Below are 55050 nucleotides of genomic sequence, written 5' to 3'. Positions count from 1 at the left end.
GGGGGGGGGGGCCCTGGGACCCACAAGCCTTGGCTTCTCTCGGCCATCACCCCTCCCACCACAGAGCCTTAGTTCAGGTCCTCATCACCCTCACCTCCACCCCCTCCACACCTCCAAACAGAGCTCTCGCTTTACCCTCACCACCACCAATCCACACTGCCCCCAGAAGCCGGAAGGGGCTTTCTAAAATTCAAATACAACCTGTCACCCTTTGCAGGACTTCTAGTCTCCAAGGTATGGCTTATAAGGCCAAGTGCCCACAGCCCTGATACCTTCCCATGCTTTTCCACATCTGCACGTGTCATTCCCTCTACCTGGAACATAGTCTCTCTCTCGGCCACCTGGCAAACTCCTACTCATCCCTTAAAACCCCAGTTCAAGTATTTCCTTTGTCAGCATAGGGATTTAGAACCAAAATCTTTGGGGCGCCTGGGTGGCTCAGTTGGTTGAGCGTCTGACTCTTGATTTCGGTTCATGTCACAGTCTGAGGGTCATGAGACTGAGCCCTGCGCCGAACCTCCCCCCTCCCCCCTCCCCGAGGGGCACATGTGCACACACACTCTCTTTCTCTCAAATAAATAAATAAATACATCTTTTTTGAGAGAGAGAAAGAGCACGTGCATGTGTGAGCCAGGGACAGGGGCTAGGAGGTGGGGGGGCAGAGGGCTAGGGAGAGGGGAAGCAGACTCCCTGCTGAGCGCAGAGCCAGAGGCAAGGTTCGATCTCAGGAACCTGAGCTCATGACCTGAGCCAAAACCAAGAGTGCGACTCTCAATTGAATGAGCCACCCTGGCGTGCCGAAAAATAAATCTTAAAAAAAAAAAAGAACCAAAGCCTTTGAAGTCATATGAATATGAGTTTAACTTTTAACTTGCTGGTTGCGATGGTTACATGTGTCAACTCGGCTTGTCTACCATGCCCAGTTGCTTGGGCAAACACTAGTCTAGAAGGTATTTCCTGGATGTAATTAACCCAACTATCAGCTGACCTTCAGTAAAGGAGACTGCCCTTAATCATGTGGATGGGCCTCACCCAATCAGTTAAAGATCTTAAGAGCAAAAAGTGAGGTTCGCTGGAGAAGAAAAACTTCTGCCTCAAGGCTATAATAAAGAAGCCTGGCCCCGAATTTCCAGCCTGCCACTCTGCCCTACAGATTTCAGATTTGCCAGATCCTACAATCATGTGAGCCCATTCCTTAAAATAAAAATACCTATTTATTCTATTGGTTCTGTTTTGCCCACCAGTACACTGCTTATGAACTCTGTGACCCACCTAACCCCCCACACTTCGATTTCCCCACCCGTGTTAATACTACCCATTGCACAGTGTTGTTAGGGGACTGAAGGAAGCGTCATATAAGGCCCTTAGGCTAATGCCTGGCATATGCAAGCACTCAATAATGAACTCCTAGCCAGCAACAGGAGTCGTCTGGTGGCGCCCAGAACCTTCCACGACAGCGGCCTGGGCTCTGTACCACTGCTGGCCACGCATAGATCTACCCTCCTCCACCAGACTGCGTGTGCCTTACGGGCAAGGGCTGTGGGGTACTGATTTCTGGAGGCCCTACAACCTCTTGTACGCACTTGGTGCTTAATAAGCATTTGCTGACTAGCCAAGTGAATGATTATCCACCAATGCCTCCATCCTGCCATTATTTTGAAGGAAATCTGCTGGCCCAGAATCAAACAGAGTCTCTTCCGTTCCCATCACCTTACCCCCAAAACAGGACTCTATTCTCCCCGTGCCTCCCAAGCAGGAAGGGCGAGTCCGCCACTCTCCTGCCCATTCCCTCTCTAGCCAATATACCCAAAGGATGCGCAGTGGGGTTCTCCCTGCCCAGGCCCTGGCAAGGGGACCCTCTGCAGAGCTGCTGCCTCACCACCTGGTAGATACTCAGCAGCCCAGGACTCACAGAGCTGACGGGGAAGGAGAAGGTCTGACTCCCATCCCTCCAGGCCCCACCCAGATAACACCTCCTCCGTATAAGCCTCCCTTGATCCAGCCAGGAAGGGACTGCTTCCTCCTCTGAGCACTCCTGGCTCATCCCACTTCTCCAAAGTGAGGGGCGCCTGGCTCCCCCGAGCCCTGCACCCTGCGGGAGGCCAGTGACTTTCTGTTCACTCACTCAGCCAGTCAATCCTAGAGGCATTTACACTTGGCATGAGAGCCCACGGAATTCATTTTTGTCCCTCACTCGGTAATTATTTGCAGTGTGTGTGCTACGTGCCCAATGCTACATCGCGTGCTGGGGAGAGTGGACCCAGCCTGAGGGCAGGCTTCACTGAAGACAGAACACTATGCCTGGTGCTAAGGCACAAGGTGGAGTTTGCCAGAAGACAAGGGAGGGAGAGGCAGAGAGAACTTTCCAGACTGACAACTTAGCCCATGCCACCTCCTGCTAAGGCAGGAGGGTCACAAGAATTCAAGGTCTGTTCCTAGTGGTAGGGGAAGGGGAAACAAAGTCAGAAAGCTCTAAGTTCCCCAAGTGGATGACCAATCCACATACAAGAAGAGCAAAATCCATCCCCTTAACTGGGCCGCTCGTTCCCATCTACACAGGAACTCAGTAGAGCCGGAACGGAGGGGGTGACATACACGAGACCGTGAAGGACCATGAAGGGGCTGACAGTAGAGCCTGCAGATTTCCTGGGTGATAAAACTTCCCTCCTGAGCCCCAGACATGAGATAACCAGCGTCTAGTCCACACTGGTCACTGGAAATCATTCCAGGGGGAGGCTGCTGGGCACAAGAAGCAGAGACAGGCCAGAAACAGGGGGACAAGGCCGACTGCACCTTCACGGGGTTCACCTCCCCCTGAGAAGGCTGTGGGTCGGGGAGGAAGAGGCTGGGGGATGCAGCCTGAAGGTAAAGGCAGACACTGAGAGGAACAAGCTAAAAGCAGAGAGGGCAGGTGGCCCGGCCCGCTCAACTGATGTCTGCCCTCTGCCTTCTAGGGCTTCCCCCCAGGGGGCGGCCTGCCTGCCTGCCTGTGCCTCAGCAGTTCTCCTTCAGTCTTAGATTTGTGCTGCAGGAAGCATTTAGAAAGTGGCTGGAAGATGTGGCCTGTGGGCTGTAGCTTGCTGAGCACCAGCCTAAGCCAGTCATGGCTGCCCCATTCCCCCGGCCGGGCACTCATGTAAGCCAACTCCAGCCAGTGAGATGTGAGGGGAACCCCACGGAGGGGTTTCTCAGGACCCTTCTACTTGCTCTTTATTTTTATTTATTTACTTATTTTTAAGATTTTATGTATTTATTTGAGAGAGAGAGAGCATGAGCCGGGCAGAGGAGCAGAGGGGGAGGGAGAAGCAGACCCCCTCTGCTGAGCAGGGAGCTTGACACGGGGCTCGATCCCAGGACCCTGGGATCATGACATGAGCTGAAGGCAAGACGCTTAACCGACTGAGCCACCCAGGTGCCCTTCTACTTGCTCTTTAAATAAAGGAAGAAACATGAGGAAGAGATGGCTGCCAGGTCTTTTGCTGTACTTCGTCCTGCCAGGGTGTGGTGACTGGGTCTGCCACCGCCATCTTGGGACCACTAGGGGAGAGCCCGGAAGGTGGCGGGGGGGAAGATGCCGCCACTGAGCTGCTGAACCAACCAGCTCCAGAGCTCCAACACCTCAGCACTTCTTATCACGGAAGATAAATCGTTATTGCTGCACCTATTTGAATTGGGGGCATGGCGGGGAGTGGCTAGAAATGAACTCCCAAAGTCCACTCAAACACCAGGACCCCGGAGGCTGCCACTGGGAGAAAGGTTTGTACATCTTGTGTAACGTGGGGCCTCTTGACAGGTTCCAAGAGGAAGCCGGCTGTGGGCCTGTTTTCTAGAAAAAAAGTCTAGTCAAAGCTGCCTTGCCTTGTTCCCTGGACTGCAGGTGACTTACCATTCTTTTGAGCCAAGGCCTGGTCGATGAAGTCTGCAGCCCTTTCAAAGTAGGCGCTGAGGTTGAACTCCTGCGTGTCGTTGGCCTTGATGCCCAGGTAGGTGATACCGGAGTCCTTGTAGAAGTTGGCATTGGTATTGACGTGCATGAAGGACCTGCCCTCAGCAGCATTCAGCACATGGGTGATGCCTAGTTTCTGCAGCTTGGGGATGTCTTGTGCCACAGACCTGGACAGGAGACAGCAACAGGGGATGATTAACTCACCAACTGGCAGCCCCGGGGGGAGGAAGATGGAGAAGATTCTAAGTCTCCTGGCAAAGCTAGGAACTGTCCACGCTCGGCCCCTGCCGGCTTCCCCTCATCTTATGACCCACCTCCCTCCCTCCAGGCATATCTAATTACCCGCAGCTTCCCCAAATAGCTGGGGCGTTTCATGCCCATGTTGTTCCCTCTCTCTGGAATGCCCTTCTAGAGCTTCTCCATGGACACACACCCTCTCATTTTTCACCACCCTCTGCAGTATGTCCCGATCGCCCCTCCAACCCATCTGGCATCATGCTCCCCTATCCTGTGGCGGTGGTACAACCCAGTGGCTCAAAATGGGCTCTAGAGCCAGACTGCCTGGGTCTGAATCCAACAATCCAACCCTCAGACTTACCAGCCAGGTGACCTTGAGCAAGCCACTAACCTTTTGGTGACTCAGTTTCCCTGTCAGTCAAATGGGGCTGATACCCCCTGGGCTGGCTGTGTTAAATGAGCGGTCCTATAGACAGAGCGTGACACTGTGGTCCGTGCTCTTCTAATGCCTGATTGTGCTTATTTGTTCTGAGCTCCTGGAGGGAGTAACCCGGTCTGCCTGCCCAGCACCTGCTACAGCATGTAGCGCGCAGTAGGTGCTGAGTGACTATGTAGTGAATCAGTGAAAAAGAAGGACATCAGCGCATCCGAGGCAGCCTCCTTCCTTGGATCGCAAAGTACGGCAGCCCCTCCAGTCCCCCGGAGGGACCTTTCCGCCACAGAGCACTAGCCATGTCTCTGAAGCCCTCCTGGGTGAGTAAGCACTTGGGGACCGAGTGGCGCCAACAGAACTCTGGGGGTTATAAAACATTTGATCTGAATAGTCAAAGGGCTCCTTTATTTCATCTCCCAACAACATCCCAATTCAAACAGCAGTTTATACTTTACAAAACGCTTTCTCCGACTCGATGGCGTCTGCCTGTCACAGCAGCCTGTGAGGAAGCAAGGCCTGGGCTTGAGCTCCGGCCCCACAGGACGGCGGGAGGATGAGCCGTGGGTCACACGGGCGGCTGGCGGCTGAGCTGGGAGGAGGCCTGACACCAGCCCTGCTCTGTCCCCCCCCCCACTCTGCCTGTCATGTCCACATCAACTGCATAGCCCGAGTTCTAGAAAATGAGGCTCACACAGGCTCCTCTCTGCCTGTGAGCCCTGATTTGGTTCAGGGGGCTCCCAATGGGCAGGGAGCACTTGTTGGCTCCCTGCTGAGTGCGCCCCCCAACACACCCCTGGCCAGGTCAAAGCCAGGTTCATTAATTAGGCAGGGGATGTGTTTTTCTACAGTGGCCTTCAGCACTGGCCACTCTGGCTGCCACCAGACATTCACAACCTCGGTTTCCACCCAGGAAGTAGGCGCAGCTGAATGTGCCAAACTGTCCGAGAGCACAGGGTCCCTGAGGGTGCCACGGCTACTTGCTGCTTGGGTGTCTGGACAGGGCGCTATCCTCAGAACTCTGCAATTCCCTGAGCCCTTTGGCTGAGGCTCTGGGACTGTTGCAGCTGTCCCTGCTCACGAGGCTGCACATGGTTGTAAGGCAGTGGTTGATTAAAAAAACAACTCTGAAGGTGAGCTCCCATTCACCTCCCTTGTGGATTACAAATTCAACATTCAACAAAGTTACCATTGCTATATTACTATCACCATGAATGTGCACTGCAAGTGCCTGACACAGAGTAGGTGCTCCATACGGTGAATGAAGGGATGGAGTGGATGAGACCTGTCCCCCATGAAAGTGGGACCTGCCCTATGGACCCCTGTTAGCCCCGCGAGGACCCCCGTTTTTGTGGCAGCCCTCAGCAGGGTAAGCAGCAGGTTCTAGTACAGGACAGGGGATACAGACATGAACGAGACGTTGACCCTGTCCTCACAGTCCCTCAACCACCCTGGGCCACCATTTCCTCCTGGATAAAAGGAGGGAAGGAAGTTAGTTCCGGGTTTCCAACACGCAGACCCTGGCCCATAGAGCGTAGGGCGTCGGTAAATCAAACCCTATCTGGAAGGCAGGAGAAGGAGCGAGGGAACCCCGGCCCAGCTCTCCGGATCCCTCATTTGGAGTATTTCGATTCCTTGATCTAGCCTATCCAGCCAGGAAAGTTCCACGCCCGATTTGTGACGTCAGCCAGTTGCCATGGCAGCGAAGGCAGACATTCCGCGGTGACCTCACTGCAGAACCAGGCAGCTGTCACATGACGCGCGGGCTGGAGACCGGCCGGGTGACAGAGGGCCACCTGTTTAGTGATCACGGTAGCCCGACCCCGCCCAAAGCCGAGCCCCTAGCGGGCGACGGCTTCGGGCCGGACGCCGGGCTGGCTAGCGTCCCAAGATCCGGGCCCCCCGCGAGGGGGAGGACCGCGCGGGGCCGGGGCGGGATCTAGCCCCTCCGCTCCCCGCGCGGGGGCGGCCGGCGACTCCAGCCCCTGCCCGGTCCCCGCGGTGCTCCCGGAGGGCGACCACGCCCCGCACCGCCCCCCCCACCCCCCCCGCACGCCCGCGACGCCCCCACCCCTGCTTTCGGGTGGGCGGGGCGCCCCAGCGGCGACTCACGCGTTGCCCACGTAGATCCTGGGGGTGACCTCGTTGCAGGGCTGGCTCGGCAGGCTGTAGCAGCCGCTGCCGTCCGACAGCAGGTCGTTGAGATCCTGCACCGAGAGCTCGAACGGGCCGGACATGGCGGCTGCCGGGCCCTGCACGCCGGGGCAGCAGCCTGCGCGGGGAGAGCCGCCGGGTCAGCTGGGCGGGGGCTCCCGAGCCGGGACCCGCCCCGTCCCGCCCCGGAGGCGGGCCCGCCGGGCGCGGGAAAAGGCGGAGCGCGGACGCTAGGCGCGCTCCGCTCCCCGCAGGCAGGCGCGGCGCCGGGGGCTGCGCGGACGCCCTGGGGGGGCCCCGGGCCTGTTGCCCGCCCCCCCCCCGGCGGAGATGGCGCCACCCGGGAGTTTCAGGGGTCCTCGGCCCACCCCCAGCTGAGGCCTTTCCTGCATCGTTAGAAATGGGGAAGTGCAGTAACTTCATTGGATTAAACGCAGAGCGCAATAAATGTTCCCACTGAACGGGGTACACACAGGTGTCGCTTAGTTTTTGCAGGATTACCGGGATACCCGATTCCGCTTGTGAGCTGATCTGCCTGCTGCGGACCAGCGGCATTGACATCACCCGGGAGCTGGTCAGAAATGCGAAATCTCTGCCCCAGCCCAGCCCCGCTGAATGAGAATGTGCATTTTACAGGCCCCCCCCTGGGGATCCTTAGAAAGGTTAAAGTTTGGGAAGCCCAACTCTGAGGCACATTTCTTCCAACATTTACTGGGAGTCTGCACTGGGCTTCAAAGCTTGGACTCTGTGCAACCAGGCGTGGCATTCCGGCCCTGGCAAATCCACCTCTCTGAGGCTGCTTGCTGGGGGGAAAACATGGGGATACTAGGACCTAACTCCTAACTCTTCAAAGATGTCAGTTTGGGAAATTAAACTAACCTAAAATTCCTAAACCAGAGTAAGGTCAGAACTCAAAATCGTCATGTTTATTAGTCGGGGCAGTTAGTTGTCTGGAACGTGAGCAGGTTTTCCGAGGTGCTACTCCACCTGTCGGAGCGTGGAGATGAATCAGGCTCCTTTGCAGCCCTTCCAGGAGCAGCTGCTAGCCCGCCATGAGCCTCATCGCTGTCGGCAGCCCCTCATTTGCTGAAATCCCACTAAAAGCAGAAAACAATCTCTGTCCTCCTGCCGATGGCAGATTCCCACCCCGCCCCCCCACTCCTCCAAAAAGCGAATGTCCCAGGAATTTAGGAAACCCCCCATCCTGAGCCGGGCCCAGCCACTAACTTGGTTCCTGAGCAGAACAGGCTATTGCTTTGGACTTCCGGTTCTTCATCTGCAAAATGAAGAAACTGGATGAGATTCTCATTAGGGTCATCTTTCACCTCCCCCCAAAAGCTTGTGGTCCCACACCTCCAGAAGATCTACCGTGGTGGAGACCCCTCCGCTTATAGCTGCTGGATTTCTCCATCCCCACCCCCCACCTCCCATCCGGTGCCTTCCCACCCCTCCCGGCGCACCACACCTGTTCCCCCTGATGGTGGTGGCATCCACATGCCAGGCAGGTGGGAGAGATTCTAAGTCTTGCCCCTCATCTTGATTCGGACCTGTGTTAGCTTTCAAACAGAAGCCCAGGGACAGCCAAGTATGCTCTGCCCCTCTTCTTCCTTCCCCAAGACCTGTCCCTGATGTCGTAACGGGGTAACTATGGCAACCTGTCATGGGGACCTCTAAGTACCTCACAGAGGAGCCTGGGTGCCTCATTTCTGAAGTGAGACTAGGAAGAGAAGATGAACAATTCCCTGGATTATCTAGCCTACCCTGCAATTGTTTCTAATCACAGACAGAGCACAACCTTCAGAAAGAAACTGGACTTTGGCCACTATATATTTCACAAGAATAGAATACAAATAGGTATGTGGGCAGTTGGGGCGGGACACTGCGATTAGGAGTTCTGGAAGGGTCCACACCTTAGCGATAGTGACAGTAAACCAGACCAGTACATGGCCTTGTGATGATATGGCCTTCTCTGCTGGGTTGGGTCAAGAGGACGTTGGCATCAGTGACAAAATTTATCAATGGATGGAAATGCTCACTTAAACTCTTTAAAGCCAGAGTAAGCTAGAGAGAGGGTAGGACTCCAGTGCCCAACAGGCTAGTTGTACTGGGAAAGGATGGGAGAGAATCTTTCATTGGATGCAAAGGACATTTATCTCTGTTTTAGTTGTTCTGGTCCTCACATTCTGTTATTTGTGCTGAAAACTCTTCAAAGATGTCAGCTTGGGAAATTAAACTAACCTAAAATTCCTGAACCAGAGTAAGGTCAGAGCTCAAAATCGTCATGTTTATTAGTCGGGGCAGTTAGTTGTCTGGAACGTGAGCAGGTTTCCCGAGGTAGCTAAGAGGACCCCTGTGTAGTAACGTGGCTCTCTTTTATCCTCTAGTGAAGCCTACTGTTGATACCAAACCACCAGTGACCCCCACACATCACATTTTAAAACTGAGCAAACTACAGGTATTTGTTCTTGCCATCTGCGGATGTACTTTATTGATTTTTATCGATGTCCTGAAGAGGCCCAGTTTCCCAGACATACAAATACCCTCCTCACCAAGAGATTTGTTAAGATTCCCTGTCCTTTGCACACCACCCATCCCTACGCTCTCCTCCCAGGCTCCACTGCGGCCCTCAATTTGCCCCTTTCCCACCGTCCCAGAGGAGGGTGACGCGGAGCCTTTGGGTGTTGGACGATGTGACCATGGTGGGGATGCGGTTTCTTACCAGGGTGAACAAAAGCGAATCGACAAAATCGAATATGAAAACAAGCAACTGTGTCAGAAAATCGCAAATGCCCATCGTGGCCCTGCCAAGGTGGATTGCTGGAATGAATATTTTTCCAAGAGGTAGTGTTCTCTCTCCTCTCTTCATGTTTGGGAAGTCAAAATTGACTTTCCCCTTGTTGGATTTTAGTGCGAGGTTCTCCTGAGCAGGGGGTGTACTCGAGAGAAGGTATCTTGATGGTAGCCAGAGACCAGGTTAAGGAGAATGAAAACTACCCAAAACGGGGACCTTTCTCTAGTGGTAAAGAGCTAACTTTTATTGCACCTAAGAGAATTTTTGGAGTTCTATTCAGAGTTTGTCACAAGAAAACACTGCACGCTTTTGTAAAATGGTGACCGTAGCTGGGACTTTGACACAGCATTCTTAAGAATCGGTTCCTCAAATATTTCCTGAGGAACTACTATGTGCTAAGTGCTATGAATACAAAGACGAAATGAGATATATATGTTTCCTAGCCTCGAAAAACTCAAGACCTGTTAGGGGAGACTTTTCTGTAAATAATAATGCAGTGTAGACAGGGCTACAAAAGAAGTGTATGCAAGGGAAAGAATTTGGTCGGTGTGTGTGTGTGTGTGTGTGTGTAGGAGGGCGTGTCAAGGTGCCTTTCCTATATCCTGTGTATCTGAAACCGTTGAAAGGTGAGATGAGGTGAAGCAAAACTTGTCACCAGCCTTTTGTGATGTGTCCATAGGCAAGACCTTCCCCCGTCATATAAACCAGACATTCTCAGTCCTGGTTTCACATAATTATTGCTGGGGTGCTTTTACAAAATGCCAATGCCCAAGGTGCACCCAGACCAATAAAGTAGAATCTTCTAGTGGACGTCAGGGTTGAGAACCACTGATAGAAACCTGCCAATGTTGTGCACGGACCCCAAAGCGTAGTCTAGTTCAACAGGTGTGGGGGGTGTCTCAGGGCTCAGCAGGAAAGTCTGTTCCCTGCACTTAGGCAGCCTGGGTTTATGACATCACGACTTCATCCAAGAAGGGAATTTTATTCTCCAGCCATCTCAGCATTTTGTGTTTTTCAGCTTAAACAGAGAAACAAGGAACCGGGAACTAGTGAGAATCACCATGGAAAACCAGGGCATTCTGAAGAGGCTTGGTGATCGCAAACCCCACTATGACTGCAGGTTGTCCGAGATGGACTGGCAGGCACGTGGCTACTCTGAGCTCCTCCCTTGCACCCACACAGTTCGTCTGTGTTCAGAGTAGAGTCAGTCTCAGAAGAGACCCCCTAAGCGGCTGAGGGAGAGATCATGCAAAATGCAGCAACTGGTAAAAGAGAAAGCACCCAGAGCAAACAAAGCTAACGACAGGAGCGAACCATCCAGGAGCTAATCCATTTGCTCCTTGGATAGCAAAGCCACCATGCATCAGTTTCAGAAACTATCTGGTAGCATCTTCCCTCAAGCTTTAATTCATTTAAAAAAAGAATACTGAATGTACAAGCAAAAAGGAGGAAGGGTACACGATTTCCTTCATTTAGGAACAACTCTTCAAGAAGGAAAAAAAGAAAAAAAGCCTTCTGCGATCTTTTTAAACCCCCCCACCCCCCGGCTTTGGTCTGTAAGCCTTTCCTAAGCCAGCCTTAGGAGCTAGACCTTCAACTTATTACCAGCCCCGTGGCATTGACATAAATCTTTCTGATTTTTCCCTTCAAGAATTCAAGGCGCTATATCAAAAATACAACAAGATATCTTCTCTCCCAAGATGAATAGGTATGTCTTAACACGGCTGCTTCTTACTGGGAAATACAGTGATCATGGTTGATAGCAAAGCCCTAAGAACTGCACAGATGGAGCACAAGGGACCCAGTTAAAGGGATGGATTTTTGCTCTTCTGTACTATAAGGGAACTTAGAGCTCTCTGTTTCCTCTCTCCAAACGAGGAGGAAATGGCTGGCTTTTGTCATCAGCTTTGAGTCTTTACGTGAGTCTAAGGGGAAGTGATTTGTTGCAGTAAGATGTAAACAGGAGGTCTCATGGGGCTTTCTTGTTGTGCCAAAGTTTACTTTACTCTGTCACTATTCAAGTACGGTTGTGTTGGCATTTTGTATTATTTCACATTATTAGGAATGACTAAGTTGTGTGTGTGTGTGTTGCCCCTGGGGAGAAGGATAAATGGACACTCAGGCTTTCCAAAGAATAGTTCTGTATAATTGATGTTTCTCCATTTCTCTCCCTCTCCTCTCCCTGAATACAAGGTTACTCACCATGGAAAAGATACAAGAGAAAGCCCTAGGATTTCTTAGCTGCTTAGAAATTCAAGACACTCCTAAGTGGCTGAATGCTTAATCTTAGGATGCTACAATAAAGCTTGGAACATAAAATGAGTAAGTTACATTGAAAGTACCCAAAGGCTTTAAGTCCCATCCCAAAATGGGGACAGAGTGGGGCATGCAGAAGGGAGAATGCAATAAGCATTTTTATTTGGGACTATGAAAAGAAGTTTCTCTGAGAGAGTAAGAGAGAGGAACGCCTTTTTAAAACATAACACCATTGCCACCGTCCTAGAGGGGAGGAAGGTGGGGTTAAGATGACTCAGCCCCAAGTACAGCTCTGTCAAAATGGAAAACAGAAGCACGTGGTAGGATTAAGGTTCAGACAACACAGAGAACAAACGCCATTAGTCTCTCTGTGAATACACAGCATTGGAAAAGAATGCTTCATTGAAGTTTCCGCGTACTCTGTTCATTTATAGGGAACAGCATCAGTGAAATTGTCAAACATATCTCAAAACATATGGCAAGACAACGCTGCATGACTGCCATGACTGGTCGTGCTGGGTTCGAGCCTTTTTAAGCTTTTTATATTGAAAGAGAGTAGAGCTTAAGTGTTCTCATCACAAATAAATATTTTATTTTAAAATACTTAGATTCACAGGAAGTTGCAAATAAATGTATGCAGGCGAGGGGGGGTCCTCCACCCGTCACCGAGCTTCCCCCAAAGTTAGCATCTTGTGTAACTGTAATACGATATCAAACCAGGAGGCTGACGTGGGTACAATCCAAAGAGCGGATACAAATTTCACCAGTTATACGTGCACTTGTGTGTGTGTGTGTGTGTGTGTGTGTGTGTGTGTAGCTCTATGTAATGTTATCAGATGTGTAGCTTTGGGTAACTACAGTCACATTCAAGATACATAGTTGACTGTACCATCATCAAAAGACTCCATGGTACCACCCCTTTTAGTGACAGCCCCCCTCTTCCTCCCATTCCTAACTGCCCCCAACCCCCAGCAGTCACTAATCTGTTTTCCATCTCTGTAATTATGTTATTTCATGAGTCTTACATAAATGGGATTATGCGGTATGTATCCATTCTTTTGAGACTGGCTTTTTTTTTTTTTAATTTTATTTATTTATTGAGAGAGAGAGAATGATAGAGAGTGAGCACATGAGAGGGGGAGGGTCAGAGGGAGAAGCAGACTCCCCGCCGAACAGGGAGCCCGATGCGGGACTCGATCCTGGGACTCCAGGATCATGACCTGAGCCGAAGGCAGTCGCTTAACCAACTGAGCCACCCAGGTGCCCGAGACTGGCTTTTTTAAATTCCATACCATTTCCTTGCAGTTCATCCAAGTTGTGTACATCAAAAGGTCATTCCTTTTCACTGCTGAGTAGTATTCCAAGGTATAAATGTACCAGTTTGTTTAACCATTTAACTGTTGAAGGACATTTGGGTAGTTTCTAGCTTTTTTGGCTATTATGAATAAAGCAGCTAGGAATATATGTTACAAGTTTCTGCATGAAAATAAGTTTAATTTCTCTGGGGTAAACACTTGAGAGTACAATTGCTGGGTTGTATGGTAAGCCCATTTTAAAATGAACCACAAATCTGTTTACAGAGTGACTGTACCATTTACATTTCTGCAGTGGATGAGTGATCCAGTTTCTCCACATCCTCACCAGCATTTGATATTTTTCATTTTAGCCATTCCAATATGTGCATAGTCACATCTCATATGGTCTTAATTTGCATTTCTCTAGTGATTAATGAAGTTGAACATCTTTCATAGGCTTACTTGTCATCTGGATGCCCTCTTCTATGAAATGTCTGTGAATATCTTTTGCTCATTTCCTAACTGGACTGTTCATTTTTTTAATATTGAATTTTGAGAGTTCTTTATATATTCTAGACCAAATCCTTTGTTGGATATGTGATCTGCAAAATATTTTCTCCCAGTCTGTAATTTGTCTTTTCTTCCTCTTAACAGAGTCTTTCATAGAGCAAAGTATTTTAATTTTGATGTCTTCCAGTTTACCAATGATGAAACTGTTCTGTGTTTTGATATCGATATATCAATATCCTGGTGACACTGTGCCATAATTTTACCATGTGCTACCCCTGGGGAAACGGGGTAAAAGGCACACAGGATCTCTATGTTATTTCTTAAACCCATGTAAATCTGCAATTATCTCAAAATAAAAAGTTTAAAGAATAAATCAAATGTCCAATTATAAATTCATTATTAACTGGTTCCAGTTTATCTCAGTTTGAGGAATCACCTCAATCTAGATTCTTCCTCTAGACATACAGGTTAGAAACCTCAGGGTCATCCTTCACTACCTCTCTTTCTCCTTCTCCCTGAGTAAATAATTTTTTTTAATTTTTAAAAAGATTTTATTTATTTCAGAGAGAGCACGAGCAAGGAGAGGGGCAGAGGGAGAAGCAGACTCCCTGCTGAGCAGGGAGCCCGATGCAAGACTCGATCCCAGGACCCCCGAGATCATGACCTGAGCCCAAGTCAGACACTTAACCAGCTGAACCATTTAACCAGCTGAGCTTAACCAGCGCCCCCACCCCTTGGCTACATATTTTCAACCCAGCACTCTTACTGCTCAGTGTCTGCATGTGCTACTGTTAGTTTCCCTTCATCTGAGAATGTCTTCATTTCCCTTTTGTTCCTTAAGGGTAATTTCAATACATACAGAATTCAAGATTGACGGTTCTTTGCTTTCAGCACTCTATAAATGTTGCGTGACTTCTGTCTGCCTCCATAGTTTCCTTTATAGGCAATACTAAAATAGAACTTGAGGGCGCCTGGGTGGCTCAGTTGGTTAAGCGACTGCCTTCGGCTCAGGTCATGATCCTGGAGTCCCTGGATCGAGTCCCGCATCGGGCTCCCTGCTCGGCGGGGAGTCTGCTTCTCCCTCTGACCCTCCCCCACTCATGTTCTCGCTCTCTCTCTCTCTCGCATTCTTGCTCTCTCAAAATAAATAAATAAATCTTTAAAAAAAATAAAATAAAATAGAACTTGAATTGGTGTTCCTCCCTGGTTGTTTCTCCCTGTTTTTCAGATTTTTTCTTAGTCTTTGGTTTTCAGAAGATTAATTATGATGTGTCTTATGGATCTCTTTGGTCTTAACCTACTTGGAGTTTATCGGCTTCTTGAATCTGTAGGTTTCTATCTTTCACCAAATGTGGGGAGTTTTCAGCCATTATTCTTTGAATACTTTTCAGTTCCACATTTCTCCTCTCCTTCTAGGATTCCCATGATACAAACGTTGATCTTTTGCTATTGTATCATGGGTCCCTGATCCTTTTCTTTCTTTTTTTTCTTCCAGTCTGTTGTTCAGATTGAGTAAATTCTATTGATTTGTCCTTAAGTACCCTGATTTGATCTTCTGTCATTGTCACTCTACTACTGAGTTCATCCAAGTTTTAACTTTTACAATAATTCTTAGTTTTTATAATTTCCATTTGGTTCTTTCTCATAACTTCCATTTCTTTGCTAAGATTTTCCAATTCAAGAGAATTTGCAATTGCTGTTGAAGCGTTTACATTACAACTGCTTTAAAATCCTTGTGAGATAAATTCTACCATCTGAATCATATCAGTATTGGTACAGTTGATTGTCTTTTCTTTACATTGTTGTTTTCCTGGTTTGGTTTATGATGAGTGATTTTCTATTGTATCCTGGACATTTGGGTTATTGTGTTAGGGATCTTTTAATTTTATTTACATCTTCTATTTTAGCAGGTAGGAGTCCTGTTTAGGTGTAGTGTATTGTTCTTGGTTCTTTTATGGGTTTTAGTTCCAATGGAAGTTCATTTTTTTTAGTTTTATGGTTTTATTAACATGAATATAACATGCATATAAGCTGTCTGACTATTCATTTTCTTCACTGTGCAGCCTGGCATTGGGATTGGCAGTTCTGATGGCCAACTGGGCTGTTCTTTCCACAATGGCTTTGCAGTTCTTGGAGAAGACATTGTGAGCAGTCTCCGCATAGTGAGATTTGCTGCACATCAGCAGCACTTCAATTTCCTTGACCTTGTGAACTAGGAACTTCCAGAAGCCACTGGGCAGCATGTGCTTTCTTTCCTTGTTGCTCCTGTAACCAGTGTTGGGCATCAAGATCTAGTCCTTGAATCTTCCGTGCACCCTACTGTCAATGCCTCTGGGTTTGCACCAGTTGCTCTTAATTTTGACATGCTGGTCTGGTGGCTGCTGATGAACTTTTTGGTCCTCTTGTTAACCATCACGGGCTTTACCAGAGGTCTGAGGGCGGCCATGATGCTGAGTAAGAGATGGTTGCCAGGAGGAGGAGATGGCAATGCAGTTTTCTGAGCCCTTGTGATACTGTTCTGGTCTGTGTTGTTCTTTGGGTGCTGCTAGGGTTCCCGCTCCATCCCTGCTGGTGTCTTCTGTGGTGTCAGAAGATGCCTCCCTGGATTGCATGGTGTTGCTGGGCCACCTTCTGCAGAGGGGCAGGCAGACGGGGCTGCCACTGTGTGGACGGCCCGGAGGCACAGGGCTTTGCGGCTGCTGAGAACAAATTGGGCCACTTGCTGGTGCCCTGGTGTGAAACTAGAGTGGAGGTTCCCCATAGGTCTCTACTGCGCTCCCTGTCCTTTGGCAGAGAAAGCAAACTTTCCTTTCTTTTTTTTCCCCCTTCTTCGTCTATGCATGTTGGTGGTTCTGGGTTGCAGGGTATATGGGAGATGAAAACCCGGGAAACTCACCACATTGTTGTTCCTCAAGTCCTGAGGTCCTTAGCCAGCCCACCATTGTCTTTCTTTTTTTAAAAATATTTAATTATTTGAGGGCGCCTGGGTGGCTCAGTTGGTTAAGCGACTGCCTTTGGCTCAGGTCATGATCCTGGAGTCCCGGGATGGAGTCCCGCATCAGGCTCCCTGCTCAGCGGGGAGTCTGCTGTTCCCTCTGACCCTCCCCCCTCTCATGCTCTCTCTCTCTATCTCATTCTCTCTCTCAAATAAATAAATAAAAAATCTTTTAAAAAAATTTAATTATTTGAGATAGCGCACAAGTGGGAGCAGGGGGAGGAGCAGAGGGAGAGGGAGAAGCAGGCTCCCTGCTGAGTGCAGAGCCCGACTCGGGGCTCAATCCCAGGACCACAAGACCATGACCTGAGCCAAAGGCAGACACTTAACCCACTGAGCCACCCAGGCCCACCCCCCCACCCCCACCCCATCGTCCTTCTAGCTTTCAGAGTCCTTTTATCATTGTTTTTAAACTTCCAAGGTTTTTAGTTGTACTTAGAGGAGAAGGAAACTGTGATTCTACACCATCTTGTTCTGAAACCACAAGCCTGCCTTTTAAAGGAAGCAAAAATTTGAGACTATATTCAGAGGGCAGGACAAAAAAGAGAGTAAGAAATTGCCCCACATCAGCTCCCCCAGATAAATGCTGCTTAGTGATTCCGACCTGGATTACTCAAGATTGGGCTTTGTGCTTGTGCTGGTGTGTTGTCATTAAATAAATCACTGAGGGCTCTCACTTCCGTTTGCATAATTCCTGTGACTGGTGGCAACAGTGATGTGACCCTGGGTAAGTGGATGTACAATTGCGAAAGGCTACACGTCTTTACGTACGTATTGAAACATACAAGTGTAAATGCACAATTAGCTGTTTATCATCGCTGAGCACTGCCTGAAGGATGGATGGTTGTAACTTTCTTAAATCCCCCCTCTTGCAGAGAGTGGGACGGATGGCAGAGGAGCTTACAAATTGCTGGATCAAGGATGGCAAACAATTAATTCACCTGCTCATTCTGCTCAATTGATACTGGGCACTTTGTCCTGAGATATCCAAAAGCCATGCCTAGATTCAGTAGGAGTGTCATGTTCAATGAGTCCTGCATGGTCGGTGGCAGCTGATATGCCCCACCCATGGAACATCCCCGATCTAGAAAAGTCCTCCAGAGCTCACATGCTTTTTGCAGACACAGAGCCTACCTGAGTTTGAAGGCCCATGGGGGAAAAAAAGCTGTATTTGAGAGGTATGTAATAAAGAGATTTCTCAGTGTAGAGGCCCAGAGTGATGGACTTTTGCCAAGATTTTGCCCAGGGGCTCAGAACATGTATAGTTTTAGCTGGAATGGGACCTGGCGTGGCATTTACATATGTGCCACTGATATCTATGTGTAAACAAGTGCATGGTCTGTTTTTTTTTTTTTAAACAAGACTTTTCTGCTTTTTACAAACAGTATAAACTCTTTACAAATGACCTCTGTCTCTGGGGCCCTACCCACTCCACTCTTGTAGACGAACAGCAGGTAACAGCTTATCTCAGGGTCAGGGAAGTTACTTGGACGGAAAGTGAGGAAGACATCCCATTTTCAGGACCTGCTTCATAATATACATGAAGAGAATTATTACCATTTTTTCTGACAATTGCATAAAAACATCACAAAGCCAAAAATGCCTGTTGAGTAAAATGATAAAGGGGAAAAAAAAGCCATCTGGCGTTCAACCCCTCTGTTCGTACACTGGAGGAAAAACCACCCAGATGGGACTTTGCTAAGAGTTGGTTAGTGTCTCTCAAGAGTCATTGTGACTTACTTGTTTTCGGCCTCAGACCTGACTTTAGATCCTGGCTGTCCCATATAATACTCACTACGTTGTACGTGTCCTTCACACACTTCCACGGGGCAGTTGTCTTCCCCACCCTGCTGCTATGTGGGAGAACTCAAGACTCATTTCCCTTGTTTAGAATTTGTGCTTGGTCAGTGCAAAGAAGTCCTTAACCTTTTGCTAGAAAGACCTGAAGAATGTGATCCTGGCAGATGGACGTATCAGGTTAGTGAGCTAGAAAGTTGCAAAGGTGGCTTTGTGTGAGAAGGCAAAATGAAAATTTTCTAAACGGGCAGCAAATCTTCCCCCTGGTACTTTGCCCTGAACCTGGCCCCCTTTTCTTCTCACGAGGGAAAGAGCTTGGCATGTGTAAGTAGCCTCTCTGCAGTCTCAGAAGTTACAGCCACATTGCATTTTATTGTAATTTCCGAGCTATGGTGAGAGGAGCGAGAGGGACAAGTGATGGAAGGCAACAAAGCAAAGCCAGGGCTCAAGGTTAGGAGTCTGAGGGGATTTAGAAAGGGGACAAGCAGCCTTACATTCCTCCAGAGTCCCTGAAAACACTACTGTATCATACAATAGCGCAGAAATTCACGATGATGGTGAAGTGTGCCTTAGTCTTCAAAAAAAAGTCTGCGGGTGCTCACTATTTAAGAAGGCAGAGAACCAAGTTTTCTGCCAAGCAAACACAATCGCAAAGGTTAAAACTAACATTTTAGTGCTTGAGGACAGGGGAGCTTCAGTTGCATGGAAAATCTCAGTGGGTAAGGACAACTCCATTTCCAACAAAGCTGAATAAATGAAGCATCGCTCCGTTTATAATCTCTGCAAATCGGTACTGTGTAAATTTCCCACCCCCACCCCCAAAAGGCAGTGGCTATCTAACTTCGGTGCAAAGAATCAGGGTCGACTTGCCTGTGATACTTGAGTGAATGAAATATGCTATTTTGTGATACGCCCCCTTTCAATTCACGTTCTCTGCTCCAAAGGGGTGCAGTGAAAAACAACAGACAAAAACCCAGTAACGGACGAGACTTCACACATATATTCTTGACAATGGAGTTTATGGAAAATTCTGCTCCTCTCCACAGTTGAGATTCCTTGACGGTAGCATGGGGGAGGCTGGACGAGGTGGTCTTCCAGGTCCCCTCCAACCCGGATGTTCTAGGATTATAGTTACCTGACCCAACTAATAGGCACCCAGTGAATGTCCTTGCTCAGCTTCTCCAAGAGCACTCTGAGCTGGCTGTGGGCACTCTGGAGGTCCTCCTTCACCAGCACGCTGTCCACCAGATGCCCGTAGTGCTGGTCTATGAAGGCGGCAGAGGCGGCCATCTCCTGCTGCTCCTCGTCCTGCAGGGAAAGGGGCAGCTGGGGAGCCACTGGGTTGTTCTCCCTCAAAATAAGAAACTTCCAGCCTTTTTCTCGGGCAGTGTTCTAATGTCTAATTTTGAGTGGGTGACTTGGGCCCATGAATAATAACCCATGGGGTACACAAGAACAGAATGTGGTGATAACACCCAATCACACGTCCGAAAATGTTGCCCGGAAGTAGACACAATCCTTGTTCGTCTTCTCAAAATATCTACTGTTAGATATTAGGACCTGTTAACCTCAGCCATGACACAGGCTTTGGGCGGATGCCAATTCTATTATCTGTATGTACATATAATACGTCAATATCACACTTCCGGTGGAAGGTATTTCCAAGGAAGGGGTACCATCGTGTTGTGTGTCGATTTGGTTAAGTAATTACAGCAAAGAACTGCAAATACTATTAACTATAAGCAAAGCAAGCATTTCTGGAAACAATGAGGGGGAAAAGAAGGAGAATAAGTAACCCTAAGGCTCTCTGAATTCAGACTCCTAAATTCATCACGTAGAACTTAATTCTTCTTGCCATTTCCTCATGCCAGAGCCCAACACGAGCACCATAGCTAGAGTAGAGTTCTTTCCGAAAGCTCTAGGACAATCCTGACCAAACACCCCATTTCCCTGGGGTCCCCGACTTCCTTCATCAGACTGCTTTCCCGCCCCCTAACCCTGAGGGACAGGTAGCCCGCGTCCCTCCTTTGCCCAGCCTGCGTAGGGTTTGTTTCTTCATTCAAAAACACCTTGAAAAAGCAGAACCTCGAGCCGGTAGTTGACTGATGGTTAGCTTGATTTGGGGGAAAAAGGCACGTGGCAGGTCACCTCTAAGTAACGTCGCAAAATGAAATTCGTCTCTGGCATTCACCCACTCCCTTTCTATCTCTAGCCAGGCCTCTGCCGCCTTCTCTCTTGTGCTTACAGAGACTCAGTGCTTTTAGAGCGTGGGGTGAGCTGCCCTCCCCCAAAGAGACCCACATTCCAAAATATTCCCTCCTCCTCCTCCTCCTCTTCTCTCTGTTGCCCATCAGCCCCAGATCCCGACTTTAGTGAGAGCACCTGCAGCATCTGAAGATAGGTTCTAAAGGACTCGGAAAGAGTTGGGCATGCTGCCACAAAGACGGTAGAGACTGAAGAGAAGGCTGAGGTCATTTCTTCTCCTTACTTTCTCCCAGGAGGAGAAAAAGTAGATGACATCAGGAGAACCTTCCTAAATCCATACTCTCTCTCGCAGGGCTCCTCTCATACTCAAAAGCACTCTGCAGTGTCTGATGCTGCCCCTGGATCTTCAATCCCACCTCCCCTGTCTCCTGCTTCTGGAGTTTCCCCTCCTCCAGGCACCCTCATTGTTCAGCTTGGAAGCATATAGCTATTTAAGGAACTACAGAAGGAACATTTTCACCACTAAGTACCTCAATCTTTCTAATATTTACATCTTGAAGGAACTCAAGTAAATCTCTCATGGAGTAAAAAGTATGGCATTTGTTTTGTGGCCCAAAATCCCCTGAACCAGGGGCGCCTGGGTGGCTCAGTGGGTTAAGCGTCCAACTCTTGATCTCAGCTCAGGTCTTGATCTCAGGGTCGTTGAGTTCAAGCCCCCTGTTGGAGCCTACTTAAAAAAAGGCGGGGGTAGGGAGATCTCCAGAACCCTTTTCCTGGCCTATAAAGGTGGAATTCAACCCCCTGTGCTCAGGGAGAGAGTCACTGTCCTGAACAACCCATAGGAAAGACTCCCACCATGCTGTCCATTGCCCCATGTTTGATCCACTTGCTGGATCCGAAGTTGGTGTTTCAATTAAAAACAACTTGGGTTTGGCCTGGGAATTGAACAGGTTAGTGTGATCAAGTCTTTGACAGATGTCCCTTATTTTCTGGGAGGATCCTTCTGTGAAGGAGTGAAGGGTGGGGAGCCCAGGCAGAGCCATCCCTGCCTGAAGCGGGAGGAACTTTCAGCTGCCCCACCTTGGGCTTTCCGGTCACCTGACCATCTAAGTCTGGCCAATAGGCAAATGGAAAGACAGCTCCATGCAGAAAGTACATGCACCCTTACACAGTTGTAACAGGCCCTTTTAGGCCTTCAGAAATGATCAATTTTAAACTTACAAGTGGGGCTGCTGTGTCCTCACAGGCTGGGGACATGGGCGGCATCTTCCTCTTTTCCTGAATCGCAGGCTTTACAAATATAATGTAGGGCTTGAACTCTGAGGTCCTCAGTTGTTGCAGTGCCTAAGAAAGTTCAAAAACAGGACACATTTTATTATGAAACACTTTTTGAATGCTCCATAACAGTGTGCTTTATCACATAACCTCAGTGGCAAAGGTCCTGATCACATGGTCCTATGACAATGGACTTCAACTGGGCAGACCAGCTGCTCATTTTCCCATCCTCCACTTTGACACTGGACTTGGCTGGGCCCCAAAGGCCCACTTGCTGAGAATGAACGTTCCAAAGCCCTGGTTCCAAGTGTTGCCATCTCTCTCAGCTCTGACCCCACAAGCTCTAATTAACCTTCTCATGCCCTTCTCCACCTGCCCGGTCCTGACAGAAGATTCAATGTGCATCTCTTAGTCAAACGTCGTCAATTTGGACCACACTAATTCAAAATATGTGTTATCACACAGGCCTCCTTATGATATTCAGAGAAGAAAAGATTTGCTAAGCAAATGAAGAAGCTAAGAAATCATTTGAAACAAATTGTAAAGACATTAGAAGGTTTTCAGTATGCAAATCATCCTCTTCATTAGCACCTATGACCGATAACGTAAGGGCCTCATTTGGAACACTGTATTAAACTGTTACATATACAATCTGCACCCCCCCCAAAATCAATAAAATCACTTTTCAAATAAAATTTTGCAAATTTAGACTTTTAATTTTGATGACCAACCCCCAGCAAGTCCAAATGAGAGAGGGTTTTCCTTCAGAGACATAATGTGCTTTCTGGAATCTGTCTCAAGCCGACTTCTGTTAAATAAAGTCTACACCTGGGGCACCTGAGTGGCTCAGTCGTTAAGCGTCTGCCTTCGGCTCAGGTCATGATCCCGGAGTCCTGGGATCGAGCCCCGCATCGGGCTCCCTGCTCCGCGGGAAGCCTGCTTCTTCCTCTCCCACTCCCCCTGCTTGTGTTCCCTCTCTGGCTGTCTTTCTCTCTGTCAAATAAATAAAATCTTTAAAAAAATAAAAAATAAAGTCTACACCTTATAGCATAAAATCAGAGCTCCATTTCTATAGAGGAAAAAAAAACCCAGATTGAGTTCAAAGCTTAGAAGATTTGTCAAAGACGAGGTTAAGAAGATGCCTGAGCCCCCGCCAAACACACAGCAGGCAGGGTGTAGATTTGACGCCCTTCACAGGGTCACTGTCTCCTTCCCTTTTCTCTTTCCAACTGCTCTCCGGGTGGCCTCTCTCGGTGATGCCCTGAGCCACTGACTTGACTGACTTGACCTGTCGTGGGGGCGCGGGGGCGGTGTCCTGATACGGGGAGCTGGGCCCCAGCATCCACCTGCGCAGTGGCATCTAATTCTCGGTCCTGTTACTGCTGACCAGCAGCGCCCACCCACTGCCTGATGCCCACCATGCAGAGGCTACGACCCCAGGTCTGCAGGCCACCACGGGGCCTGGGAGCACCCTACAGTGAATGCCATTTTGTGCATACATGTGCACATTTCGGGCTACAGAGCTTTCCTTAGATTCTCAAAGGCAGACTTAAGGAAATTTTAACATCCAGTCCTCTGGACTAAAAAAGCCTTAGACTGGGGTCAAATGTTTTGTAAAATATACAGTCCCCTCATTTATTATTATTTTTTTGTTATCATTTTTTTTTTTATTTTGAGAGAGAGAGCAAAGGGAGAGAATCTCAAGCAGACTCCCTGCTAAGCACAGAGCCAGATGCGGGGCTCAATCCCAGGCCCCTGAGATCATTATCTGAGCTGAAATCAAGAGTCAGACACTCAACCGACTGAGCCCCCCAGGCACCCCTCCCCTCATTTATATATTCTGCCAACAGAAAACGCCCAACTGGCTCAGAAACTCACGTCCGGCTCCACATCCACCAAACACACTTTGTTTTTGGCCATCACCGCCTGGATGGCGTCCAGGCTGGTTCCGTAGAGATTTTCCTTATATTCACCATGCTCCAGAAACCTAAAACACCACCAACAGGGAACGGGCCCTTAGTTCCTGAGTTTGCCTAAATTAGCAGGGCAAGATAGATGGACTTTCCACCGTAACTCCTCTCCCGCATCCCCCATCCTTCCCGAAAGCCCTCCCACAAGGTCAGGGGGAACACCAGACGGGTGCACCGAGGGCCAGCTGGGCCACCACGCCACGTACTTGTTGTGATGTAAGTCGGCCTCGAATGCTTGCTTAGAGACGAAATGATATTCCACCCCCTCCTTCTCATGGCTCTTTCGGGGCCTGGTGGTATCTTTGAAAGAAAGGAAAAGGGAAACTGGGCAAAAAGATGTCCCCTCACAGTGCACGAGAACAACAGCGAGCCTGGGCCCTCCTTCCCCTCCGGAGCTCATCGCTGCTCAGTGGATGAACCCACCATTCCCATTCCTCAGTGTCCCTGTGGGGCAGGCACCCTCCTCGATGTGGGAAAGGAGGCCTCCCCCTTTGCAGGGGAGGAAAACTGAGGTGCAGGGAGGTCAAGCCCCAAGCCAGGGTGTGAGCTCCGTCCCATGCCAAGCGTTTGCCCTCAGGGGCCCCACTAGACAGCCTGGCTGAGGTGGTGTGGCTTGTAAAGAATCGCTGAAGGGATCCCTAGTCCTAACCGTTGATTTCCTCCTTGTTTTCTTTTCTGCGAGCCAGGGGGCCCCAGATACAGACGGCCCTGCTGTAGGCTTTTAATTTCTTATTCGGTTATTTCTCATTTTGAGAAAAGAGACATGAAGGCAGACAGTCCGTGACGGACTAGATGGTTTCAGCAAAGCTGGCTCTCACATAAATAACTGCAAAACATACAGCGTTTCTCCACTGATTTCTGTGATAGAACTGAGGTGCGCACTTCGGGGGAAAATCAGGTCCTTCACAGAACGAGAGCACGCGTGGAGGAACACACTGCTCTTTTCCAGAGCATTCCAAAAGAAAAGGGCCCTGAAGGGGGTCTTGAAGGACAGTATTATCATGCCCTTGGGGACCACACAAGGATGCTCTGTGCTCTCTCTGTGTCATCCCTGTCCCACCTTGGGCAGGGCTGCTAAGGTCACTTTTCTGACCGTGTCATTCGCTTGTTTAAAAACTTCTTATTCGCCACCGACAACATCCTAAAGACCTTTGACGAGTATCTCCTCCCACATCATCCACACTAGCCTCCCCAGTCCCTAATGCTGCTACCCTGGGTCACACCTCCATCCTTTTCCACAAACTGTTCCCTCTGTATAGAGAACTATTCCTTTCTTCTCTGCCTGGAAAACTCCTATTTATGCTTCAAAACCCAGGATAAAAGTCACCGCCTCTCTGAAGTAGGAAGCCTTGGGAAGTCTGCCTTGACTCTTTCAGTTCCTAAGAGCAAAGGGGGGGGAAGTCACCTATCTGTGGGGTGCCTGAAGCAGGTAGGCCTGGCCATCCATGCACCCCTGTCTTGGGGGATAGATCTGGGGGTTTCTGAAGGACCCATGTGTGAGCAGCCTCCACATGTCCTGTTTCAGTCCACCCTGGAAGGCAGTGGCCCTCGGAAGCCTACCTACCAGGTCCATCAGAGGTATGCCACTAGAATGGCTTCCTGAACCCTGCCGCCTCCCTCCAATCCCTGCCACTTCAGGTAGGCCTCCGAAAGACAATTCTGACAACCCACACACTGGGTTATGGGCCCCGAGGTCCAGGGGAGAGGCGTCCGGCAAAAGAAAGGATTGGTAGCTGCCCTTAGGACATTCTGGAAAAGTCTCATTACTGCCACCACAGCCTTCCCTCTCGGTGACCCCGAGTGCCCACACTGCATCCCTCTGAGGTCAGAAGAACGGAGGGTCCCAGAAAGGGAAGGGACAGCCAAGGACAGGAGCGGTAGGCGGCAGGGGAGAGGCCCTTTGTGTGGCCTCATTAAGGCCTGGGTTTGAATCTTGGCCCCACTACTTACCAACTGTGTGACACTGGGCAAGTTACTTAACCTTTCTGAGCCCCAGTGTCTTCCTCTGGGTACAGGATGGTGATCATCCTTCTCCTCAAGGGTACTGGGAGGGCTGCCCGAGCTACTGCACATAAAAGCTCCTAGACCCTTCATTCCCCTCTTCCGCATCACATCCAGAACCAGGGCCTCCTGCCTCCTTGGTCTCAGCATCCACAGCTGTTCCTAGCCTCAGGAACTGGCAGGGGTGTGAGCACCTTGGAGGGGGCCCAGCCACTCTGATGGGCTGGAAGCCAGCTACAAGGGAGTGCCCGAGCAGTATCATAACTCACCAGGCTCCCGACTTCTCTGCCCTGCTCTCTTACCCAAGCAGAGGGCGGGGGCCATCAGAGTCAGAGTCACTGTGAAGAGGAAGCTGGAATGCCCCCTTGGTGCTGATAGCCCCTTGGTGTCACCCTGAGGTTGCTACTTTGCCTGCAATGTCCTTTAGACTCATCTCCCACCCCAGGAAGGAACGGGGCAAGTGGTCCTCCAGCTTCTGCCTCAGAGGGTCCTAGTGGACCACTGAAAGTGGGTTTCTTATCATGCCTAGGTCCCATGATCTGCCCATAGCAGGCAGCGCCCATCGGTCCCTCAGACCCAAAGTAAGGATCAGATGGATATGGGGAGTCAAGTCCCTATGAACTATTATCCATGCTCACACACGCACACACAAAGCCCCGTGTGCGCCTTCTTACATGGAACAGCAACGCCAAAGTGCTGTGGGTTCTCTGCCACCACCTTCTGCTTCAGCTCATGCAGTCGGGCTCCCAGGGATCCTGGGAAACAAAAGGAAGGCTGACCAGGGTCCCTGCTGAGTCCAGGAGGAAGCCAGCCCACTCCCTGGAAATGCAGGACCTCACCTACCAATCAGAACCACCAGGCGGGGCCGTTCACCAGGCTGATGCTGGTACCTGGTTACCTCCTCATAGGTCAGCAGCTCTGGAGCCTCGGCTCCTACAGACCCCTTTCCTTCTTGGGGACTTCCCGGTCTTTCTCTTCGGCCCAGCCGGAAGCTTCTCCGAAGACCAGCTTTGTGGGAAGGGCAGGGAGAACTGTGGCACTTGTCCCAGAATCTCCCAGGAAAGACTTTCTCTACCTGGCCAGACCTAGAAGGGGGGCTGAGTCCCACTGAACCTCTCCCAACTACCTCCTGTTACAGGAAGGGGCTGATCAGGATGCAGAGTACAATGAAGAAAAGGTGACCATCTGGCCTCCAAAAATAGGGTTCAAGGTCAGTTTTATTTAAAGATGTTTATTTTTAGAGAGCACAGGGAGAGGACCAGAGGGAGAGAGAGTCTTAAGCAGACTCCACGCTGAACGCGGAGCCTGGCACGGGGCTCGATCCCACGACCCTGAGATCATGACCTGAGCCGAAACCAAGAGGTGGACGCTCAACTGACTGAGCCACCCAGGCGCCCCAGTCACTGTTTTATTTAGCACATGGCTGATCTTGGGAGAATCATCACCTCTCTGAGCCTCGATTTCCTTATCTATGAAGCGGGAATACAAATCTACAAGTGCAATGTGTGGTCCTGGGTTGGATCCTGGATCAGGGAAAATGCCTTTGAAAAGACTAAGCAAAATAAAAGCAGCAGGGGCGCCTGGGTGGCTCAGTTGGTTAAGCGACTGCCTTCGGCTCGGGTCATGATCCCGGAGTCCCGGGATCGAGTCCCACGTCGGGCTCCCTGCTCAGCGGGGAGTCTGCTTCTCCCTCTGACCCTCCCCCCTCTCATGCTCTCTCTCTATCTCATTCTCTCTTAAATAAATAAATAAAATCTTAAAAAAAAAATAATAAAATAAAATAAAAGCAGCAAAGGGCCTTTGGAGGCTGGTAAAAGGCTCCATCACTGTGTGGTGGCGGCATGCACATGGCCTGGACCGTGGCCGAGACCGTGATGATAACAGATCGGTGTTAATGGAGCGGTCCGCATCCCTTCCCTGCCAGGGCTCTGCTCCCCGGGGCTGGGTGGAAGTTAGGGAGCGACCCCAAAGCCTGGGCAGGTCAGTCCCTCCCCTGGCTGACAGAGATGAAGGGGAATGTGGGTCCCCCAGGCTCGGCTGCTCTTGAAGCATTGCTGGGGCTCAGGTCACTCTGACCTTGTCTTCCCCTGGTCCAAGAGCCCATGGTTGGCTGTGCGTGGGAAGGGCAGGGGGTGCTGGGGGCGAGGCCCGATACTCACCCACATAGTGCCCTTTGAAGTACCCCTCACAGTCACAGGTCTCTGGGAACCAAACAGAGAGAGGGCAGCCAGTGAGCCATGCTGGACACGTACCCTGACCCAAAGGGACCCGGCTCCTGGGTGGCCAGGAGGAGCCCACTGGAATGATGTCTCGCGGGGGCTCAGGAGAGATGCCATGTCCTGGCTCCCCAGGAAACCAAGTCCTTCTGTTTCACTCAATTCTCCATGCTTAGGCCGTGGCAGGGGTTCTGGGCCAGCAGGCCCCTCTGGGTTAGGATCGCCATCAGTAGAAGGAGGGGAGATTCACTCGCCCTGCCCCACCTTCCCGTCTCCTGCCTCCCGCCCAGCTGGTGGCACAGTTAGCCCAGCCAGAGTCCAGGGAAGGTGGGGCACTATGTGCCAGGTGGGCAGGGAGGAGCTCTGTCCCCAGCGGCTCTTCACACCTCAGGGCACAGGGGGAGGAAAAGAAGCCCCTCCAGCTCCAGACAGTCTACATTCTTGTCCGGGTGCACAGGGGATAAATACCAGCCTACCTTTGTCACAAGGCTGATCATCTGCGGTTTGCACAAAAGACAGATGGAAGAGCGTTAGTGGACGGGAACCAGGAGGCCCTGCGGCTGAGAGGCAGCTGGTGGCCTCGTGTGCGTAAGGAGCCCTCCATCTGTCCCCTCTCTCTTTCCTCCAACAAACCTGTGATCCGAGCTGCGGTGCATTATTAAACCGAGCCTAGCTCTAATAATTAGTCTCCCTGTGTGTGTCTCATGAGCGGCCCGGAGCAAGCCCTCTCAGCACTGGCGTGAGCAGCCCCAAAGCCAATTTACTCAGCAGCCCGTCTGACTTGAGAGCAAGTCTGGAAGAGCAGCCGTGGGCAGTGGCCCCAAGCCAGGGAGCAGCTCACCCCAGGATGCCTGCAGTGGGACCGGACCTGCTCTCTCTCTCCCGGGGTTTGCGACGGGCCTGGGCAAAGGCAGGTGCCAGACAGTGGAGCGGAGCAGAGCAGGGCTGCCAGCCAGCTGTACTCCGGCCACCGGACACCCCTCTGGGCCCCTCACTTGGTTCCGAGCCCCCCTGAGCCAGAGAAGCCATATCATGGGGCAGCTTCGTCTCTATACAGAGCTCTAACCTGGAGGCCGTGGGCACAGGCCCTCTGAAAACCTGACCCCAGCCCCGCTCCCTTGACCTCATGACCCTCCATTTTCCCACGTTGGAAAAGAGGATGTCCTGACTCCACTCCTTCACACTGTGACGATTAAAAGGCAAGGTGACAGGTGGGAATGTCTTCTGAAGGCAGGGGCTACACAGGGGAGGGGTGCCAGATAAAATAGAGGACGCCCAGTTAAATCTGCATTTCAGATACACAACAAATAATTCCTTAGTATAAGTATGTCCCAAATATTGCATGAGCTATACTTACACTAGAAACCCATTCATTATTGATCTGAAATGCAAATTTAACTGGGCATCCTTTATTTTTATGTGCCAAATTTGACAGCTAACACAGGGTCACGTGCAGCCTTCTCCACTCCCGTCCAGCATCAGTGGTTCTGAAACTATCAGGATCAGAGAGCGCCTTGGCAGGGGACACTCTCCCAGACACACACACACGTTTGCACACAATTTTGGAAGAGGTGTTTAACATGCCCCCCGGTATCATCTATGGGTCCCCAATACAGTAGCTCCTCTCCAGAGAACAGCTCCCCCCTCCCCGACCTACCCCCATTTCCCCTCCTCATCCCTCTCCCCATCCCCTCCTTCTTCTGGAGGCCCACCAGCTCAGACAGGACCCCTGGTGCCCTCTCCAGTCCAGCGCTTGCTTCTTCGGGGCACGAAGCCCCTGACTCCTAACCCCGGCCCCTCGCTGAAGGGCTTCCCTGCCCATCTACTCACAGGGGGGCTTCCTGAGGCTCTGGGGGCTCGGCAGGGTGCCAGTGGCTCTCCGGTAGCTCAGTCGCCTGCAGGGACACAAGGAGACGGGCAGGCCCATGAGCTCCGCCACAAAACCAGTCAGAGAGAACCTTCTGGAAAATTCAGGGAAACCAAAGCCTAGATAGCACAGGTGAGAGGTGACGCAGTCATTTACACTTTTGGAAATCTATCCTAAGGAAACCACTTGAAATGAGGCACAGTCTCACGTGCAAGGTGATCAGTGCGGTCTTGGGGCAGCCAGACGGTGCAGACAACTTAAAAGTACAGCCACAGGGAAGGAGTGAAGTCACTCAGAGACGCTCGGAGCACGCCCAGGTGAGGGGCAACCCTCCCAGGATCTGACCTCACAGAGCCCGCTGTCCTCCTCCCCCGAACCCGTCACATTTCTAGAAAGTGTTCGTCTGAACCACCTGTGACTTTCCTGCTACACTGTCAGTTCCTGGGGGGGAGGGAGGGCAGAACCCAGACTCGCTGCCCGTGAGTACAGGGTCTGCTTTTTTTTTTCCCCATGTAAACCTTTTGTTTTAATAAATAAGACCTATTCATGGCTTAGATTTTAAATCACATTTACAGATGAGGAACACTTCTAGGCCCAAGCAGGTGAACAGTGAAGCTACTGTTGCTGGTAGGAATGCATGCCCCCCATGCGTTTGAAGCCTAAAGAGCAGAAACTGAATGTCAGAGAACACCATACACATCACCCTCTAGTGGAGAACTGACAGCAGAAGACGAGAGGAAGAGCCGAGACTGGGGGAAGCTCCGGTAACCACCATCTGATACCCTCACCTTCATGCTACAGAAGCAAATGAACGTTGTGCTACTTTTAGATAAGCTAAGAAGGAGGCTTGCTGATCAGAGTAAGTGAAACTTTCTCTCATTTTAACAATTAGGCCAAGGGCATTAGCTACAGAGAGGATCCACGGATGAATACAGAATATTAGAACAGCGAAGAGGAAGCCACACAGATACCTTGTTTTTTCAAATATCAGAAAGTTCCGCATGACAGCAGGAGAGCGGTGGATGAACTTCACCTCGCCCAAAGGTTTAGTCCAAAAACTTCCTGTTGGCATTTGCACCAAATAAGGCTCCCCGTACTTCTGGCATCATCTGGGCTATGAGATCCAGCCAGCTTTCTCGGGTATTGGAAACTTTTATTCTACGATCCCCATTATAGACCTCAACTCCACCAGCTATTTCCTCAGGCAGCTAGGCCTCCTGATCAATTTGGACATCAACGTCTTTTTTGGTGGCAATTTTGTGCCTAGGAATCGCTTTTTGCATTGCAGCCTTTACCAGAGGGAAATCCTGCTTCCTGCAACGAACAATCATTCGGGGCTCCAACAACTGGTACAAACCCTGGAGGACCAGTCCATCCAGCAGCACTTGGTACCTGGTTGTATCTTTTACCACTTTGCTGAGTCTCTGTTTTGCTTCATTTAATAGGTCTGTAATAAGGTCATCTCTTGCTCTGAGGACTTTGAGCTTTGCTTGATTCATCAAATTAGACATCTGAATTTTCTTCTGCTGCTCAATCTGTTTTTCTTCTCGTAGTATGCCATAATCTTCAGTCTTTGGGTTTGCACAAGACGACCTTTCTCAATATTGAACTCTTCCCCTGCCTTCGCATCTATTTCCTCTGCTTTCTCATTGGCTTCTTGTTCAATAAAAGCCATCATATGCTTAATCTGCTTTTGCATGTCAGCATCGCTGAGGGCCATGGTGAAAGCTGTGCTAGGCCAGAGGCCCACTGGCTCTAGTTTAGGTTGGAAGGGGGCGGTGGAAGGAAGGGCATGGTCTCCTTTCTGATGAAATATTATATAGCTATTAAAAATCACACACTAAAGACGAGGTAATAACGTGGGAAATGCTGAAGTTGCCATGTTAAAGGACACAGACCCCAAAAGCACGACTTCCAATTCTGTGTCTCTCCCGTAAAAAGCTCAGGAAGGATGTCCATCATGCCATCTCAGATAGTAGCGAGCCTTGGGGTAATTAGCTTTCCCTCGTCCTCCTCGTCTATATTTTTATATTTTATTTTTCAACTTTCTTTAAGTAGGTATTATACAACATACATGCATTTAGTGACAACATAGATTTCCGTGCATGTATTTAAATCTCAAACGGCCATCCCCGCTGGTTAGAGCGCAAGAAGACTGAACACAAGGGCGATGGGTACTTCCCTCCGCAACGACATACCGCGTGTCCCTCTGGCCAGGGCCCCGCCGTGTACCCACGCCTCTAAGCCACTCCAGAGCCACCCCCTGACAGCACAGCCCAGACCCACCTTTCCTGGAACTGCTTGGAGGGGATGAGGCCAGCTCGAAGGTTGGTGTCCCCTACTCGCTTGGCCTGCCACCACGTGGGATCGTCCTGGCTCACCACCTCCAGGACCTGCCTGCGCTGGAAGGGCAGGCCCGCCTCCTGGCAGGGGATGGCCCGGTCTTCCCTCGGATTGTAGTGGAAGAGCGCCCGCATGAACACCTGAAAAGGGGGTGAGCACAGATGTGTCTCTGCCGCATCGAACGCCAGATGACACCTATCACTCGCCATCAGGACGAGCAATCAGCCTCGAGGACAGAAAGCTAATCAGAAACACAGGGCACATGGTTTCCTCTCGTTCTGCAGCCGTTTTGAATATTACAGTCGGGAAATCCATCAAGGTTCAGAAAATTAAGAGATGGGCCCTCTATCTGAATTCCTCTTTCCAGCCTAAGTACTTCCCTATTTCCCCAGCCTGCAGTCCTTAAAGCAGCCTCTTAGCATACACAAAGCAACAACCAGTCCTGGGAACCAGCAGGATGGTTTTGATATGCTAACTGCCCCTAATGAAGTCAGCAGCCATCTGTTAAATAAGTGATCTAGATGCTTTGATTAGAACACAAATATCAACAGCACAACTGTTACTACCTCCTCATCATCACTCTGCAGTGGGTGACTGACGTCCACATTTTTCTACAGCTCACCCTGCCTCATCTGCCACATACTCGGCCAACCCCCAACTCTCCCCTTTACCCTGAAGTCACCCCTCTAGAGATGATGGTGGGAAGATACAGCATTCTGTCACACTTTCTTGTTCTATAATTCAGTGGACGGATTTATTTTATTTATCTCTATTACCAGACCATTAGGGTCCAATTACTTTAACAACAAACAGAAAAGAAAAAAACAAAACAAAAGCCACAGGGCTTCCTTAGACAGATCCAAGTCATATTCCTTTATGTGTCCACCAGAAAAGATTCAGTTAGGGGCGCCTGGGTGGCTCAGTCGGTTAAGCGTCCGCCTTCAGCTCAGGTCATCATCCCAGGGTCCTGGGATCGAGCCCCACATTGAACTTCCTGCTCAGTGGGGAACCTCTTCTCCCTCTCCCTCTGCCTCTCCCCCTGATCGTGCCCTCTCTCTCTCTGTCAAATAAATAAATAAAAATCTTAAAAAAAGAAAAGATTCAGTTAGACAAGGGTAAAAACTTTCTGGCCAGATATTATGAGGACAGATATCCTCATCCAGCTACAGATGTCAGGGTCCCAGGCACTCGGAAAAGAGTATAATCTTATATGGCCAGCCCAGATCAAGCTTCTGGATCAAGAAGAAATATTTAAGAAGGATGGGCTAAGGGACAGGTTACCCATTTTCTCCAGGGAAACCAAGTTTTCTCCCTGTATTAAGTTAGAAGCTGCAAAAGCTGCCCATGAAGATCACATTAGCATATCCAAGAAAGAACCGCCTTCCATCAGATAAGAGTCTATATTATGCAAGCCCTGGGATTCAATCAAAGTGTGCAAATAAGGAACAGTCACACAAAGATGATGTCTTCGTTTGCTGTAAAAGTCTGACACTAAAGACATTGTCCATTATTGATCCCCATTCACCAAAATACTCATCGACATCTACTCTATGCCAAGTGCTATAATTTGTTCCTTCTTATCCCACATTTCGTGCCCAGAGCCAGGGACTGGGAATCACCTTTCTTGAAAAATGGGCACACTTCCTTCCATCTCCTGAGGAAAAGTATGTCCTGCCTTTTCTCTCCTTTCTGCCCTGGCTGCCAGGCAGTTCAGATTCCAATTTATCTGAAACCAAAGCAATGCCCTCTCTTGTTCTCTCATCATCTTTGTGTGACTGTTCCTTATTTGCACACTTTGATTGAATCCCAGGGCTACCACCACCTCAGCTCGGGTCAGAATAATCTCTCACGGAGGCTTTTACAACAGCCTCCCTACCAGGTCTCCCTGCCTCCGGTCTCTACCCACTCGGCCCTCCCCCAACGTGGCAGCCTGGGAGTTCCCACATCCCCCAGGGCCTCGCCATTTCAGTACCCCGCCCCCCAGCCAGACTTCCAGCAGCCAGCCCTGGCGTCTCTCTGTCCAAGGGCTTTCTCTGGTCACCGCTCTACTCTAATGCAGCCAGCCGAGAATGCTGGGAATCCATCCCTGGATGCAGCCTGGCAGGAGTCGGTGCACAGATCTCCCAGCTCCCCTGGCTCTTGGGTGGGAAGACACGTGTCTACGCGGGATCCCCGAGTTCCCCAGCAGGATGACACAGTAGTAACTTGCTGGATGACACACGCTTTGTTGCACTCACTGCCTTCCTTTCCCCGGGGTGTTTCCCGGGGTCACCTCCAAATGAACTACTTGCGCTCGAATCCTCGTCTCAGGGGTCGGCCTCTGAGAGCCCCAAACCAGGCCGGGATTATGCCAACACCCTTAAGAAAGCATTCAAGGCCATTCCAAAGATAGCCTTAACCTACCTCCCAGCACAACCCCTCCAGAGCCTGACCAGGGTGCTCTCTCTCACCGACCCCCAAAAGTACTCCTCTCCACACCTACTGAGCCTCTGTAGATGCAGACCTCTCTGTGTGAACTTCCCTCCCCCTCTTCTTCACCAGGGAAGTCCTACTCGCCTTCACCTGCCTCAAGCCTCACTTCCAGCACCTCTACTACCTGTCCCCTTCCAGGGCATCTGTAACTCTGCTCAGAATCTTTCTGAAACACTAGCACTAGTCTCAGAGCCATGAAAGATTTGCTCCCCGGCATCCCTCTCTGAACTAGGAGTCCTCAAAGCCACCAACTGTCCCTGTCTCCAGCATCTGGCAGAGCGCCCAGCACAGAGGTGCCCAAAAAAGGTAGGCTCACCAAAGAATTAAGCAAATGGCAGTTACTTAATTGGTCCCGAAACCAGCACATTTGGTAGTTTCTCCTCTTCAGGGCCCTAATTTTCTATTTCAATTAAAATAACCTTGTCTTTTATTAGTAAGCTACGTCGAATCCGGTTTAGAAAAAGGCAGGTACAAATAAATGAATCACAGTGTGACTGAATTACAGTTCTCTACTGAGCACACGTTCCGAGGACCAGATGTGTGATCTCTTCCCGAACGACTGCTTCAAAGCCCTCCCCGGCCTCCGACCCCGCCATACCTTGCTGTCCTTTAAACGGTCCTCCTCCTGGGTGGCTGGGATGATTTTCAGGGTAATGGATCCCTGGGACTGCGCCTGAGAGGGGAGAGGTCGAAGCTTACCACCTCCCATGTCTAACCGTCGGTGAGTTCAAGTCTTCCTGCCCCCATCCGGAAACTCACATTCAGAAGGAAGTCAGGCGCGTCCCCTCCCCTGTGGCCCACCCTCCAGGGGTGGCTCCCGTGAATTAACTAAAGCAAAACTCAAAACCCAGTATCTGCATTTTCATGGGACAAAGGGACACAAAACTCTACATGAGCACCAAGGACAGTGCACGCCCTGAGTTCCTCCTTTCCATCCCTCCTGACCTCTAGTGCTCCAAAGGCCACCCTTCTTTCTCTTCTCTCAGATTATTTTCATAACCAAGTTCAGTTTCATTTCCCTCCCTTTGCTTCCATCTTCCCCATCGGGCTCTCCAACCTCAGGCCACCCCTACCTTGCTGGGGCTTCCCCTTCCTTCTATCCTGACACAGACCCCGCATCCCCATGGGGGGAGGGGGACACGAGGCAGAATGCAGTCCACCCATGAGAGCACATCTCGCCCAACAGTCTCCCTGGCCCAGCACTGCCCTAGAACACAAGGAGCCCAGGGCCCGGAACTGGGGAAAGGGCAGTGGGGTCAGGAAGACCAAAGGAGCCTGCCTGCAACCAGGGCTCCCTACGGTGGGGGGTCCTCTCTCGTCAGATCAGCCCATTTCTGCCCCCTCCCAAACCATCGGAAATTAGCAAAGAGGGTCATGTCGGTGGGGAGAAGGATAAAGAAGACAAAACTGTGGTTGGGGCTTTTGACAATTGCAGCTTGACTTGAACTTGCAGAACGGGCTCTGGAGGTTGTTTGCATCCCAGCACTTAAGACCCTAGAATCTCCTCACAGATGTGAAGTGCTGTATCCTTTCCAGGATGTTTACATCCTGATCATAACCACGCATTGAATGAGAAACGCTCCCTGTTCCTACTTTACAGGAAAGGAAAGTGGAACCCACGGTGACCTAACAGCTGGCCCAAGGCTGCGCGGCTGAAAACTTGTGGAGGCAGGATTCGAACCCAGGACCAGCTGACCCCAAAGCCCTTGCTCTTGGTCCTCCTTGTACTGCAGCTTCTTAGTCCATATTCCTAAGCCCTTCAGAAGAGGGGACCCTTTTGAGGGGATGTCGCAGAAGGGGCCTCAGGAAAGAGAGTGGGGCTCTGCCGAAGAGGTCTGAGAGGCAGGTGGCCCGGGAGTGCCACTCTTCCTGTCTCCCACCCTGACCCTGGGCATGCCACAAGGCCACTTTGCCTGCAGCCTCCTCATGAACACAGAGACTGAGCCAGAATCCACCCTGGCTCCTGGAAGTGCCTTGCTTTGGTCTCCAAAGACCGGCCCCCCGTTTCCGCCCCCAGGACACATGCAGCACGGACCAGAATCTGGCTGATCTCGTCGGGGCGCTTATGCAGGACTGTGATCCCGTTCACTTCTCGGAGCTCATCTCCAACGTGGACCAGACCTAGGAGACACAGGGGCTGCCCATCAGCACAGGAAGGGGCCTCAGCCCCAGGGCACCACTGGCAGCCACCAGAGGAACCTGCCACATGCACAGCGGACTCAAGGTATAAAGACAGTGGGCGGGCCGGGGGCCGGCTGAGTCCTACCGCACATGGGGCGCCCCACTCAACATCGCAGCCTCAAAACCACCCAGGGAAACCCCCAGTTTACAAGCAGGCAGCTGAGACCCAGAGCAATTATGTGGCTTGCCCAAGACCACTCTGCTAAGAAATAATGGAGCCTGTGTTCAAACACACTTATTTTGACATCGAAAGCCTGGTTCTTCCCATTATAACCTCTGCTTCTTTAGAAATATCATTAACTCTTCACCTTCCTAGGTTAACAGACGTACTCTTAGAATGTCTTTCTCAAATCTTAAGAAAACTTAAAGGCACCAGGAAAGGTGACGTCAAGAGTACTAAGACACCTGTCCAGAGGCCTTGGTTCTAATGACAAGTGTCTCTGCACATGAGGCCCTAACTGCTAGCCAAACAGCAGCGGCGGCCAGAAGGCGGTTTGGCGTGCAGGATCTCGGGGCCCCCAACACCTGCTGCATCCGACTCTGCATTTAACAAGATGCTGGGGGTGGGGCCGGTGCTTGCTAATGTTTGAGAAGCTCTGGTCTCCACAAGAGTGATCCCCAGACTTCGGGGGTAACACCTCTCTACACCAGAAGGTTTGCCTCCCAACTGAGTAGTTGTTACACACAACACTGATTCTCAACCTGTTTTCCACCCAAACAAATCTGGGGCGTGAACACCCTTCCCTCCATAAGAGCGACAACTGGGGTGGTGGGGAAGGGCGTCCCTGCTCTGCAGTCAGGAAACCCGCCCAGCCTACGCTGCGGGCTTAAGGACCCCGGTCCTCGGCGAGGCCAGCGCAGGAGCCCTTCTGATCAACCCCAATGTTCTCCATGCCTGAGGTATTTTCAAACGGTTAAAATTTCTACCAGGCTTGGGAAGGAGAAGAGAATCCCAGCCCCGCTCCCAGAAAGCAAAGCACATCCCAAACAGGGGACCAGAGAGGAGAAGGAAAGGAGACTCTCGTGGCCACAAGGGGAAGGCTGGGGCGTGCTGTATCCTTTCCAGGCCGTCACCTTCACCAGGCCAGCACGGACGCCACTCACCGCTCCGGTCGGCAGCGCCCCCTCGCATGATCCGGGCCACCACCACAGCCCCGGAGTGCTCATCCCGCCGGATGGTGGCACCCTGCATCGGAGACAGAGCAGGCAGGCTCCTAAGAGGCAGCCCCAAACCTCAGACCCTGAGGCTCTGGACCCCACAGAGCCTCCCCGTCTCTCCCTCTGTCACTGCAGAGGGCAGACCAAGGGCAGCCCTTTCCAGTGCTGAGGATGCAATGAAACCAGCATCTCACGTTAATACAGCACAGCAATTCCCACATTTCATTTCAGAGATGAGGGACAGGGGCTCAGAGAAGGTCAGCATCCCCGAGGTTGCCCAGCTGGAAAGGTGTAAAGGACTGTGGGACAACCAGTCCAGTGCATGTCTCTCACATCACAGCCCTTGTCTCTTGCAAAGACATTTAATAATAAGGAGAGAACGTGCCTGCAAATTCTCAACCTCTAATCAATCACGGGGTACTGGGCCTTCTGTGGTTGCCAAGGGGAACCAATTATGACCAGCCAGAGCTTCAGGACCAGACAACCCTGACCATGTCAATGGATGCCTGCCCCATTTTGCAGTGGGGGAAACAGAGGGGGCCGAGAGCTTCCCTTCCATTTGCAGAAGTGGTTTAGCTGAGTGCCCTTGGTGAAAGCTGAAAATCAAGAATGCCAGCTGTGCCATTCTCTGGGGCAAACACTAGACTCTCTGGACTTCCTCCACTTCCCCCCATCTAATAAACAACCCTGTCCCTTCGCTCTGTAAATCACTGCTGCACTAGGACCAGAATGATAACAATCTGTCAGCTGGGGAGAACGGCGGCTGCCCCTTGCTTCCTCAGTATTCAGAGCAGGATTTGGCAAACTTTTCTGTAAAGGGCCAAATGTAAATATTTTAGGCTTCACAGGCCACACCGTCTCCGTGGCAACTACACCACATTGCCGTTGCAACGTAGAAGCAGCCACAGACGATACGTAAATGAGCGGGCATGGCCACACGCCAGTAAAACTTTATTTTAAAAAACTGGCAGTGGGCTGGGTTTGGCCCTTGGACCATAGTTTGCCAAGCTCTGATGCGGAGCACGTTGATCAGGGCTGCCTTGTACAGCTGCGCAGGTTGTTACTGCACAAAGGAGCTTGGCCACAGTCAAGTGAGGCTGTGTCCACCCAGAGAAAGAGGTACCCTGCACACAAAGGTGTCACGGGGACCAGTGGTAGCCCTGACAAAGCTACTATCACTCACTCCAGGGACTTCGGGGCGGGGGGTCTCTTCCCAGGTTTCTGGGTGGGTGGGAGAGTGGTACATGGAGGGGGTGGGGAAAGAGAGGTGGGTGTCACATACCAGGGGTTCCTTGTTCTTTACCAGGCGGACAATCTTCACTGATTCTTCATCAAAATCCTCGTCAATATTATCGGGCAGAGGGGGAAGAACGGGGTCGAAATTCTTTTGGGCAACTGTATCGTGTACCATGAGCATGGCCTGTCAGGAAAGCAAGAGAAGTGAAGGGCCAGCCCTAAAGCTACCAGAGGTCAGGGGGCCTTGGCTGGGCTGTGATTTGGGGGTCTCAGATTGCATGCCAGAGAAACCACCACCCAGACACTGGTCCTGAGGACCCCCTCACTCAGAACTCTTCTTTCCTCAGCCTCTCAGCCGAGCGCTCCCCACGGCCCCCATCCCAGGGGACACAAGCTGTGTGGGCAGGCAGGGACTATGTGACTACCCTGAGGTGGGGGGTGGACAGCAGCTGGAGCAGCTCCCTCTCGTCGCTGTGCACGGAGGCGGCCTGCAGCTCTTCCATCACCTGTGGAGGAATGAGACAGAACGTCACACGCGGCTGTGGGTGCTTCGAGCCCGCTGGGAGTCTCCAGAGAAAACCCTGCTCCCTGAGCTTCAGACTCGAGGGTCCTCGCAGGAACTGTGACAGCATCTGAGAGTGCATGGGATCCTCAGCCACCCCAGGACTGACACTCTCAGGGAAATCACAGCCTGGATCAGAAGAGCCAGAGCAGCTCATCATCCTAATGGGAGCTAACTTATTAAGCCCTTACTATGTGCTATTTGCTTTATGCGGACTTTCCCACCTAAATTTCACAGAGAACTCAACATAGCAGGTATTATTATTTTGCCATTTGACAGATGAGAATTACATAGGAGAGATTAAATATCTTGCCCTAGGTTGAAAAGCCAGGATTTTAACCTGGGCCTATGTGGCTCTATTATCTGTGCTATTTTATAGATGAAGAAACTGGGACTCAGAGCGATTGAATGACCTGTGGCAGGTCCCAGAGCTGGTAGGAGAGACAGTGCCGAGCCTGGGAGCCTGACAGCCTAACGTGCTCCTAATCACGTCACATAGGGGAGAAAGGAGGGAAGGTCTGCACCCATGCCTTGCCAGGCCATCTCCTGTGTTAGGTGAGTTTATTGAGGAGCTGGCCTTGACCATCAACTTCCTAAACCATGCAACATAGAGGGCAGGTCCACAAGAAGTTAGGAAGCATTCCTTAAAAAAATGGGAATCCTGAGCCAATAGGCAGGGACACACTGCAAGTCACCTGACCCCAGGACTTCACATTGGGCCTCCCCAAAGCACAGTACAAGGCGATTGTTTGACCTTCATATTGCCAGTCCTCAACAGTTTGGAACTGCTGATCTGATCCAAATGCTCTCATTTCACAGCGGGGGGAACAGACTTTCTCGGGAACACACAGTAAGTAGGCATCCTCATGTCCCTGTGTCCCTTGGCTCAGTCCAAGGCTCACAAGTTCCTTCCTGCCCATTAGGAGGCCCAAGGAGGAACAAGAGGAGAAGGGGAGGAGATGTCTCTTCACCTTTGGGCTCCGAGCCCCTATGTCCCCTATAGGCTAAGCAATGGTGACGGGCAAGATGAAGGGGCCCTACGGGGTCGGGAGTGGGGCTAACACCGTAAGGAAAAACCTGGGGCTTACATCCTCAGCAAGGGCCACAGCGCTGTGCAGAACGGGGGTTGGACTTTGCCTCTCGTAATAGCGAAGCTTCTCGTGAATCTGCAAAGACAGCCAATTTCAGGCTGGGGCCTCCCAAGTCAGCTGCCCAGGTGTACCCTGGGTACCCCACAGCCTGCCCACGACTGTGCGGATGGCTGCAGAGTGGGTCACCGATGGGTCAGCCCAAGAGAAAGCCATTCATAGTGGGCTAACGAAGACCTTCCCGGGGCAGGGGAATGCTTGAGATGAACTTCACGGGCCTCAGCCAGCTAGGAAAACCTCTAGAAACCCTCAGCAGATGGGATGAAATGGGGCTTTACCTTCATCAAGTAACCGAGGCTTTTTTCACTGAAAACATCCCTCAAGAAGCCCATCTCTTCCTTGTGGTTGGAGTCAGGTCTGAGCTGAGAAGTCAACAGTGCCAGGGTTTCATGCAAACCTGAGGAGAGGGTAAGACACACGAAGTTTGGCCAGTGCCATGGGTACTCCCTGCCCCTGTGGGACTCCAAGTGGACCCTGCCGTGTGGACATTCTCTCCCCAGGCTCTCATCCCCAGGGTTTTCGGGCAGGGCAGCTCCTGTGAGCTAATGTAGGCAGCATCCTGCTTCCTCCCAGCCTGGGGCTGCTGGGGCAGGCTCTTTTCTCCAGGGCTTCCGGCAGGCCCAGCCCAGGAAAGGCACTCACCGGAGTCCTCAGACAGCACGGGCATGTCTCTGCTGCTCAGCTCCCGACCTCTGCCTGCGGATTCTGGGAGGAGGAGGAGGGTGAGTGGTGTCGCTCCATCAAGCATATTCATTCAACAAACAGTGCTTACACACCTGCTGTGTCTGTCCATGACCAATTTGGGGACAGAGGGGATGGTAACGAATAACTCTCTGCTTGTTTGTTTGTTTGTTTGTTTGTTTGTTTTCCAGAGAGCAAAGAAAGAAAACTAAGATTTGCTAGTACCCTGGATGTGCCAAGCATTCTGCTGGCTGGTTTCATATGACACTTTTCTTAATGTGCACAAAGCCCTGGGGAATGGGTACTAATATCCCCATTTTACTGGTGAAGAAACAGAGGCTCAGAGGAGTTCAGTAGCTTGCAGGTCAGAATCTCTACTGTGGTGGCCTTTCCGGGCTGGTCCGGAAAGGTAGGATGTGGCCCCTGCTCACGGTGGGTGCTCTGCTCTGCAGCATCCCCTGTGCCCTGTTACCTTCCGAGAGGCCCTGCGCAGGTCCCTTGTCCCTCACAAGTCCCTTGTTCACCTTCAAGTCCCTGGTCACACCAGTCTGGGCCTACAAGCTCCCTCCTCCCCCACCACCCCCAAGTCCCAAACTGAAGGGAGCATCCCCTAGAAGGGAGTGCGGAGAGGAGGTGGAGAAATGAAAGTCGGGTCTCCACTATGCAGGACCGGGCAGCCCTCGCTAGCTCAGGAGCCCCCCCGCCCACCGCCCCAACGTGCTCTGCAGCACGTGGACCTCAAAAAGTCCTCCTTCGGAAGGGGACAAGGAGAGTAATGACTGATTCATTCCGCAAACATGGAGCCAGCCCCAGTGCGCGGAGCACCGGGAACACCAAGATGCAAAAGAATGGTACTGGGCTCTCTCCAGCCACGGCGCCGCCCTCCGCCACACTCACGCTCTGGCTCCTTCTAGCTGTGCCCCCACTCCCCGAGGCGGCCAAGCCAGACTCCAGCTCGCTTTCGGAAGGAACCTGTGGGACGAACAAGGCGCGCAGCTGGCCGAAGGGAAGGCGAGCCCCGGGGGCCGCTCGCCGGCGGTCCCGAGGACGCCGAGCGGCGGGAAAGGCGCGGGGCGCACGGGGGGCGGGGTGGGGGGGGCGAGCGCGGGGAGGAAGGCCGGGCGCCGAGGGGCGGGGACTCAGCGCCCCCTCCCCCAGGCGGGGGGCTCGGGGGGCCGCGAGGCAGCCGCGCGCACGAGGGGCGGGGCTCGGCGCCTCCTCCCCGCCCCCGCCGCGCCCCTCCCGCCGCAGCCGGGCTCCCGGGCCGCTTCCCCGCGGGGCTTCCTACCTGGGCGCGCCGGGATCTCCGCTCCGCCGCCGGGAGCCGCGCGGGTGCCCGGAGCCTCGGCCGCTGCTGGCTCCGCCTCCCCGGCCCCTCCCTGCCGCGGCCGCGCGGGGCGGGGGTGGCGGAGCCGGAGCGGGCGGGGCGCGGGAGGAGGCGGGGGAAGGGGGCGCGGGAGGAGGCGGGGAGCCTGGGCGTCCGGCCCCGCCAGTCCTCTGCGGACCCGGGCTCCGCTCTCGGGCCTCCTATGCCCCCGCCCCGGCGTCCACCCACCGAGCCCCGAGCAGCCCCCGCCTGTGTCCTTCTGGGCGGCACACGGCCAGCCTCCCCTTCTGCCCCCCGCCGCCCGCACATCCCCCACCTCCCGCGAGTTGAGGGCTGGACGCTTGCCTCACGTATTATTCAAAATCGCAAACGTTTATGGAGTGCTCTCCAAGTACCAGGCACTGTGCGGGGGGCCGGGGCTTCAAAGACCACCGAGACAGACAACCTGGATCTGAGGAACTCCTGTGCCGGACGGGCACCGGTCAGACGCGAGGGCAAGTGGCTGTAACAATGCAGCGTGCTGGGGAAGATTTATCGGTGCCCTGTGCCCTGGGGGCGCGGAGAAGGGAGGGAGGAGAAGTCGAGCTGCGAGGCTCAGTTCGGCCCGGGGGGTAGGGGGTGGGGCTGCGGAGCGGGAGTGAGGGGCGGGGAGGGGCGAAGGCAGCTTGTATGCAGGGGCTTCTCCTGGGCAACGGGCTCTATGAAATGGCCGTGAAGATCACTGAGTTTTATTGTGCTGTCTTTATGCCCAGGTACTCCTCAGATCACTTTGCATCACATTAGCCCCGGAGATAGACACCATTATTATCTGGGCGCCGTAATTGAGGAAACTAAGGTTCAGCGGTGGAAGATGTGTATGGAAGAGAGGGCAGAAGAAGCTGCTGGGTGAGTGAGCAGGTGGCTGTGGGTATTAGAGAGTGAGGAGTAAGCGAGTGAGTTCCCTCCCCTGTCTCCCAGCAGCAGGGAACGCGCAGCAGCACTTGTCGGGAGTGGTGGACCCTGAGACTGCGTCTGGGAGTAAGTCTAGCATATTAAGAAGTGGAAATGAGTTCCCAGGACCCCAAAGCCTGCAGTACATGGGGGAGGCTGTCAATGGCAGAGTGTGTCACGGTGACATTTCCCCTCCTTCATCAAAAAGCACACCAGTGCTTCTCAAAACGTAATGTGCCTGGGAATTATCTGGAGGTTGCATGGGGCTGGAGTGGTGCTGGTTTCTGCATTTCTAACAAGCTCCGGGGTGATGTGATGCTCCTTGTCTCGGGGACTCACTTTGAGTACAGAAAAGACTGCATGACACATATTTTCACCTGGGAACTTAGTGTTGGAGAGATACCAAGAGCCATCTGATAAAAGGTCAAATGATTTTTGATGAGCTCACCAACAAATGATGCTGAAACAACTGGGTATTCATGTGAGGTGGGTGGGAGGAGGGGGGACTGCAATCCCTACCCACAGCACATACAAAGTTCAAATTAAGAGGGACCATAGTCCAAAACATAAACTTAATTGATAAATCTTCTAGAAGAAAACATAGGAGAATATCTTCTTAGTCTTTTGGTAGGCAAAGATTTCTTAGAAAGGACATCAAAAGCAGAGACCCTGGGGCGCCTGGGTGGCTCAGTCGTTGGGCGTCTGCCTTCGGCTCAGGTCATGGTCCCTGGGTCCTGGGATCGAGCCCCGCATCGGGCTCCCTGCTCTGCGGGAAGCCTGCTTCTCCCTCTCCCACTCCTCCTGCTTGTGTTCCCTCTCTCGCTGTGTCTCTCTCTGTCAAATAAATAAATAAAATCTTAAAAAAAAAAAAAAGCAGAGACCCTAAAAAAATTGATAAATAGACCTCATCTAAATTTAAAACTTTTATCAAAAAACCCTATCAAGAAAATAGGCAAGCCACAGACTGAGAGGAAATATTCATAGCAGATATATCTGGCAAAGGACCTGTATCTGGAATAAAGAACTCCTGCTACTCATTAATAAAATACAAACAACACAGCCAAAAAAAACCCAGCAAAAGATGTGAACGCACACTTCACAAAAGAATATAAATAGCTAATAAGCATAAGAAAAAGTGCTCATCCCATATCGTTAGTCATCAGGAAATATAAATTACAGCCCCCGGCAGGTATCACTGTGCATGCACTAGAGGGTGAGAGCAAAGAGTACTCCTAACACCTAAGGTGCCAAGGATGAGGAACAACTGGAACTCTCCAACTGCTACGTGCATATAACATGGTACCACCACTTTGGAAAACTGTTTGGCAGCTCCTTTGAAAAAGTAAACATACATCTACTGTGTGATCCCGCAATTCCATCCCTTGGTATTCATCCAAGAGAAATAAAACCATCTGGCCACAACAGCTGTATAAGAATATCCAATGCAGGGGCACCTGGGTGGCTCAGATGGTTGAGCGTCTGCCTTCGGCTCAGGTCATGATCCCAGGGTCCTGGAATCGAGTCCCGCATCAGGCTCCTGCTTCTCCCTCTGCCTCTCTCTCTCTGTCTCTCATGAATAAATAAATAAAATTAAAAAAAAAAAGAATATCCAATGCATCTTTATTCATAATAATAAAAAATGCAGGGGCACCTGGGTGGCTCAGTTGTTAAGCGTCTGCCTTCGGCTCAGGTCATGATCCCAGGGTCCTGGGATCGAGCCCCGCATCAGGCTCCCTGCTCCGCGGGAAGCCTGCTTCTCTCTCTCCCACTCCCCCTGCTTGTGTTCTCTCTCTCGCTGTCTCTCTCTGTCAAATAAAGTCTTTAAAAATAAAAATAAATAAAAATAAAAAATGGAGAACAATCCAGTTGATCCTTCAACAAGTGAGCGGATGAACTGTGGTATATCCATATGGTGGTATATTTGCTCATCATTAAAAAGAAACTACTATCGGGCGCCTGGGTGGCTCAGTTGGTTAAGCGACTGCCTTCAGCTCGGGTCATGATCCCGGAGTCCTGGGATCGAGTCCCGCATCGGGCTCCCGGCTCAGCGGGGAGCCTGCTTCTCCCTCTGACCCTCTCCCCTCTCATGCTGTTTCTCTAAAAAAGAAACTACTATCCAAAGATTATCCCCACCATGCAACAACATAGGTGAATGTCCAAATATATTATGCTGAATGAAAGAAGGCAGACAGAAAAACACACACTGTATCATTCCTGGGGTGTTGTGATCTTGATGCTGTCACTGCACAGGAGGACTTGACTGGTCCAGAAACCCAGAGTATTATTATTATTATTACGCATATTACCTAAATTACCCCAGAAGAGGGAGAACTATGAACAGACCCATTTCAATAGAGTAGAGTTGTTGGGGGCCCCATGCTCAGTCAGTAAAGCATGTGACTCTCTATCTCAGGGTCATGAGGTCAAGCCCCATGCTGGACATGGAGCCTAGTTAAAATTAAAAAAAAAAAAAAATGGAGTAGAGTTGTCAAAAAATTGCTCCCTCAAAAAGCACTGGAGAGGGGCACCTGGGTGGCTCAGATGGTTAAACGTCTGCCTTCAGCTCAGGTCATGATCCCAGGGTCCTGGGATCAAGCCCTGCATCGGGCTCCCTGCTCGGCGGGAAGCCTGCTTCTCCCTCTCCCACTCCCCCTGCTTGTGTTCCCTCTCTCACTGTGTCTCTGTCAAATAAATAAAATCTTTAAAAAAAAAAGCACTGGAGAGCTCTGCAGGAGAATTCAACCAAACACTTAAACAGGTACCCATACCTCTTCTAAAACATAGAGACAGAAGGAAATCTTCAAGAATTTTTTTATGAAGTAAACATAGCATTGAGATTAAAACCTGTTGAAGAAAGCAAAAAACAAAGAAAGAAACCCAACCCCACAAACCTATCTCACTTATGAAAAAATCCTGAAAACTGTATTAGCGGACAATTTCACCAGAACACCAAAAAATAGTACACCATGATCAAGTAGAGTATATTCTAAAAAGGGCTTAGTATTTGGAAATTAAATGGTTTACTATTTGGAAATCTATTACTGTAACTCCATATAAAGTAATCTGTGAATAGAATAAAAGGTGAAAAATTAATATTCACTCTATAGATGCACCCATACATAATTTTTTAAAAATGTCTTTCAAAAATGAAGGTGAACAAAAGGTTAAACGTAGAGTTACCGCATGATCCAGCAATTCCACTCCTAGATATGTACCCCGAGAGAGGAAAATGAAAGCACAAAAACCTGTACAAGAAGGTTCAAGCAGCATTATTTGTGATAGCCAAAAAGTGGAAAAAACCCAATGTCTATCAACTGATAAATGGATATATAAAATGGGGCATCTCCATACAATGGAATAAAAAGAAATGAAATAATAAAAAGAAATAAAGTCCTGATATGTGCCACAATATGGAAGAACCTCAAAACATGATGCTAAATGGAAGAAGTCATTCATAAAAGACCACACATTGTATGATTCCATGAATATGAAGAATCCAGACTAAGCAAATTTACAGAGCCAGAAAGAGGTATGGTTACCTAGGCTGGGGGAATGGAGGTGAGGAGTGAATGCTAATCGGTACCAGCTTTCTCTTTAAGATGATGAAAATGCTCTAAAATTAGATTATGGTGCTGGTTTTACAACCGTCTGTTGAATATACTAATCTCTGTGAATCTACTAAAAATGTTACTATTCAATCTCTGTATATACTAAAAACCATTGAGTCGTACACTTTAAATGGAGAGATTTTATGGTATGTAAATTATATCTCAATAAAGTTGTTTTTATAAAAAGCAAATGGACTAAAGCCTCCACTTATAAGGAATCATCAGACTGGATTTAAAAAGCAAGACTTAACTGTATGCTAGCTAGAAGAAACTCACTTTGAACATAAAAATACAGATACGATAAAAGAAAATGAAGGAATAAAGATGTACCTTGGAAATACTAATTAAGAAAGCTGAAGTGACTACATTAATGTCAGGCAAAGTAGACCTCAAAACGAGGAATATTACCAGGGATAAGGGAGGATATTTTATAATGAGAAGGAATCAGTTGGCCAAGAAGCCATATCAACCCTAATTGCATGAACATAATAGTCCAACCTCAAGGGGCCTGCCATCACCACAAGAATTATTTAACATTGCTCTGGTGCGGCGGCCAATGTGAGTGGATGAGACAAAGACAAAACAGGCATAGGGTGCCTGGGTGGCTCAGTCCATTAAGCGTCTACTTTCAGCTCAAGTCATGATCTCAGGGTCCTGGGATCGAGCCCCATGTCGGGCTCTCTGCTCAGCGGGGAGTCTGCTTCTCCCTCTCCCACTCCCTCTCTGCTCTCTCTCTCAAATAAATAAATTAAATCTTAAAAAAAAAAAATAGCAGGCATAGATACTAGAGAGAAGGAGGCAGCGCAGGTGGTATACCTAGAAATTCAAAATAATTGACCAAAAATAGAAATAGAAGGGGCACCTGGGTGGCTCAGTCAGTTAAGTGTCTGCCTTCGGCTCAGGTCATGATCTCAGGGTCCTGGGATCGAGTCCCACATCGGGCTCCCTGCTCAGTGGAGAGCCTGCTTCTCCCTCTGCCTCTGCCGCTCCCCCTACTTGTGCTCTCTCTGTCTCTCTCTCAAATAAATAAATAAAATCTTTAAAAATAAATAAATAGAAATAGAAATAGAAGTACTGAGGAGATTAAGAGAGCAGAATATGCAATTCATATTACAAATTCAATAACTTTCCTATGAACAGAGATAGATAATTATAGTGTATAATGGAAGAAAAAATTGCAAACTAAGAGAGTAACCAAAAGATTGAATACTTATTGATATATGGGGGAAAGGACCTTAAAAATACTAGTAAAACATATATACAACAAACAGTAACTCAAAAGATACAGAAGAGAATAGCTTAATGTCGTAAATATGTCATTTCGCTCTAAAATCCTCTCCAAACCCGATGCAATCCCAACTAAAGTATAAAAAGGATCTTCAGATGAAACTTTTAAAATGCTACCAAAATTCAGGGCACCTGGGCGGCTCAGTTGGTGAAGGGTCTACCTTCAGCTCAGGTCATGATCCCGGGGTCTTGGGATCGAGCCCCACATCGGGATCCCTGTGGGGAACCTGCTGCTCCCCCTGCTTGTGCTCTCTATCTCTGTGTGTCAAATAAATAAATAAAATCTTTTAAAAAATTAAAATAAAATGCTACCAAAATTCAACTGGAAAAATAAACATTCTAAAAATTCTAGAAAAGAAGAGTTATAGGACCAGGTGGGGTGGTGTGCAAGGTGCTAGCCCCATCTGATATGAAACATTGCTGACATGAAAACAACTTTTTAAAGTTTAATACTGAAAAAACCATCAACAGCTAGACAAATAGAACAGACTAGAAAGTGCAGAAATAATCCTCATGTATATGGTAATTTAACTTTTTAGAAAGATGACATTATAAATAAGTGTGGGGGGAGGAATTACTAAAAAAAATAGTGTGGGGACAACTAGCTACTCCTCATGCAAAAAGAAAAAAAAGAAAGCTGGATCCCCACCTCACTCCTCACACCAAACTACTTCTCCAGTAGATTTATTTTTGTAATCTTGGAGTGAGGGAAGGCCATTCTAAGCTAAAATCCAAACCCAAATCTATAAAGAAAAAGATACGTGTGACTAAGTGAAATGTAAACACTTTTATGGACAAAAATATTATTTGTAACGTGGTAGGATATGGCATGCAGTATGATCAATATTTAAATTCTTTAATTTACAAACATTCACACAAATCAAAAAGATGGAAAAAAAGAAAAATGGCTAAAAAAATACTTTGCTACAAAAGAAAAAGATACAGTCAATAAACGTACAAAAAGATGCCCAACTTGACTCATAATCAAAGGATTCTAAACCAAAATAAAAAGTGATGCCCCTTTTCACCTACTAAGACACAAAAATGTGTAAGTTTGTTGACATCTAATGTGGTCAAGGATGTAGGGAAATCAACAGGTTTATATTGGAAGGAGGGTTAATTGGTGCAAACTTTGTGGAAGAGCATTTAGCATATTATTTACCAAAACGTTTATATGTACCTGTCCTTTAGCCCAGGGGTTATTTGGGCAAGCAGGTTGGAAGGAAAAGTAGGCAGAAAGAGAAAGAGAGGGAGGTTTGGGTGGATGAGAATCTGGATTAGAGAGCTGGGGAGACGGCTGCACCCCAGGACAGAGAAGGTGACTCAGGGCAGAGTTGGCCAAGATGGCTGGGGGCCCAGGCGGGGGTGGCATCACCGGGCCAGGGCTTGGTCAGGATCCAGTGGAAGAGGGAGAAGCAGACTCTCCGCTGAGCAGGGAGCCTGACACGGGGCTCGATTCCAGGACCCTGGGATCATGACCTGAGCCGAAGGCAGACGCTTGACCGAATAAGCCACCCGGGTGCTTGGGATCTGTCTTTACAGGCAAAGGAGGGGAGAGGAAGGAACTCTGAAAAGAACAGAATGCCAATGATCTTCAAAGAGGTGACACAAAGAACCCTTGAGGCTACAGGTCTGCCTCCTTTGGTCTGGCACTCAGCCCAGACACGGAAGGGAACAGGGAATAATTCCAAGAGGAGAAATGGGCTCCCTCCCAAACAGGCATCAAGAGGGTGAGTCAGAAGGCTCTAAAGAAAGGACGATCTCAGCCCATCTACCTCTCAAGGAGAACAAGGGAAAGTACTTGTAACTACTTTTTTTTTTCCTGATAACTTGTCCTGTTTATTGTTTTTGTTACTCCGTCTCAAAAACACAGTTTAGATTTGTGAAACAGGATGTGCACGCAGGAAAGTTCACGAACAAGACAACTTCACAAATCAGTGAAAAGTGAACACTCATGGAGCCACCACCTGGGGAGGGGAGGGGACTACACTGTGAGCCCCAGAAGGGCAACCCCCCCACCCCCCACTCCCCCCCAGATGACAAATTCAACCACTGCCCTGACATCCATAGTAATTACTTCTGCTTTCTGGTTTTACCATCTAAGTGTATGTATCCCAATACAATGCCATTCTTTTGGTCTGTTTGTAAACTTTTCTAAATGGAATCATACAATGTGTCTTTTGTAAGCCTGGCTTCCTTCACTCAGCATAATCTTCTTTTACTACTTGATGAAAAGACCACCCTTCCCCCACTACTCTACTGTGCCACCTGTCACCCATCAAGTGTCCATACCATACCTCCTTTCGACCCAGGCAAGAGGGGCCCATGCCCTGGGCTGCGGGCTCCAGCACCACTCCGCCCACTAGAAACACACACACACACACACACACACACAATGTATCAAAGAACATACCGCATGTTTCAACACATTCGGAAACTTCTTTGCAATTATTTCTTTCATGACTGCTGGGTCACATTCTCTGTCTTCTTTCTCCATGAGTCTCCAATAAACTGTGTTCTAGACATTCTCACTTTATTCCCCATTTCTCTTACCTCCTCCCCTCTGTTTATCATCCTTTCATTTCTCTGTGCTTCCTTCCGGATGGTTTCTTCCGGTGACCATTTCAACTGTGTCTAATCTAAACCTCGTGCATTGGATTCTTCATTTTCATTATCACATTTTTTTTTCAGTCCTGGAATTTTATGTCATTCTTCTTCAAATCTGCTATGTCATTTTGTATATTTTCCACTCGTCTGCCCAACATTTCAAGCTTGACTTGTACCTCCTTGAACAGAGTAAGAATAGTTGTGTTAAGGCTGCTCCTATTTTTTTTTAAGATTTTATTTATTTATTTATTTGTTTATTTATTTATTTATTTATTTATTTGAGAGAGAGAGAGAGAGCACATGAGAGGGGGGAGGGTCAGAGGGAGAAGCAGACTCCTTGCTGAGCAGGAAGCCTGATGCGGGACTTGATTCTGGGACTCCAGGATCCTGACCTGAGCCAAAGGCAGTCGCTTAACCAACTGAGCCACCCAGGCGCCCCAAGGCTGCACCTGCTATTTTCAGCATCTGTACTCAGCTGCCTCTGCACGGTCTCGCTGATGGACTCTTGTCTCCTCACACAGCTGGTTGTCTTCGATGGTATATTGGATTGTATTTGCAAAAACAATTTTTACAGTAACTGGAGACTCAGGCGGATGCTATTTTCCTCCAGAAAGGATTTTTCATTGGTATCTTTATCTGGGGGTAGGGGTAGGGAGGGTCTTGCCAGATCAGGACCGTTTTAAATTCAAGTTTAAAGCTTGAAGCTTCCGGAGGCACCTAAATGGCAGGAGGCTGAGTGAAAGTCCATGGTTGGCCTCATTTATTTGCAGTTGAACCTTCTCCCAAAGTGCAGCCCTTTGGGATTCTAGCCTAATTTGATAAAAATACATATACCAAGCGCACCTGGGTGGCTCAGTCAGTTAAGCGTCTGCCTTCGGCTCAGGTCATGATCCCGGGGTCCTGGGATCGAGCCCCGCATCGGGCTCCCTGCTCAGAGGGGAGTCTGCTTCTCCCTCTGACCCTCCCGCCCCTCGTACTCGGTCTCTCTCTCTCTCTCACTCTCTGAAATAAATAAATAAAATCTTTTAAAAAAATACATATACCAGATTCCCGACTCTTGGAGGGCCACAGACTCCTAGCTCATCCCCTCTGCTGCTGCTTCTGAATCAGTAAATACTCTCAAGGACAAAAGCGCCTTGCACACTCAGTTCATCTTTCTGGGTTTCTACATGTAGACCTTGGCCTGGTAACCCCTCACACTCATGTTCGCTCTTCACTGCTTGCTTTAAAAAAAGAAAGAAAGAAAGAAAAAGAAAAAAAAACTTATATTGTGAAATAATTTTAGATTTACAGAAAAGTTGCAAAGATAGTACAGAATAGTACCTGAATAGTTCAGATAGTACCTGAATGTCCTTCACTCTGTTTCCCCCTAATGTTAACATCTTACATAACCTGATACATTTGTCACAACAACGCAATTAACATTGGTACATTACTATTAGCTAAACTCCAGACTTTATTAGGATTTCACTAGTTTATCCACTAATATCCTTTCTCTATTCTGGGGATAGATTCTGCAATCCAGGGGACCCCACTACTACATTTAGCTTTCAAAGTTTTTGCGAAGATTTTAAAATACATGTCTGTTTCATCCAGCTTCTGACGGAGGATGGTCCGAATCACCCCGCGTTCTGGGCTGCCCTCTCCCTTCATCTCACCGTCATTCCTAGAAGTAAAAAGTCCGTCACTGAGTCAACATAAAAATCTCAAAAGGAGTTTTCAGATTTGTTTCAGTGGAGGAGGTTGAAAGATTGAGTTCGCAACTGGCTGGCGCTGGGGCTAGAGAATGGGATGTGGGTGAGAAAACAAACCCTCTGGTGGTTTAGGCTATGACACAGCAACAAACAAACTGTAAGATCTCAGTGGCTAAACACTTGGAAGTCTGTCTGTGGCTCACACCAAGTCTGCTGCAGACTGGGGAACTGTCGGGGCAGCTTTCTCCCAAGCGGTGATTCAGGGATGCAGGCTTTTTCCAGCCTGTGGCTCATCCGTCTTTGTGGGGGACACTTCATCCCCACTCCTGATGTTTCCTTCCAAGAAGGGAGAGGCCCACTAGGCATAATACCCTTGGTCTTTCTCTATGCCCCTGCTTACTTGCTTGATGAATTTGGAAGGAGAAACAAGGCATGTCTCACCCAGCCCTCTGTTCTTCTCTCTCTCCTGGGAGCTGGCTCGCCTGCAGAGTGTGCGTTCTGGACTGCTTCTGCAGCTGGAGTGTGACAGGGACGACCCCAGCCCCATTGTGGGGGTGGGGGGGGGGAGGGCTGCAGTCTTCTAGCAAGGCCTGTGACTACAGAAAGTCTGCCTAAATCTGCCCACTCTGCTCCATCCAAAGCCTTGTGAGCACACCTGTATAAACACAACTTACACCATGTATACTTTTTTTTTTTTTCCATCGATTCAGTCATCATCTAAAGCAGTGGCTCTCAACCCAGAGTAGGTTTGCCTCCCGGGGGGACATTTGACAATTCTTAGAGACATTTTTGATGGTCACAACTGGGGAGGCGGGGTGTTGGGCAGGGAGGAGACTACCGGCATCTAGTGGGTAGAGGCCAGAGATGCGGCTAAGCATCCTATAATGCACAGGACAGCCCCTCATAACATAGAATTATCTAGGCCAAAATGTCAGTAGTGCTGATGTTGAGAAACTCTGATCTAAGAGGAACAAATTGCCATCTTAGATCAGCGGAAGTGACTGAGTCCGAGCGAGTCCAATGCAGAGGGGAACCAGATTGGGGTGGCTGCCTAGCTGGGCTCTTGTCTGGCCAGATGTTGTCTGCCCTGCTAACAGGCCTTACTAAACCCTACCCCACAGCTGGGATTTCAGTTTCGATGCAGGTTTTCTCAGATGGCTCCAAGGAAACTTGACAGTTCTCCCCGGTTCTCCTTCCTCCCTGAAGTGGTTCTAAGTCCTGGAGGTTGTTAATTACCAGCAGGACCTAGGAAAGCGGGGGGTAGCCTTTACCATTACCTGCCCATGCCAGCATCCACTGGGCTCTCCACTTCCTCTGGGATGCGGTGTGGCTGTTCCTTCCTGCCTGGGTCTGCCGCCCATCCCACCGCCCCAGCCACAGCACCTCCAGGCTCACAGATGTCATGAGGATGGGATGAGGCTGCCACAGGGTCACAGGGCCAGGAGCCCATCCTATGATGGCAGAGCACCTCCCAATACTCTAGGGAGGAAGCAGGATACAAGTATGCTCTCCTCTCAGATCCCCAAACCCATCGTGGGGGGCGGGGGGGGACTATCCATTGCTCCTCATATACCCCATGGGGTAGGACTAGCTGCAATGCCCACACCAATGTTCCATGCAAGGCCCTTCTCCCCAACTCATGCACCACTTTTGAGCCTGATGATCTGTTTTTAATGCAGTCCTCAAGCCTAGCTCCTGGCTAGGTGTGGGGCTGGGAGGGTAGAGGGAAGGACTTCACAATACGCATGAAGGGAACAGGAATGATGCATATTGGACCCAACACCGTCTTCATAAAAATACAATTTTTGGTAACACTTCCTTTACTCTCTGTAAATGACAACCATAAATAATATGCCTTCTTGTACACTTAA

At 50.0% G+C, this 55050-nt stretch overlaps 3 protein-coding genes and 2 pseudogenes across 5 annotated transcripts in view; 1 reads left to right on the top strand and 4 right to left on the bottom strand.

The window, feature by feature from the left end:
- The window catches only part of DUSP3 (dual specificity phosphatase 3), a 12234-nt gene extending 5313 nt beyond the window's left edge, over positions 1-6921 (bottom strand). The window contains exons 1-2 of the mRNA XM_081804906.1: positions 6726-6921; positions 3887-4113 (exon numbers count right to left, since the gene is read on the bottom strand). Of these exons, the coding sequence (XP_081661032.1) occupies positions 3887-4113; positions 6726-6850 (352 nt within the window). The 5' untranslated portion in view covers positions 6851-6921. The remainder of the gene's footprint in view (positions 1-3886; positions 4114-6725) is intronic.
- A 1576-nt stretch (positions 6922-8497) lies between these two features.
- Positions 8498-11842, top strand: CFAP97D1 (CFAP97 domain containing 1). 2 transcript variants are annotated; one of them, XM_031033990.2, is made up of 5 exons: positions 8498-8621; positions 9152-9222; positions 9490-9608; positions 11210-11266; positions 11752-11842. In XM_031033990.2, exons 1-5 carry the CDS (start codon positions 8498-8500, stop codon positions 11840-11842), a joined length of 462 nt encoding a protein of 153 aa, XP_030889850.2. The 2 variants fall into 2 exon arrangements, with proteins under 2 accessions (XP_030889850.2, XP_006738859.2); XM_006738796.3 differs by lacking the exon at positions 11752-11842 and adding an exon at positions 10577-10700.
- Positions 11843-14988: 3146 nt separating this feature from the next.
- LOC102732852 (large ribosomal subunit protein eL32 pseudogene) lies at positions 14989-16125 on the bottom strand (annotated as a pseudogene).
- A 3070-nt stretch (positions 16126-19195) lies between these two features.
- MPP3 (MAGUK p55 scaffold protein 3) lies at positions 19196-43098 on the bottom strand. Its single transcript, XM_081804905.1, has 20 exons — positions 43015-43098; positions 42624-42698; positions 41688-41750; positions 41324-41442; positions 40986-41063; positions 39761-39841; positions 39382-39519; positions 38046-38127; positions 36796-36881; positions 35359-35433; positions 32232-32428; positions 29909-29973; positions 28555-28575; positions 28022-28063; positions 26706-26870; positions 26537-26617; positions 24068-24161; positions 23770-23878; positions 21838-21960; positions 19196-19719 (listed from the first exon to the last, which is right to left on the bottom strand). Exons 3-20 carry the CDS (start codon positions 41710-41712, stop codon positions 19543-19545), a joined length of 1758 nt encoding a protein of 585 aa, XP_081661031.1. The 5' UTR covers positions 41713-41750; positions 42624-42698; positions 43015-43098; the 3' UTR covers positions 19196-19542.
- Positions 28022-32153, bottom strand: LOC102746491 (V-type proton ATPase subunit E 1 pseudogene; annotated as a pseudogene). Its single transcript, XR_014140463.1, has 3 exons — positions 30917-32153; positions 29909-29973; positions 28022-28063 (listed from the first exon to the last, which is right to left on the bottom strand). The product of XR_014140463.1 is annotated as a V-type proton ATPase subunit E 1 pseudogene (transcript).
- Positions 43099-55050: the final 11952 nt, after the last annotated feature.

Source organism: Leptonychotes weddellii, chromosome 15, assembly GCF_054177405.1.
Source record: "Leptonychotes weddellii isolate Sample4059 chromosome 15, ASM5417740v2, whole genome shotgun sequence".
NCBI classification, from domain to species: Eukaryota; Metazoa; Chordata; class Mammalia; order Carnivora; family Phocidae; genus Leptonychotes; species Leptonychotes weddellii.
The sequence above is the reverse complement of the archived record's forward strand: the minus strand, read 5'-3'. Positions and strand labels throughout refer to the sequence as shown.

Excerpts from the sequence above, each read along its gene's own strand:
- CFAP97D1 (XM_006738796.3), top strand. The coding sequence starts at position 8,498 with ATGAACAATTCCCTGGATTATCTAGCCTACCCTGCAATTGTTTCTAAT. Across the intron at positions 9,223-9,489 it reads TAAAACTGAGCAAACTACAG|GGTGAACAAAAGCGAATCGA; the intron begins GTATTTGTTCTT and ends GTTTCTTACCAG. Across the intron at positions 9,609-10,576 it reads AATGAATATTTTTCCAAGAG|CTTAAACAGAGAAACAAGGA; the intron begins GTAGTGTTCTCT and ends TGTGTTTTTCAG.
- MPP3 (XM_081804905.1), bottom strand. The coding sequence starts at position 41,712 with ATGCCCGTGCTGTCTGAGGACTCCG. Across the intron at positions 41,064-41,323 it reads GCCTCGGTTACTTGATGAAG|ATTCACGAGAAGCTTCGCTA; the intron begins GTAAAGCCCCAT and ends CTGTCTTTGCAG. Across the intron at positions 39,842-40,985 it reads CTGTGGCCCTTGCTGAGGAT|GTGATGGAAGAGCTGCAGGC; the intron begins GTAAGCCCCAGG and ends ATTCCTCCACAG.